Source organism: Oreochromis niloticus, linkage group LG15 (assembly GCF_001858045.2).
Source record: "Oreochromis niloticus isolate F11D_XX linkage group LG15, O_niloticus_UMD_NMBU, whole genome shotgun sequence".
Lineage (NCBI taxonomy): Eukaryota > Metazoa > Chordata > Actinopteri > Cichliformes > Cichlidae > Oreochromis > Oreochromis niloticus.
This window is the reverse complement of record NC_031980.2, coordinates 21814293-21886381: the sequence shown is the minus strand read 5'-3', so window position 1 is coordinate 21886381 and position 72089 is coordinate 21814293. Positions and strand designations below refer to the sequence as shown.

The window sequence follows — 72089 nt, the reverse complement described above, 5'->3', positions numbered from 1 at the left end:
ATCCTCTAAATTTGTGACACGCCATTTCCTCTCCAGCTTACGAGTTATCTGCTTTAGGCTACGTGTTTGAGAATTATACCACGGAGTCAGGTACTTCGGATTTGAGACCTTAGTTTTCACAGGAGCTACAGTATCCAGAGTCGTACGTAGTGAGGAGGTAAAATTATTAACAAGATAATCGACCTCTGTTGGAGTAGCGTTCAGATAGCTGCTCTGCTCTATGTTGGTACAGGGCATTGAAGATGATAACAGTGGGTGGATTATATTCTTAAACTTAGTTACAGCACTTTCAGAAAGACATCTACTTTGATAAAGTCTACTCTCCACTGCTGTGTAATCAATTATTGTAAATGTGAATGTTATCAGGAAATGATCAGACAAGAGAGGGTTTTCAGGAAACACTGTTAAATGTTCAGTTTCTATGCCATATGTTAAAACAAGATCTAGAGTGTGATTAAAGTGGTGGGTGGGTTCTTTTACATTTTGAGAGAAGCCAATTGAGTCTAATAGCAGATTAAATGCAATGTTGAGGCTGTCATTTTTAGCATCTACATGGATCTTAAAATCACCCACAATAATTATTTTATCTGAGCTGAGCACTAAATCAGATAAAAAGTCTGAGAAATCAGAGAGAAACTCTGTGTAAGGCCCAGGTGGACGATAGATGATAACAAGTAAGACTGGTTTCTGAGTTTTACAGCTGGGGTGGACGAGGCTAAGCATCAGGCTTTCAAATGAATTAAAAGTCTGTCTTGGTCTTTCGTTAATTAATAGGCTGGTGTGAAAAATTGCTGCCACACCGCCCCTCGGCCTGTGCTTCGGGATTTCTGGTAGTTAGAATGACTTGGGGGTGTTGATTCATTTAAACTAACATACTCATCCTGCTGCAACCAGGTTTCTGTAAGGCAGAGTAAATCGATTTGTTGATCAATTATTAAGTCATGTACTAACAGAGACTTGGAGGAGAGAGACCTAATATTTAATAATCCACATTTCACTGTTTTACTCTTTGGTTCAGATGTGGATACTGTATTGTTCTTTCTTTGTGATTTTTTATGTTTAAGTTGTTTATTGCTGGTTTTTAGTTTGTTTTTTGTCTGTTTGGGAGCTGACACAGTCTCAATGGAGATGGGTTTTTGGGGGGGTAGCAGGAGGAGAGAAGCTGCAGAGGCGTGTAAGACTGCAACTCTGCTTCCTGGTCCCAACTCTGGATAGTCATATTTTGGGGGGTTTAATAAATTGGTCCATATTTCTAGAAATGAGAGCTGCTCCATCCAAAGTGGGATGGATGCCGTCTCTCCTAACAAGACCAGGTTTCCTCCAGAAGGTTTGCCAATTATCTATGAAGCCCACATCGTTTCTGGGACACCACTCAGACAGCCAGCAATTTAAGGAGAACATGCGGCTAAACATGTCACTCCTGGTCTGATTGGGGAGGGGACCAGAGAAAACTACAGAGTCCGACATTGTTTTGGCAAAGTTGCACACCGATTCAATATTGATTTTAGTGACCTCCGTTTGGCATAACCGGGTGTCATTACTGCCGACGTGAATTATGATCTTACTGTATTTACGTTTACCCTTAGCCAGCAGTTTTAAATTTCCTTCAATGTCGCCTGCTCTGGCCCCTGGAAGACAATTGACTATGGTTGCCGGTGTCTCTAGCTTCACATGTCTGAGAAAAGAATCACCAATTACCAGAGTTTGACCCCCGGCGGGTGTCAAACGGTTAGACATATGAACAGGTTGGTGGTGTACCTGGGGCTTCTGTTTAAGACTATGCTTCCTCCTCACCGTCACCCAGCCGCCCTCTTTCCCCAGCTGCTTGGGGTCTGCCGGGGAACAGCTAGCGGGGCCTGCGCTATCTTCGGCTGCACCAGCTACAGGGGCCTGGCTAGCTACGGGTGAATGAAGGGTGCGAAGCCGAGTCTCCAATTCAGTAATCCTGGCCTCCAGAGCTGCAAATATGCTACATTTGTTACAAGTATCATTACTGCTAAAGGAGGCCGAGGAGTAACTAAACATCTGAAACAATGAGCAGGAAAGTGCAGGAGGGACAGGTGAAGTAGCCATGGTGCTAACGAGTTGGCTACGAGCTAAGCTAAGCTAGCAAAACGGTAAAGAGACAGTGAGTGAATACTTTGGCTATAAATTAGGTAGTGAGCACACAGAAAGGGTGATTCAGATGATGCACGTTAAGATTATACTATGAAGAAGGGATGTATCAAAAGATTTAAATTAAATTGCTAAGCAGAAAAGCTACTCAGAAACACCACTGTGTTTGAGCAGGAACAGGAAGTGATACTCTACCACAAAGCGAGCGAACACCAAGTGACAGCGCCACCAAGAGTCAGCAGTGTTGGGCTCTGTTACCACCTGCTCGATAGCTAGTCGGGGTGATAACAGCGAACTCCCTGCACATCGTTTTCAAACCCCACGCAGTCTTTCGCTACTCAAGTTAAACATGATATATAAGTCAATTAGATAACTTAAAAATGTTATTGTTTGGCTTTTATAAGTGTTTTATTTGTTCGTGAGTAAATCGGTTTGGCTGAGATTAAAGTTATAATTTTCACACAGCTGAATAAACGTGAAATAGAAAACTGATTAAACAGAAATGTGAGATGATCACAGCTGCTCACTTCCAGCCTACCCGGCCTTCGGAGGACCCGCCCACATAGACCGCGAAGGCTGGGTCCTCAGGAGGGTGCAGCCCATGAATTTGGACACCCCTCATGTCTTGCTTCACTCATGAGCAAACAAATTCCTATCACACTTCTTCCAATAACTAATTGGCTCAACATAGCAAACTGTGCGAACCCGCGCCCCCTATAGGCCTGGAGAAATAACATAAAAAACAGTTCCAGTACAGTTAACACAAATGTTAACCAGGCTCTTCATGCTAACACTAGTTGTTTAACCATTAGCAATTACCTGATAGCCACATTAGCTGACTGTTATGTTAACGTAGCGCTATTGGCTATGGCTACTTAATGATACTATATAGTGTTAAAACTGCACACAAATATAATGCAACCTGTGTTTATCTGGTAACCTGTGCACACATTTTTTTTTACCAATTTGTAAGGGAATGAAAAGAATGTCACAAATATTTGTAGACATTTGTATCTACAGGAAACTTTTAAGGAGTTAGTCATCACATCTGTTAAAGTGTAAAATCTGTCTAAGTCATTCATGTTTATTCAGGTTGTGATTTTTCTGTTTTTAATAATAGTTACGCACAAATCACTGCACATGAGTTTTCGTATTTAGGTCATACTTCACACATGTGTTATTAGCCTAATTTCTATCTGTATGACTCTTTAGGATTCTTTTAGATAATATCTAAACAAAATGTATACATTAATCACTAATATCTCCCCACAGCAGCCTGAAGTTTTGTGTTTGAGAGAAAGAAATATTTCATTAGAATGAGAAAACAAAAACTGATTGAAAGAATGAAGCGCTTCATGTCAGGGCACCGCCAAGTTAAAGGATGGAGAGTGTCTAAAAGCCTAACTAACAAAGGTACTGACACCACAAACTGTGCACATTATTGTATAAAAGATACAACTAGAACTACAAATGTGAAAAAAATGCTAATTAATTGAACATTTACTTAAAATATTAAACGTTGGATATGGCTCATATCAGCCCTAAGAAAAAACAGAGATGGGATAAATAGATGTGTCATTCATACAAACCTCTATTTCTTTTTAATCAGAAGAGTTTATAAGAAAGGAATCCTAGAAATTGTTTCAAAAAATATAAGAAAAAGTCCACTAACACTGCCTGAACTGGCACATGGCTAGTAAAAAAAAAATACTATAGAAGGTACCACTGACACATATCACATCTGATACTGGGGATGGCACACTCATGGTTAAATAGTTGATGATTTCAGACTGTATGATTAAATGATGGCAATTCTGATTTACTAAAGGTCACCTGTGGGGTTCCTCCGGGGTCACTAGTGGGCCCCATACATGATGTAACCTTTATTTGCTGATGAAACTAACTTAGGAAAGTTTGGAACAGCTTCTGAATCCAGAATGCAGAGAAAAAAGGTTGTTGCTGTATCTGTGCCCAAACTCTTCAAGTCATCTCCAAACCTTTTTGAAATCTTATTTTTATTTCTCAGCATTTAAGCCAGACATTTGTTTTCTTCTATTTTCTGTTCTTTTTATTGCCTTTATTGTTTTATTCTTTAAGCAATACAGTAATTTCAGTCAGTGTGTGTTGACTTATAGATTAACTGACCTGAATGTCTCCTCTAATCAGCCTACTGTGTAGTAATAGTCCGGTTTCCCTCTTTGTTTTTTTCAGATTGTCTGCTATTTTCTGTTTTTGTGCTGTTTTTAAAATATTATTTGCATCTTTGCATTAGTTTACCTTGATATGGATTTAAATGATCATGTTTTGAAAGACAATTTTGAATGACTATAGCTGGTTTTACTTGTACAGGACAACAAGTAAGAGAATCATGTTTACAATGAAATGCAATGAGAGTATTTATTTAATGTTAGAAAATCCAACACTGCTGTTTTTCTTTTTGAGAGCATTCTCCATGGAATAGAATGGGATTTTAAGATTACAGTGACAAAAATGTTCTTGGTAACATGATGAATTTATTGTAAGATTTTACTTCTATTCTTATCCATTCTCTAACCGAAAGACTGAATCGTGAAGGTGACATTCTGCAAGTTTCCACCATGTATCACTTGAATGTGCAAATATAAAAAGGTGTTTCTGTGAAGATTCTCCATCATCCAGGTCATTGTAGTCTAAGGAGCTTGGAAATAAAAGCATCTGGACTTCTTTAAGGTTTCTTGTAGACATTTCACCTCTCACGCGAGAAGGGTCTTCAGTTCTAAGAGCAAGTGGTGGAGAGCACCAGATTTTAAGCCCTATAGGAGTGTCCTCAAGAGAGTCATGGACCCCCTATTGGTCCTCTACCTAATCACACGAGCCACGGTGTGAAAACGGGTGTGGGTCACAATCAGCCAAGGTTTCGGATGAACCCATTGTGAAACCTAGCTCCACCTTATCATGTGATTTCCTGAGGTCAAAAGGCCCAGAATGAACAGAGGCAGTAGCTAACCAACTGTCTGCCATGTATAGTCCAGTTTTGAGATCCCTTCCCAGAGGCCTTAATGCCCACTCACATCTTCAAGAAAAGTTACAGAAGTCCAGACGATTTTCTTTCGAAGCTCCTTATAACCAGATGTTGTAAAGGTCACACTGGCTGAGCAGGTAGACTGTGACACAATTAAATCTTTGTTATGTTACGTAAAGAGGAGATTACACCGGACTCAGTAGTCATTTCACAAAACCTTTATTCATCTTCAGTTACGCATGCAGCTTCTAGAAGGGGAGACGTACAGGGCCGGTGTCCCTCTGCAAATCTCCACTTCTTTGTTTGTTTCCATCAGTTTTATAGAAGCGACCCTATCGTAAAACCCACATGGTGTGTTGTAAACTCTGTTTTTTTGTATGTATGTGCGAGCACGTGAGTGCCTGTGTGTGCGCATACCTGTGTGTGTATGTGCACGTGAGTGACTGTGCGCGTGGGTGTGTGTCTCTGTATATGTGACTTCCTGCCCGTCATAAAGTCATCTCCCCTCACCCAAGTTACACCAAATTCCTCTACCAGACATACAAAACATATTACAAGCACTGAGACCCCCACTCTACATCCACTGGGCCATTGGCCTCTTGTTGTCTTACTTTTACAGCTAAGCATGTGGAGAGTCTCCTGCAAAACTACTTCTAAGTTATGATAATTATGAGCTTTTATTACATTCAGAGACAAGCATCAGCATCAACATCCCCCAACTGTAGCTTCCTGTCTCCTTTTATGACAGGCTGACCCCCAGTTTCCATAAATTCCTCTCCCTCTACACAATTACACACTCTCAGGCCTACAGCTAAACCAAACTGAAACACACAGACAAATCCTTCCCTATTCCTCTGATGTACTGCTGGACCCTCTCATCTAAGCAAATTCAGCACATTATATTCTAATAATTGTTTTCTTGTACTCACAGTTACCATCATAAAACCACTTTGCAGTTTAGTATTTGCATTTGTTACATGTGGACACAGAGCAGTTTAATGCCCCTATGTCATCCTTATGTTCTGTCACTGATAGGAAAAAAGTCTTTCTTTCTTTCTTTCTTTCCTTCTTTCTTTCTTGTAACATGCTAATTGAAGTTGGCCAAACTGAAGATGCATCTGGACGGAGTTGTAACAGCCTGAAGAGATCATAAAAATGTCTTTTTCAAAATTACAGTTGTTTCCCCCTCCTTGTTGTGAGAGATGCATTGATGGGAGACATCATTCTCACACTGCCATGTCTCAGAGATAAACATCAAATCAGCCATTTACAATATAAGACTTGTTGGCAATTGAACTGGCATTAACTACACCATTTTAACCTTGCAATCTACCATAAGAGGCTTAGAGGGACTTGGAACAGAGTCCCGGCTATAGGGTAAGCTACACAGGAAATCAGGGTTTTTTGCTGCGATAAGCCCTGGCTTTCCACACTTTCAGATGACAGCCTAGATGATAAACACAAAGGGGCGTGGAGATTAATCCAGCCCTGATGAGTCTCAGTGAATGTGACAGACAGCAGCCCAGGAATGAAGATCCCAAAGAGCCGCCTCTCTCCGAAGCCGATAAAGCAGCACAAGGAAACTAGCTCTCTTCCCCTGCTTCCTCCGATGAGGCCTCCAAAGCAAAAACGAACTGACCGGCAAAAATGGCGGTATACTGGGTGCTACACCACGCCCAAGCGGCAGTGGAAAAACAACCATGCTTCGTTGACTCTGAAAATTATCCATAGCAGATTTGATCCCTAATAACCCATGATAATCATATATCTGAAGGGAGATGGCACAGGACAAAGCTGTAGCAAAAATACTTGCACAACATATAAACAAACACAGAGGCAGAGGCACAGCCAAACACTGGCGCCAACTTACCTGACCTGAACTTCAGTGCCAAATTAAACACTGTAAGACTTTTAAATACTACAATCAGTGTGTGTACAACTAATCCCAACAAAGGTAGTTCTAACAGTGTTCTATTCAGTGTCTCAGTCCTGCAATAGCATATTATAGAGCTTTCCTAGTCCAAAATTAAATAGTGATAGTCATATAGGTCTTTATTCTCCATAGTCCCAGATTAAAGCAAAATTAAGTAAGAAATCTATGCAGGAAACTCCAAAGCCCTTTGTTTGATTAATCGAAATGATTCCAAGATTAAAACAGAATTTACAAAATTGTTAAATATTATGTTGCCTATTAATTACCAGCCTGCGAGCACTGTGAGGGTCATGTTTTTTGACTTTTCCAGTGCATTCAACACCATCAGGCCGACCCTCCTGGGTGATAAGCTAACAGCGATGCAGGTGGATGCTTCTCTGGTCTCCTGGATTGTAGATTACCTGACAGGAAGACCATAATATGTGCGTCTACCACATTGTGTGTCTGACAAGGTTATCAGCAGCACAGGGGCACCACAAGGGACTGTCCTCTCCCCCTTCCTTTTCACCCTCTACACCACAGACTTCAGCCACTGCACAGAGACCTGCAATCTTGGTGGTTGGATGCATCAGCAGGGGTGATGAGTATTAGGCTGTGGTTGACTCCTTTGTCACATGGTGCGAGCAGAATCATCTGTGGCTTAACGTGACAAAGACCAAGGAATTGATTGTGGATTTTAGGAAGACCAGGAAACCCTTGACCCCTGTTTCAATCCATGGGGTCAACATGGACATTGTGGAGGACTATAAATTAGAGATGGCACGATACCACTTTTTTATGTCCGATACCGATACCGATATCATAAATTTGGATATCTGCCGATACCGATATGAATCCGATATAGTGTGTTTTTTAATCAATAAAACTGTTTTTTTAATATCTTGCTGCATTTTGTATAAGTTCATACTCAAGTTTAAATAAACAACAACACTAAAGCTATTCTGTTATACCTGTATGTAAAAAATACACTGCGCCCAAAATATTTCATAGTTCAGCAACACTGATCAATCTAATAAGATAAGATAAGATAAGATGACCTTTATTAGTCCCACAGGTGGGAAATTTGTTTTGTTACAGCAAAAGTGCAAAGTTATGAAGCAGAAATTAGAAAACACTGGAATGCAATAAAATACAATAAAATAAAATAAAATAAAATACTATATACAATAGAATAAAATAGAAATACAAATACTATATACTATAGTATAGTAATAAACTTTAACCTACCTACTCCATCCTTCCTATTCTGGTATTTTAAAGAGTACTTAGCAGAAATATTAAGCAACCTAACTAATAGGGTTGCAAACTCCCAGCAAAAAAAAAAAAATAGGGAACCACCCCCCACCTCATGATGCTTAATCGATGTAATCAACTTTAATTTGATGCAGGGTGAAAAAAAATGCACAGAAATAAATTATTTTTCAAGAATAATTAAATAGATTCAACATCTTTCTTCAACAGAACTGCAGACTGCACAGATCATACCTTCCCAAAGGAAAAAGTACTATAGCTTACTAGGGTATATTAGACTTACTGTTAGACTTACAGTTACGATATACAGTAAAAGACTTCTATGCATTTTACATCAGATTAAAACTTTGGGTGTAAGATTCAGATAATTATTTATTAAAAGCTAGACATTTTAAATGAGAATAAGAAAGAAAAGTATGTCTTTGTGCCCCTGTAATGTTATGTGCACGTTAAGAATTTTAGCATCTCCTAGTGGTTAGCTTGGAGACTGCGGTCAAGTGAATTTTTATGTGGTGTGGCTTGTATTCCTATTGGATGTTTAGGGTCACATGAGTGGGGTGATACAATAAGAGTTTCCTATTGGATGTTTAGAGTCACATGAGTGGGGTAATGCAGGAGGCCATTTTAGTATTGGGATTTGCACAATGAGGCGTACCAGAAGTCTCCCTGTTTAATCCTTCAGCATCCACCTGTGTTATGCCATGGAGAAGCTTTGTTTGTAAGTTTGAATTGTGTTTCATCTTTATGAGTCGTGAGTTGTGTATATTTTATTGACTTTATGCATATTTGGAGAGATTTATATATAAATGCCTAGATCTGTTCGCCATGTGAAGCAAATGCATAATTCTTCATTGAGCATATTTCTTTTTTGTATTTTTGTAGTTTCACAAGTTCTGGGAAAGCACTGTAAGATGTACATTGATGAAGACAAACGAGTAAACAGCCCTCAACTTTACTTTCACGTCTGACTCATCATTCAACGCTTCCAGTGCCTACGGCATATGTTTACAGCAGCTCTGCTCATTCTGAGTTTCTTTCCTTCTTATCTTTTTTCTTCTAGTAATTTTTATAACTAACGTATTAGTAATTAGACTCTGCAACCATGTTCTACCGTTTTGTGCTAGTTCTGGTTGTTTTTCTTAGTTTTTTTCTATTTTTTTCACCCGTGTCTGGGGACCCAGAGCAGGGATCCTTTGTTTACAGTAGGGATCAGCTGTTAGCGCTGCGTCCCGCAGCGGTACTGCCGGCGGACAGACTCGACATTCCCAGTGAACTGAGGAAGAAAAGACGGGGGTGTCGTGCTGGGAAGGAGCGCCGTCGCCCGAGAAGGAGACGTTATCGACCATCTCTTCCTTCTGTAATTATTGGAAATGTACGATCTTTGCCCAATAAGATGGATGAGCTAACGTCGCTAACCTGGTCACAGAGGGAGTACCGGCAATGTAGCATCATGATGCTAACGGAGTCGTGGCTAACACCGCTAACTCCGGACACGAGCGTGACACTACCGGGATTCCAGATGCTGCGAGCGGACAGGACGAGAGAGAGCGGTAAGAGGAAAGGAGGGGGACTGGCAGTGTTCGTGAATGACAGATGGTGTAACCCTGGGCACATCACTGTAAAAGAACAACTCTGCAGCAGAGACATTGAGCTGTTAGCCGTTAGCATGCGTCCATACTACCTGCCCCGGGAATTCTCGCATGTTATCGCGATAACAGCGTATGTCCCCCCCTCGGCCAACGCGGATGCAGCCTGTGACTCTCTCCACTCTGTGGTCAGCAGACTGCAAACACAATCTCCGAGAGCCCTTCTCATAATATCAGGGGACTTCAATCATGCCTCACTGGACTCCACACTGCCCACCTTCACCCAGTATGTGACCTGCCCAACCAGAGACAATAAAACACTGGACTTACTGTATGCCAATGCTGAAGAGGCATACAGTTCATCACCTCTCCCTCCCCTAGGCAGATCTGATCACAACCTGGTGCACCTTGTCCCTGTGTATGAGCCCTTAGTGCGCAGGGAGCCACCAGCCACCCGCACAGTGCAGAGATGGTCGGAGGAGAGCGAGGAGGCTCTTAAGGATTGTTTTGAGTCGACTGTGTGGGAGGTGATCTGTGACGACCACGGTGAGGACATCGACAGCCTTACTACATGCATTACTGACTATATTAATTTCTGTGTGGATAACACCGTACCTACCAGGACTGTACGGTGTTTCTCCAACAACAAACCCTGGATTACTTCAGAAATTAAAGCTGTCCTCAAGCAGAAGAGGAGGGCCTTCAAATCCAGAGACAAAGAGGAGTTGAAAAGGGTGCAGAGAGAGCTTAGGGGACTGATAAGGAATGGGAAGGACAGCTACAGGCAGAAGATGGAGAACCAGCTTCAGCAAAACAATGTTGGTGAAGTCTGGAGAGGCCTCAGAACCATCTCAGGCCACAAACATCAGAACTCTCTGCCTGGGAGGGATGTGAGGTGGGCAAATGAACTGAATCATTTCTTCAACAGATTTGATTCAGCCATGAGGCAGTCTCCAACATCGGCTGCAGACTCACCCACCCCCACTGCTGCTGTTCCACCTCTGACACCTCAGACACTTCACACCTCCTCTATTCACCCTGCTCACTCCTCCCCACCCCCAACAACAGCATCCAATACACACTCAACACAAGGCTCCAGCCTGTCTCTCTCAACCACCCAGGTTCGGAGGGAACTGAGGAGGATTAAAGCCAAGAAGGCAGCGGGTCCAGATGGCATCAGCTCGAGGGTCGTCAGGTCCTGCGCGGACCAACTGTGTGGTGTGATGGAGCACCTCTTCAACCTGAGCCTGAGGCTGGGAAGAGTCCCACAGCTCTGGAAAACTTCCTGTGTTGTTCCAGTGCCAAAGACTTCACGCCCCAAGGACCTCAACAGCTACAGGCCGGTGGCTCTGACATCCCACCTGATGAAGACCCTGGAGCGGCTGGTCCTGGCTCAGCTTCGGCGCCTTGTGAGCTCATCACTGGACCCACTTCAGTTTGCCTACCAGCCTGGCATTGGAGCGGATGATGCCATCATTCACCTCCTACATCGTTCCCTCGCTCACCTGGAGACCGCTGGGAGCACTGTGAGAATCACGTTCTTTGATTTCTCCAGTGCCTTCAACACTATTCTTCCCTCGGTTCTGAAGGACAAGCTGGAGAACTCTGGAGTGGACCATCACCTCACTACCTGGATTTTGGACTACCTCACCGACCGACCACAGTATGTGAGGACTCAGGGCTGTGTGTCGGACAGGGTCGTCTGCAGTACGGGGGCCCCACAGGGAACGGTTCTGGCTCCGTTCCTCTTCACCATCTACACTGCAGACTTCTCCCACAACTCCACCCAGTGCTTCCTGCAGAAGTTCTCTGATGACTCTGCAATAGTCGGCCTCATCACTGATGGGGACGACAAGGAGTACAGAGGACTGACTCAAGACTTTGTGGACTGGTGCCAGCTGAACTACCTCCAGATCAACGCCAGTAAAACCAAGGAGCTGGTGGTAGACTTCCGCAGGCACAAACATCCTCCACTGCAACCACTGAACATCCAAGGTATGGACATTGAGGCTGTGGACAGCTACAGGTACCTTGGTGTTCATCTGAACAACAAACTGGACTGGACTCATAACTCAGACGCCCTCTACAGGAAAGGGCAGAGCAGGCTGTACCTGCTTCGGAGACTCAGGTCGTTTGGAGTGGAGGGCCCACTCCTGAAGACCTTCTATGACTCTGTGGTGGCCTCAGCCATCTTTTATGGTGTGGTCTGCTGGGGGGCAGCATCTCTGCTGGGGACAGGAAGAGACTGAACAGGCTGATCCGAAGGGCCAGCTCTGTTCTAGGATGCCCTCTGGACCCAGTGGAGGTGGTGAGTGACAGGAGAATGGTGGCTAAGCTGTCATCCCTGTTGGACAACATCTCCCACCCCATGCATGAGACTGTGACAGCACTGAGCAGCTCCTTCAGTGGGAGACTGCGGCACCCACGGTGTGGGACGGAGAGATTTCGCAGGTCTTTCCTCCCCACTGCTGTCAGACTCTACAATAAAGACTTTTGCAGCTGATCAAACACACAAACCCACACATGTGCAATAAGACTGCTATATGTGCAATTCTTCTTCTGACGAAGTTGTGTTTGTATTTTCCTACTCAGTTGTATATAGTATTTGTATTTCTATTTTATTCTATTGTATATATTATTCTATTCTATTTTATTCTATTGTATATATTATTCTATTCTATTTTATTCTATTGTATATATTATTCTATTCTATTTTATTCTATTGTATATAGTATTTTATTTTATTTTATTGTATTTTATTGCATTCCAGTGTTTTCTAATTTCTGCTACATAACTTTGCACTTTTGCTGTAACAAAACAAATTTCCCACCTGTGGGACTAATAAAGGCCATCTTATCTTATCTTATCTTATGTTTAGCTATCTGTCACTTCGTGTACTAGAACCACGCACACAGCGGACAGAATAGTGAAAAAACAGCATCACACCAAGGATAATACAGCAAGTCTGGATAGCAGAGACTGCTAACGCTCATTAATCTTCCTGCCTCGTTTAGTTGTACCTTACATGCCGAATAGTCATCATGGACAATAAGCCAGATACAGAAGATCAACAGAAGACTAGATCTCCAGGAACATCTATGAAGTCATATGTGACCAGATCTGTTGCTAGTTCTTCTAACAGCTCCCGCAAGTCTTCAGCAAGCTTAGCTGCGGCTAAAGCACGCGCAAGAGCCGAAGCAGTGCGTGCTCGCTCCACCTTTGTCAAAAAAGAAACTGAACTCATGGTGGAAAAGGCCCAGTTGAGAGTAGAAGAGGCGCGCATGGAGGCTGCTCTGGCCACACTGAAGCAAGAGAAAGAAGTTGCAGCGGCTTTAGCTGAGGCAGAGGTTTTGGAATCAGCTGCAGCAGAACTCGGCTCTAAACAAGATCTCAGGGCAGTGGACATCATAGGAATTCCCCCTGACTCCACAGAAAAAAGAACAAATGATTATGTTGAGTGTCACTCAAGAATGCACTCTAGTCAGCTGTCGTTGCCCGGCCTTGAGTCCCACATCACCTCCAGTCGGCCACGCGATTTCTCTCATGCTCCACCACTCCAGGACAACGAACTGAATCCCATTCGTACAGCCATTGATAGACTGAGCTCCACTCCAGCTCATGTTAAGTGCCATACTACCTCTGAAGAAAATGGTGTGAAGCAGCCACCTGCCCAGAATTACCCTGGGATTTATCCATGTAGTGTCACCCCCTTGCAGGAACCTCAACCACACACACATCCTCTTAGAATGCAAGCAGCGCAGCCCTCTGCTCTGAACCATACCGGCATTAATGACTTTGCTGTCTACATGGCTCGCCGGGAACTTGTGACATCCGGGATGACAAAGTTTGATGATCGTCCAGAGAATTATTGGGGCTGGAAGTCTACCTTCATGAACATCATAGAAGGATTGAAACTCACCTGCAATGAAGAGCTTGACCTTCTCACTAGGTGGTTAGGCCCTCAATCATCTGAGCAAGTCAGGAGAATCAGAGCTGTTCATGTAAATGACCCCGCTGCAGGGTTCAGGATGGCGTGGATGCGACTTGAAGAGAACTACGGGTCTCCTGAAATAATTGAGAAAGCCCTGCTGGACAAACTGGAGAGATTTCCTAAGATCAGCAACAGGGACCCTGTCAACCTGAGAGAGCTTGGTGACTTGTTAAGGGAGTTGGAGTCAGCAAAGTTAGAAGGTTGTTTGCCTGGGCTCGCCTATCTGGATACCTCTCGCGGCATTAACCCAATAGTGGAGAAACTGCCGTATGGCCTTCAAGAAAAATGGATGACACAAGGCAGTGCGTACAAGCTGCAAAACCAAGGCCAGTTTCCACCATTCTCATTCTTCACTGACTTTGTCTGCAAAGAAGCCCGCACTCGTAATGATCCAAGTTTTGCATTTAGCTCATTTGGGATGACAACAGTGAAACCAGAAAACTCCCCTAAAAGGTACACGCATTCAAGGAGCCAGGTCTCATCCAACAAAACAGAGATTACATCAACATCTGCCATCAAGCCCACAGAGTCAGCTAGCAGTAAGTTGGATGTGGACAGACAGTGTCCGCTTCACAAAAAACCCCATCCTCTCAAGCGGTGTAGGGGCTTCCGAGCTAAGACACTAGATGAACGCAAAACGTTCCTGCGAGATAGTGGAGTTTGTTTCAGATGCTGCTCCTCAACTGAACACGTTGCTAAAGACTGCAAAACAATCATTCACTGTAAAGAGTGTAACAGTGACAGGCACGTCACAGTGTTTCATCCAGGACCAGCTCCATGGGCTGTTAAAGACCCTGAGGATGAGCATGGCGGGGAGGAAAATGAAGCGGCTTCTCCAGACATAATCTCCAAATGCACAGAAGTTTGTGGAATTGCCAATAACTCCCGCTCTTGCTCTAAAATCTGCCTCATAAAAGTGCATCCTAGAGGACAACCAGAAAGATCAATAAAAGTCTATGCCGTACTTGATGACCAGAGCAATAGGTCTCTTGCTCGGTCCAAATTCTTCGACCTGTTTGGCCTCAAGGGTACCGGTTCTCCCTACACGCTGCGCACATGTGCTGGAGTCACTGAGTTATCTGGCCGAAGAGGAGTTGGATTTGTGGCTCAGCCATTGGAGGGACATCTCAGCATTCCTCTTCCTACACTTATTGAGTGTAGCCATATCCCAGATGATAGGTCGGAGATACCTACTCCTGATGTAGTCAAACACCACCCACACCTAAAGTCTATCACCCATCTCATCCCTGAACTTGATCCAAATGCACAAATTCTCCTTCTGCTGGGTCGGGATGTATTACAAGTCCATAAAGTGAGAGACCAACGCAACGGGCCCAATAATGCACCCTATGCCCAAAGGCTGGACCTTGGCTGGGTCGTAGTTGGAGACGTCTGTTTGGGTGCAGCTCACAAGCCGAAAGCAGTTAATGTCTACCGGACTAACGTTCTGGAGAATGGGCGTCACTCTCATTTCAGTCCATGTCCCAACCACCTAGTTGTGAAAGAGAAGCTTACAACAAGGACAGGCATAAGACCTCTCAGCTCTCAAACCCTGTCACACTTTCATCCTCTGGACAATCTGTTTCAGAACTTTGATGATCATTCACTTGGCAACAAAATCTTCGAAAGAACAGAGAATGACAATGAAGTTGCCCCATCTATTGAGGACAAACGGTTCATTCAGTTGATGGATAATGAGATGTTCATAGATGATGCTAACAGTTGGGTAGCTCCCCTTCCCTTTCGCATGCCAAGACCACGGCTGCCTAACAACAGAGAACAAGCTCTGACTCGTTTCACCAGTCTCTGCAAAACTTTAGAAAGGAAGCCTGAGATGAGGAGACATTTTCTGGCTTTCATGCAGAATATCTTTGATCGAGATCATGCTGAACCAGCTCCAGCACTCAACGATGGAGATGAATGCTGGTACCTTCCCAGTTTTGGCGTCTATCATCCACGCAAGCCTGGCCAGATCCGAGTTGTGTTTGATTCAAGCGCTCCTTATCTTGGCATCTCCTTGAACGATGTGCTGTTGACAGGGCCAGACTTAAATAACAGTCTGCTGGGAGTCCTAATGCGGTTTAGGCATGAACAGGTAGCCATCACAGCAGATATTGAGCAGATGTTTCACAGCTTTGTTGTCAGGGAAGACCACAGGAACTTCCTCAGATTTCTGTGGTTCAGAGACAATGATATCGCGAAGGAAGTTGTGGAATATCGCATGAGAGTCCATGTGTTTGGCAACCGCCCCTCTCCAGCTGTTGCTACTTATGGGCTCCGGAGAGCAGCTTTACATGGAGAGAGCGAGTTTGGGGAAGAGGCAAAGGAGTTCATACACAGGAACTTCTACGTTGATGATGCACTCAAGTCACTGCCATCTGCAACAGCAGCTATCAGTCTTCTCAAGGCAGCCCAAGGCATGCTTGCCATCTCCAACTTGAGACTTCATAAAATAGCATCCAATTGCCTAACTGTCATGCAGGCTTTCCCATCAACAGATCATGCAAAAGACTTGAAAAATCTCGACCTGGACAAAGATTCACCTCCTTTGCAGCGAAGTCTTGGATTAAGCTGGGACCTTGTGAATGACACTTTTACATTCCGTGTTGCCAGGAGTGAGAAGCCATTCACCCGAAGAGGAGTTCTTGCAACCATAAATAGTTTGTTTGATCCACTTGGTCTCGTAGCTCCCGTTACTATTCATGGAAAGCTCTTGTTGCGGCAGCTCACTCATGACAGCAGTGACTGGGATGCTCCCCTCCCGTCTGAAAAGGCAACAGAGTGGATTACCTGGAGGGATTCACTGCAGGATTTGGAACAGTTTGCAATTCCCTGAGCCTACATTGCTACGTCTCTGTCCACTGCACAATGTACAGAGATCCACATCTTCTCGGATGCTTCCACCAAGGCCATTGCAGCTGTGGCATATCTCAAAGTGGAAGATGTGGAAGGTAAATGTCATGTAGGTTTCATAATGGGGAAAGCCAAGTTAGCCCCCGTGCCATTCCACACTATTCCCAGGCTGGAATTAGGTGCTGCTGTTCTGGCAGTGGAAATTGCTGAGCTGCTTGTGAAAGAGCTGGACATTAGTCTTGACAGCCTGAAGTTCTATACTGACAGCAAGGTGGTGCTGGGGTATATTTACAATGAAAGCAAGAGATTTTATGTGTATGTCAGCAACAGAGTGGAACGGATAAGGAAGTTCTCACGCCCTGAACAGTGGCAATATGTCCACACTGATGACAACCCTGCAGATGTTGCCACCAGGTCAGTGCCTCCAGCTCATCTTTTAAGCACCAAATGGCTTACAGGTCCCCATTTTCTGAGATGTTCTGGGGACATAGACTCAAGTAAAGGAACATCCTATGACCTCATTGATCCAGACTCTGATACAGAGGTCAGAAGCCACATCACTACTGTTGCAAACCCCCATAGGAGTATGGGGTCGCATCAATTTGAAAGATTCTCCATGTGGCAACCCCTTGTCAGAGCTGTGGCCTCCCTAGTCCACATCGTCCAATCCTTCAAGTCTGAGAAGGATAGCAATGGGCAAGATTGCAAAGGCTGGCACCACTGTTTGAAGCCACACAAAATGGATACACTGTCACAAGCAAAGCATACCATTATTGGATGTGTACAAAGGGAGACATACCAAGTGGAAGTGTCTTGTTTGGAGAAAGGCGAAGTAATTCCCAAAAACAGTCCTCTGAGGAAGCTCAGCCCAATTCTTGATGATAGCAAACTTTTAAGACTTGGTGGGCGGCTCCAGCATGCTTCAATCGAGACACATGAAAAACATCCTCTCATCATTCCTGGCCGCAGTCACGTAGCTACTCTACTTGTAAACTATTACCATGAGCGGGTTCACCATCAAGGCAGAGTTTTTACTGAGGGAGCTATCCGCACGGCTGGCATCTGGATTGTAGGGGCGAAGAAATGTATCTCCAGAAACCTGCACAAGTGTGTTACATGCAACAAACTTCGTGGTAGACCCGCAGAGCAGAAGATGGCAAATCTTCCACCCGATCGTCTCAGCACTGAACCCCCATTTACAAATGTGGGTCTGGATGTATTCGGGCCCTGGAATGTCTCCACCCGTCGCACCCGAGGTGGGGCAGCAAACTCTAAAAGGTGGGTAGTACTCTTCACGTGTTTAAGTGTTCGTGCTGTGCATATCGAGCTCATAGAGTCAATGGACACATCGAGCTTCATTAATGCTCTACGGCGGTTCTTTGCTATGCGTGGTCCTGTGAAGATGATCTGCTCTGACTGTGGCACAAACTTTAAGGGGGCTTGCAGAGAACTTCAAATTCTCCTACGGGATGAAACCGACATCTCAAGGTACCTCAGTGAGGAAGGATGCACATGGCTGTTCAACCCACCTCATTCTTCCCATGTGGGAGGAGTGTGGGAAAGAATGATTGGGGTTTCGAGACAGATTCTTGACGCTCTGCTTTCTCAGATCAGTCCCTCACATCTCACTCATGAAGTGCTTTCGACCCTTATGGCTGAAGTAGGAGCGATAATAAATGCAAGGCCTCTTGCTCCCATCTCAAGTGATCCAGATTCACCGTTTCTTCTGACTCCAGCAATGATCTTGACACAGAAGGTCTGCACCCCTCTTGCTCCTCCTGGAGCATTTGAAGCTACAGATATGTATCGTCAGCAGTGGAAACGTGTCCAGCACTTGGCGAATACATTTTGGGAGAGATGGAGACGGGAATATCTCTCTACTCTTCAAAGTCGAAGCAAATGGCAAAATAGTCAGCCCAATGTCAAGGAAGGGGACTTGGTGTTGCTCAAAGACCCTCAGGTAAAAAGAAATCAGTGGCCAATGGCTCTTGTCACCAAGGCTTACCTAGACAGCGATGGAAAGGTCAGGAAACTCGAACTGAAGGTCACGAAAGGAGGTACTGTTAAGACCTTCTTTAGACCAGTAACCGAAGTAGTGGTACTTTTGTCTATGTGATCATCTACCATAGACAGTCAATGTGTTGTTTTCTTTAGTTGATTGGACTGCTAAGAAATTGATAGTGGTATTGTGTTCAATACCAGGCGGGGAGTGTAATGTTATGTGCACGTTAAGAATTTTAGCATCTCCTAGTGGTTAGCTTGGAGATTGCGGTCAAGTGAATTTTTATGTGGTGTGGCTTGTATTCCTATTGGATGTTTAGGGTCACATGAGTGGGGTGATACAATAAGAGTTTCCTATTGGATGTTTAGAGTCACATGAGTGGGGTAATGCAGGAGGCCATTTTAGTATTGGGATTTGCACAATGAGGCGTACCAGAAGTCTCCCTGTTTAATCCTTCAGCATCCACCTGTGTTATGCCATGGAGAAGCTTTGTTTGTAAGTTTGAATTGTGTTTCATCTTTATGAGTCGTGAGTTGTGTATATTTTATTGACTTTATGCATATTTGGAGAGATTTATATATAAATGCCTAGATCTGTTCGCCATGTGAAGCAAATGCATAATTCTTCATTGAGCATATTTCTTTTTTGTATTTTTGTAGTTTCACAAGTTCTGGGAAAGCACTGTAAGATGTACATTGATGAAGACAAACGAGTAAACAGCCCTCAACTTTACTTTCACGTCTGACTCATCATTCAACGCTTCCAGTGCCTACGGCATATGTTTAGCTATCTGTCACTTCGTGTACTAGAACCACGCACACAGCGGACAGAATAGCCCCCTTTTCCCTGTTCATGCCCTATCGGCCCCCCTGGCTAAACTTTGCTAGATCCGCCCCTGCACAGTTACCAGCAGTCAGCTAGTAGACGTAGAAAAAGTAATATTAATATTACTTTATTAATATTAAATAAATTCTAACAACAGCTTATCAAGTTTAAACGTGCTGCTGTTGTTCAGCCGCTGGTTTCCTCTTTCTGGTGCAAAGTGGGCCAAATACAAAGAAGAGAGACGGACTCGACAGAAAAGCCGATCAGCTGATCATTAACCAGTTTCACGATTGAAGTAGCAGCAGGAGAGGGGAGGGAGAGAGAAGAGGCAGTTGCTTCATATATCGGTTGTTAAGCTTAATGCGGGAATGCTTTACAAACATTCAGAGATGAACTCACACACTTGCTTTACTTCTCTCTGGGATAACTTTCTCGGAGATGAAATGCTGGTTTGGTAGCGAGGCTCCAAATACACACAGCCGCTCTATCACGTGATGCTCTGACGTGCTACGGTTATGAGGCGAGTTACACCGTGTCGCAAGTTTTGTGAGGTGTTTTTTTTTTATATTTAATGGATCGGATTACATTTTTTATTTCTCGCCGATATCCGATCCAGTAATTTAGGTCAGTATCGGACCGATACCGATACGTAATATCTGATCGGTCCATCTCTACTATAAATACCTTGGAGTACACATAGATAATAAACTGGACTGGGTTAAAAACACTACTGCACTTTACAAGAAGGGCCAGAGTCGTCTCTATTTTTTGAGGAGGCTGAGGTCCTTCAACATCTGTTGGACAATGCTCAGTATTTTCTTTGAGGATAGCACTTGTGGCCAGTGCTATCCTCTATGCTGTTGCATGCTGGGGCAGCAGGTTGAGGGTTGCTGATGCTAACAGACTCAATAAACTGATCCGCAAGGCCAGTAATGCTGTGGGGATGGAGCTGGACTCCCTTAAGGTGGTGTCGGAGAGGCGAATGTTGTCCAAGATAAAGACAATGCTGTATAATACCTCCCACCCACTCCATGACATGCTGGCTAGCCACAGGAGGAGCACGTTCAGTGAGAGACTGAGATTACCAAAAAGCACCGCTGAACGACACAGGAAATCATTCCTGCCTGTGGCCATCTCTCTGTACAATTCCTGCATCTAATACACTGTAAACACTGTAATAGTTACATCCTTTTGCACACTCTCTTTTCTTACTCAGTAATGTTGCTGTCTATTTTCTTGATATATTTATAATCACATCTGTCAACCCTGGATATTTATAATTTGGTGATTTGTATATATTGTGCTATTCCGTGTATCTAAACATATTGTACTGTTAAATGGTCTAGTCTGTTTTTGTTAATGTTACTGTACTGGAGCAACTGTAACCCACATAATGTCCCTAGGGATTAATAAAGTATTCTGATTCTGATTAATCACCTAAATTTTTAAGATGATGGTGAGTTCAGTACCTAAAAATTACCTCTAAAAAGTTAGATCTACAAAATATGCAATTTAATTCACAAGGAATAGCCCCCAGGCACTTATCTCATTAACACGCTAACTGTATTCATATTTCTTTATTTAAAACAGCAAGAAGACAGACAAAATGTTAACAGTATTGAGGCAGCATTGGGTACTGAAAGAAAAAAAAAAAACCCTATACACATCAATACATTTGCATTAGCAAAAGTAGCCTGACAAAAAAAAGGAAATACACAGTTCATACATAGTTTCCATTATATATATCTTAAATGTGAATTATACCAATACTTATTTCACTAATAAGTTTTAAAAATAATGGGAGAAAGACCATTAGGTTCCAATTAAGATTTCTATGCAGTCATAACAATCATAAGATGAGAATAACAAGCGCCACTAAACAACAAACAAACAATGCAGGAAAAAACACTGCATTTAATACAGAACACAGAATATAGTCATGGAAAATAAAATGGATTCATATGTGAAAGAAGTGAAGCATTTCTAGCAGACTGTCCTTATTTGCCTGTTTGGATTAAAAAAAAACACAGAATACCTGTTAATGCATATTTTTACTTTGTACATTTGAATTGATTTCAGTTTATCTCTACACTTCTCTCTTTACTATACAAACACATCAACATATCTGTAGTTTGTAGACTTACATACACTTCAGCTGGATTTTCCACAAAACAACAACGAGCAATCTCCAAAAGTTTAATCTGTTCATCTGGACGTAGCGTTTTGTGGGAGAAACGTTTCGTCACTCATCCAAGTGACTTCTTCAGTCTCAGCTGACTGCAGGTTTCCCCAAACCTTATAAACAGTATCGTCTTGATGCATTCTCAATCATCCAGGAAAGTAAATCTCCAAAAGTTGAATCTGTTCATCTGGACGTAGCGTTTTGTGGGAGAAACGTTTCGTTTTAACGTTTTGTTAAGTGGCAGGAGGATTGCCAGGATTTATACATCGGGGAAACCAAACAACCACTAGCGAAGCGGATGGCACAACACAGAAGAGCTACCTCATCAGGCCAGGACTCTGCAGTTTATTTACACCTACAGGCCAGTGGACACTCTTTCAATGATGAGGATGTACACATCCTGGACAGGGAAGAACGCTGGTTTGAGCGCGGAGTCAAGGAGGCCATTTACGTGAAAAGGGAAAGACCATCTCTGAATCGAGGAGGGGGCCTAAGGGTACATCTTTCGCCATCTTACAATGCTGTGATTGCAGCCATTCCACAACTCTCTGTGAATGGTACTCATGGCCATTGATCAGTGTTCTTTGATCAGTGGGTTTTGGTCAGTGATTGTTGATCAATGGTCATGGGAATTTGCATAATTATGATTAAGGAACTGACCTCACAGCCCATTGTTCCTTCAGTGGGCTGGTTTCAGTCATTATGCAAATGTACTGTTTATAAGGTTTGGGGAAACCTGCAGTCAGCTGAGACTGAAGAAGTCACTTGGATGAGTGACGAAACGTTTCTCCCACAAAACGTTACGTCCAGATGAACAGATTCAACTTTTGGAGACTTATAAACAGAAAACAGAAAAAATGCGTCTCAACTGTTCCGATACTCCTGACACATATGGGATCACTACAGGTTTTCGCTTGGGCAGCGGTTGTCCTTCTCTCCTGGATTGGCTGGAGCTTTCTTTAGGTGCCTTCCCAGCTTTGACAAAAGTCCAGCTGGGATAACCACATTTACTCAGGGCCTTCTTGATGTGCTGTTCTTCTGCCTCCCTGGCCGCTGTGTCAGTGGGGATGGTGTTCGCTCTGTGTTGTAGCGTCCTGATGACACCCAGTTTGTGCTCCAGTGGATGATGAGAGTCAAATCTTAGATACTGATCCGTATGCGTAGGTTTACGGTACACGTCAGCTTTTAGATGTCCCTCATTACTGATGGAAATCTCACAGTCTAAGAAGGCTAACTCTCCACCGAGTTAATGTGATCCGTGAAATGTAGTACGTCCTGAGATTTGATTTTCACCCAGGTGTCATCCAATATCTGAACCAATGGCTTGGTGGTGTTCCAGGGTAGGATAGCAACGCCCTCTTTTCCACTTCTTCCATGTACAAATTGGCCACAATGGGTGAAACTGGGGAGCCCATGGCACACCCATGTTTCTGCCTGTAGAACTGACCCTTGTATGTGAAGTAGGTGGAATGAAGACACAGTTCCAAAAGCAAACACACTTGGTCGATGCTGAGAGTGGTCCTGTTGCTGAGGTTGGTGTCATCCTGTAATCTCTTACGGACTACCTCCAACGCTTCCGTGACTCCAACGCTACGTCCAGATGAACAGATTCAACTTTTGGAGATTTACTTTCCTGGATGATTGAGAATGCATCAAGACGTTTTAACAACGAGCAATATTAAAAATCGAATTAATTTATATATTGTACTGTCTGTGTGTACCCGCAGTATGTGTCCTCACTCCAGAGTAGACCATATCTGGGTCTGCAGAATACCTTACTGGAAGACAAACAGAAATCAAACACAATTGTGTTTTCTATAATAAAGATACTGCATAAACTCAATGGTTTCTTGCAGAGTGGCTCTAGTTTTTTAAAATGTAGGTGAGTCCCTAAAATATTTCAGTCAACGCAGCTTACCTCTTTTATTGGCGGTCTGCCTGAAGGTGACATCTGCATAGGTGATCTCCTCATTTTTCTGAGGTAAAGTACTGGTTGCTGAGGAGGACAGGAAAATAAGAAACTGGGAACCATGGTGTTAATTATTTAGGGATTTGCCTTTCTCCCCCTGGTTTTAATCTATCTATCTATCTATCTATCTATCTATCTATCTATCTATCTATCTATCTATCTATCTATCTATCTATCTATCTATCTAATGTAAAGGTAGTCTTGAAAAACTGGTATTGGCCATACATAATTCTACTTCCCATAACCATACAGCGAAACAAGCAAGGAATTCTTATGTTTCTGTTACATAAGAGTTTCTGTTTGGAGTTACTTGTGATCAATTATAAAAATAATAAATATAAACAATAAAATTAGTGGTCAATCCCCCTCCTAGCCAGCAGAGGGCAGAATCCAGTGAGATATGTGAACAGTGTGCAAACCATTTTGCTATTTTTTCTTTTATGTTGTAAACATGTAGTGGTTTGACCGTTGGAAACAAACCTATACCAGACCCAATTGTCTTAGCATATTCAAACTAAAATTTTTTGCAAAACCTGTTGCTTCTCAACCAATTTTGTATATGAACTGTAGTTTTCTGAGAAATAATCAAGTTTCCAAATGATTACAGTTACAAATGATTTTCACTCCTAGGCGCCAGAAGCCCACGTAGTTTCTTGTGTTTTAATTTTTTTTTTCATATTTTGTTTATAGTTGTAACTAATCTTGTCTTTTTTAAGATCTTTTTTACTTGTTGTCCTGTACAAGTAAAACCAGCTATAGTCATTCAAAATTGTCTTTCAAAACATGATCATTTAAATCCATATCAAGGTAAACTAATGCAAAGATGCAAATAATATTTTAAAAACAGCACAAAAACAGAAAATAGCAGACAATCTGAAAAAAACAAAGAGGGAAACCGGACTATTACTACACAGTAGGCTGATTAGAGGAGACATTCAGGTCAGTTAATCTATAAGTCAACACACACTGACTGAAATTACTGTATTGCTTAAAGAATAAAACAATAAAGGCAATAAAAAGAACAGAAAATAGAAGAAAACAAATGTCTGGCTTAAATGCTGAGAAATAAAAATAAGATTTCAAAAAGGTTTGGAGATGACTTGAAGAGTTTGGGCACAGATACAGCAACAACCTTTTTTCTCTGCATTCTGGATTCAGAAGCTGTTCCAAACTTTCCTAAGTTAGTTTCATCAGCAAATAAAGGTTACATCATGTATGGGGCCCACTAGTGACCCCGGAGGAACCGCACAGGTGACCTTTAGTAAATCAGAATTGCCATCATTTAATCATACAGACTGAAATCATCAACTATTTAACCATGAGTGTGCCATCCCCAGTATCAGATGTGATATGTGTCAGTGGTACCTTCTATAGTATTTTTTTTTACTAGCCATGTGCCAGTTCAGGCAGTGTTAGTGGACTTTTTCTTATATTTTTTGAAACAATTTCTAGGATTCCTTTCTTATAAACTCTTCTGATTAAAAAGAAATAGAGGTTTGTATGAATGACACATCTATTTATCCCATCTCTGTTTTTTCTTAGGGCTGATATGAGCCATATCCAACGTTTAATATTTTAAGTAAATGTTCAATTAATTAGCATTTTTTTCACATTTGTAGTTCTAGTTGTATCTTTTATACAATAATGTGCACAGTTTGTGGTGTCAGTACCTTTGTTAGTTAGGCTTTTAGACACTCTCCATCCTTTAACTTGGCGGTGCCCTGACATGAAGCGCTTCATTCTTTCAATCAGTTTTTGTTTTCTCATTCTAATAAAATATTTCTTTCTCTCAAACACAAAACTTCAGGCTGCTGTGGGGAGATATTAGTGATTAATGTATACATTTTGTTTAGATATTATCTAAAAGAATCCTAAAGAGTCATACAGATAGAAATTAGGCTAGTAACACATGTGTGAAGTATGACCTAAATACGAAAACTCATGTGCAGTGATTGGTGTGTAACTATTATTAAAAACAGTTTTAACACTATATAGCATTATTAAGTAGCCATAGCCAATACCGCTACCTCAACATAACAGACAGCTATTGTGGCTATCAGGTAATTGCTAATGGTTAAACAACTAGTGTTAGCATGAAGAGCCTGGTTAACATTTGTGTTAACTGTACTGGAACTGTTTTTATTATCAATAGGGGATCCATGTCCCTCTTGGGGAAGGGGGGGCACTCCCATAGGGCTTAATTCTAATCTCTATCATTTGACCTTAGAACTGAAGAAGCTTTTCGAATGAGAGACGTCTTCAAGCAACTTAAGGAAGTCCAGACGCTTTTCTTTCCAAGCTCCTTAGACTATGATGACCTGGATGACCAAGAACCTTCACAGACACATATAAAGCTGTATAATAACTCTATATTCTACGACAGGTGAACACTGTCAGGGATAAGATCCCAAACAACCAAACAAAACACAAAGCTTTTAGCGTATAACCCTTTTTCTTTATAAAATTTTTCTTTTGTAACATGTCCTTGGGTTTCTTAAAAGGTGCTATCTAAGGTTTTTTTTAATCTCATGCAGAACTTGAAAACAAACAAACAAACAGTGTCTTTATCTCATCACATTTTGGTTATTGTAATTCCCTCAACTAAATGTCTCAACTAAATGTCTATCTTCCACCAGAGGAAGCTCATTCACAAATCAGCTGCCTGACTTTTAACACATCAATTTTTGCTAAGTGTAGTTTGCAGGAGCAATAATTTAAACAGACACCAAGACCTCCCTCACCACAGCCCCATACTCCAGCTCTTCCAGAAAACACCAAGATGATTCTAGCCAGCTAAGAGATATAATCTCTCCAGTCAACCGTGAGGCCTCTTCTTACTAGTAATACCTGAATAAATTCATCTAGCATTGTGAATTTCAAGATGAGGACCCACATGAAGAATTTGAGACAAAATGAATAACAAAAAACTGAATGCAAACAAAGACTAAAGTAGGCTAGTAAGACACTGAGGAATGTAATAGGCACTATGACAATGAGGAAAGGAATGACAGGACTATGTCTACTCACAAAACCATGACTGGGGATGAGACACAGCTGCTATGAAGATGACATACAACTTTATCTATCCATGAAACCAGATAACACACACCAATTAGTTAAACTGCAGGAATGCCTTAAAGACATAAAGACCTGGATGGCCTCTAATTTTCTGCTTCTTAATTCAGATAAAACTGAGGTTATTGTACTTGGCCCTGAAAACCTTAGAAATATGGTATCTAACCAGATTCTTACTCTGGATGGCATTACCTTGGCCTCCAGTAATGCTGTGAGGAACCTTGGAGTCATTTTTGACCAGGACATGTCCTTCAACGCACATATTGAACAAATATGTAGGACTGCTTTCCTCCATTTGCACAGTAAATAAAATTAGAAATATCCTGTCTCAGAGTGATGCTGAAAAACTAGTTCATGCATTTATTACTTTTATGCTGGACTACTGTAATTCATTATTATCAGGATGTCCTAAAAACTCCCTGAATAGCTTTCAATTAATCCAAAATGCTGCAACAAAAGTACTGACAGGGACTAGAAAGAGAGAGCATATTTGTCCTATATTTGCTTCCCTTCATTGGCTCCCTGTGAAATCGAGAATTGAATTCAAAATCCTGCTCCTCACATACAAGGTCTTCAGTAATCAGGCCCCATCTTATCTTAATGACCTTATAGTACTATATCACCCTATTAGAGCACTTCACTCTCGCACTGCAGGCCTACTTGTTGTTCCTAGAGTATTTAAAAGTAGAATGGGAGGGAGAGCCTTCAGTTTTCAGGCCCCTCTTCTGTGGAACCAGCTTCCAGTTTGGATTCGAGAGACAGACACTATCTTTACTTTTAAGATTAGGCTTCAAACTTTCCTATTTGCTAAAGCATATAGTTAGGGCTGGATCAGGTGACCCTGAATCCTCCTTTAGTTATGCTGCAATAAGTGTAGGCTGCAGGGGGATTCCCAAGATGCATTGAGTATTTCTTCTTTGGTCACCGTTCCCACTCACTATGTGTTAATGGACCTCTCTGCATTGAATCATATCTGTTATTAATCTCTGTCTCTCTTCCACAGCATGTCTTTTGTCCTTTCTTCCTTCTCTCACCCCAACCGGTCGTGGGAGATGGCTGCACCTCCTGAGCCTGGTTCTGCTGGAGATCTCTTTCTGTTAAAAGTGAGTTTTTCCTTCCCACTGTTGCCAAAGTGCTTGCTCATAGGGGGGGGGAGATATGACTGTTGGGTTTTTATCTGTATGTATTATTATAGGGTTTACCTTACGATATATAAAGCATCTTGAGGCGACTGCTGTTGTGATTTGGCGCTGTATAAATAAAATTGAATTGAATTGAATTGAGGTTCACAGCTGAGTGTGAAGCAGTGGAAATGAGAAACACCACCTCCAAATCTGAGGCCATGGTCCTCAGCTGGAAAAGGGTGGAGTGCCCACTCCGGGACAGGGGACGAGTTCCTGCCCCAAGTGGAGGAGTTTAAGTATCTCGGGGTCTTGTTGATGAGTGACAGTAGAAGGGAGCGGAAGATCGACAGACGGATTGGTGCTGTTGGGTTGGAGCCACTGCTCCTTCACATCGAAAGAGCCAGTTGAGGTGTTCCGGGCATGTCCCACCGGGAGTAGGCCCCGGGGCAGACCCAGGACACGCTGGAGAGATTATATCTCTCGGCTGGCCTGGGTGTTTCCCCGGACAAGCTGGAGGGGGTGGCTGGGGAGAGGGAGGTCTGGGCTTCTCTGCTTGGGCTGCTGTCCCAGCGACCCGGCCCCCGGATAAGTGGAAGAAAATGTATGTTTGTCACACTTACATACTTAAGAACATCAAAAAAAAAAAAAAAAAATCAATCAAGAAATCACTTAAATATAACTTGCAGTACAAAATGGAGTAGACCAAAAGATCCTCAAAAGCCGGATATCATGGTACAATCCGAGGAAATTCAGGAAAAAATAAGAAACAAAGTACTTGAGATCTCTAAGTAACTAAATAAAATTAATTTATATAGCACTTTTCACAGATAAAAAGTGTGTCAAGTCTGAGAATTCCACAATTTTAGTGCCACTGCCTGAAAAGCCTAATCCCCACATTTTTTTTGTGCCAACAGGAACGTCTGACCTGAAAACCTGAGTGCATGGGAAGAAGCATAAGGTTTCAACAGGTCAAAAATTTAAAGTGAAACCTAAAATTTGCTGGCAACCAATGAAGATAAGCCAAAACTGGAGTAATATGCTATCACCATAACAGTAATCCAAATGAGAACATATGAAAGCTTGAATAATAATCTCAAGTTCCACCTTTGACACCAGTAATCTAAGGTAGATAATAAAAACAGTTCCTAACCAGTTATTTGGAGTGATTCTCAAGCAACATTGAACTGCCCAAATTTCTGACACTCAATTGAGCAGAAGAGCCTAAGAAGCTGATATGCCGCTTAATTTCTGAGAACATATTGTTAGGGGCAATAATCAAAGTTTCTGTTATATTTGTATTTTACTGGAGGAAGTTGTCGTTTAACTATTGCTTGATTTCTGTCTGACAATTACTTAAACAAGATCATTTATAAAACTCAGAAGCTTTGAAAGAACAGTATAATTAAATTTCATCAGCATAGAGATGGTAATATTATTGTAACTTCTGATAGTTTGGCCTAGAGGAAATATATAAATCAAAAAGAGATCTGGACCCCAAACCCCACAAGTCAGAACTGTTGCTTCAGACAGCACTTGATTTGTACAGACAGTAAAAGATCTCTCAGATAGATACAGCATGAAAACACAAGTGATCCCAAACAAGTCCTTGAGCCTATGTTTCATGATATTGTGATCAACAGTATGAAATGCAGAGGTGAGATCAAATAGAACCAGAATTATTAACCAGAAATATATACAATCAAAAGGACTATATACAAAACAAGACAGAGACACACAACAGGAATGCACACATTGGAGAACAAAGTGCTTGGAAGTAGTGCTGAGTATAGAGTCCGTATGTGAGAGGCCTGAGTGATGAGTGTTACTCAGACCCAATCAGTTATTAGGTTTAGGGGCCAAACGCTTTTTCACAAAGGGCCGTATAGGTTTGGATTTATTCCCCCTTAAAAATACAAAACTTCAATTATAAACTGCATTTTGTGTTGACTTGTGTGTTATCTTTGTCTAATATATAAATGTCTTGTCATGTTCAATGGGAGTGTCTGAAGGTTTTCCTATCTGTGTGGGCTATATCCCAGGATCCAACCTCTGAGGCAGAGTTTCTCACCTGTGCCTCATTCCAGAGCAATCAGCAGGTGAGTTTTTAAACCGGTGCCACCTTCCACAGTGATGGGAATAATGGCGTTACAAGTAACGGCGTTACTAACGGCATGACTTTTTTCAGTAACGAGTAATCTAACTAATTACTATTCCTATCGTTACAATGCTGTTACCGTTACTAACAATAAAATGCGGTGCGGTCACGTTACTATTTTTCAGCAAGCAGACAGTTGAAGCTGTGTTCAACTTACCGCACCTTATATCAGTTGCACGGAAGTAGCTGTCTACGTAAGTAATCTGGGCGCTACAGCTTTAAGCAGCTGTGTGCGCTCCCGGGGACGGCAATCACAATCACTTTTTGGCACAACACCTGGAGCTAAAGGGGCAAAACAATCGCATGAGTGCTGGTGTTTGACTGAGGAAGAATAAAGTAGTCGTGGTAAGCCAATCACATGACCACTTCAAGATTACAAAGCAACAAGGTGATATATACCAGTTTTTAAATTGTGTTGATAGGCCACATAAAACCAGAGTCATGATAAACAATATATACGCGGCGCTTTTTCCTCAATAATTTCATCACGTTTAACATCTAAGGACAGCGCTAGCAAGCACTCTCTGCTTATGACCAAAAAATAAAAAAACAAAACAAAAACAGCGCTTTCGTGCTGGTGGAAAAACGTACCATGTCGACCAATCAAAAAATGATATGGCAACATGACATTTGGTTGTTTAGGAAGAGGGGGAAGACAGAAAGACAGAGAGACAGCAGAAAAAGAGAGTGAGTGAGTTTTGAGATGTGAGAGATTTGTGACGTTTAGTGTGTTTGGAGTGTGTAGTTAATGTGTTGTCTTGTATAGTTAGTGTGTAGTGTTGTAGATAGTTTTGTGCTGTGTGTCAGAACAATGAGGCGATTGCTGTCTCCAGGTAAAAACAGCAGGAGTGGTACACCGCCTGCTGTCAGACCTGAAGTTATCAGGTTGTGATGTTCTCCTTTATAGTGGACAGAAATGATTTTTTTGGAGTGGCACAAATAATTTGTGTGGCATTATTTGTGTGATTGATTCCAAGATGGCGCCGGTGTGTACGGCTGGCCGTCCTCCTTCTCCTCTCTGTCCTTACTTTTATCCTCGTCACTGCTTTAGACTCCTTCTTCTCGACTTTTGCATAGTACTACTCATTCTTTTAACATTATGTTCATCTGGTGGCAACGCACTAATTACCTATGACCGACAAATGCTTTTGGACCTTCGTTTTTCTCAATCTCATGGCTCAGACTCACGATGGACCTTGGGAGGCACCACTTTGACGCACTCGGTCTCCTCCACCAGCGTATCCTGCCTGCCTTTACCCATCCTACGCAAGAAACGCTACAGGAAGTGGGGTAAACGGAGCGGCATTCGTGTCCGCCTTAAGGCTTATTTTCGAGCTCAGGCCATGGCTGATCCATATGCTACCACGGACCTTCTACCTACCTCTTCCAGCTCCCGGCACTTGTTTTCTGTTCGATCACTCAGCCGTCGGTGGATTTGCTTTGTCGGGCAGCAAGACTACCCCGCCCTCCCAGAGGCATGCCTACCTATTTGGACCTAGATATCGTCTTCCAGAGGTGGTGTGTGCTGCAACAATCTCAGTCATCTGCGCCGCGCTACGAGCAAAGACGTAACTCCTATGACGGGGATGGCTCTACTGAATGTAAGGTCACTGGTGAACAAGACTTTTATCTTAAATTACTTCTTCCTCTCTTCAGGGCTTGACATCTTGTTCCTGACAGAGACCTTGATTCGCCCTGATGACTCCTTCTCCTTCTCGGAGCTTCTTCCCCCTGACTGTTCCTTGTTTAGCTCATGACATAAACCACGCCACAGCACCGAAACAGCTTTGCTGAGAGTCCTTAATGATCTTCTCTTAATTACTGATTTAGGGCATTCTGCTGTATTAGTCTTATTGGATATGTCCTCAGCTTTTGATGTGGTTGACCATAATATTTTATTAACGAGGTTAGAACGCACTGTGGGCATTCGGGGTGAAGCCCTTAACTGGTTCAAAACATACCTTTTGAACAGGTCTTTCTCCGTTACCTTGGGTACTTATTATTCCTCAACTGCATCCTTATGCTGTGGTGTGCCCCAAGGCTCTGTGCTTGGCCCAATGTTATTCTCATTATATATGCTCCCCCTAGGCTTAATCTTTGAAAAATATAACATTTCTTATCACCTCTATGCCGATGATATACAAATATATTTTCAATTAGATGATAACAACATTGCTCCTTCGTTGCACTGCTTCCTCAAGTGCATGAGAGAAGTCAGTGAATGTTTTCAGGCAATTCCCTTATCCTGAATGAAAAGAAAACAGAAATTGTGGTGTTTGGCAACCATATCCCTTGGGGCCTATTAGCTGATACCTTTGGTTCCTTTGCCACTTCTTTCTCTGACTCAGTTAGTGACCTAGGTGTCCTGCTGGATAGCTCTTTTAAATTTAACAAACAAGTGTCCTCAGTAATCAAATCTAGCTTTTACCAACTGTGCCTTATTGCTAAGGCTAAGCACTATGTCCCTCATAAAGATCTTGAAAAGCTCATTCATGCTTTTGTGACTTCTAGATTGGATTACTGTAATTCTCTCTAGTTTGGTCTTCGCTCCGCTCTCCTTCATAGACTCCAGCTTGTCCAAAATGCTGCGGCTCACCTCCTGACTGGCACCAGAAAGCATGCGTCTATCACCCCCGTTCTTATTGATTTGCATTGGTTACCCATAAAATATCGCATTGAATTTAAAATATTGTTGCTCACCTTTAAAATTATAAATAATTTAGCCCCTCTTTATCTTGTCGATCTCCTTAGTCTATATGTCCCTGGGTGAGCCCTCAGGTCTTCAGCCCAATTACTCTTGGCTCAGCCTAGATCTAGACTTAAATCTAGGGGTGACCGTGCTTTTGCCCTGGTTGCACCTAATCTGTGGAACAACCTTCCCCGCTATCCGTGCGTCAGACTCCATTTTATCTTTTAAATCCTGTTTAAAAACTCACTTATTTAACATAGCTTTTCCATCTAGTTAGTGTCCCTATTTTATATTTGGCTCAATTTTTTATTTATGTACTTTATTTTTTAGCTATATCTGTTCTTAGTAACTTTGTTCTTATATTCCCTTTTATTCCTATATAATTAGTGCCCTCAACATGATGACATATGTGGTACTTCGTTAATAGTCTTTTATTTAATCATGTCTTAATTTTCCTGTTTTTATTGTAAAGCACTTTGGTGTGCCGCTGGTTTTTTAAATGTGCTATACAAATAAAGTTGTATTGTATTGTATTGTATTGTATCTTATTTAATGCAGAACACCTGATTGTTATATAAATAGTTTGAAATGGTTATTTAAAAAAGGGTAAAAGGTAAAGTGTAATGTTATGTGCACGTTGAGAATTTTAGCATCTCCTAGTAGTTAGCTTGGAGACTGCGGTCAAGTGAATTTTTCTGTGGTTTGGCTTGTATTCCTTCCTATTGGATGTTTAGGGTCACATGAGTGGGGTAATGCAGGAAGCCATTTTAGTATTGGGATTTGCACAGTGAGGTATACCAAAGGTCTCCCTGTTTAATCCTTCAGCATCCACCTGTGTTATGCCATGGAGAAGCTTTGTTTGTAAGTTTGAATTGTGTTTCATCTTTATGAGTAGTGAGTGATGTATATTTTATTGATTTTATGCATATTTTTTTTAGAGATTTATATAAAAATGCCTAAATCTGTTCGCCATGTGAAGCAAATGCATAATTCTTTATTTTCCTTGAGCATATTTCCTTTTTTGTATTTTTTGTAGTTTCACAAGTTCTGGGAAAGCACTGTAAGATGTACATTGATGAAGACAAACAAGTAAACAGCCCTCAACTTTACTTTCACATCTGACTCATCATTCAACACTTTCAGTGCCTACGGCATATGTTTAGCTATCTGTCACTTCGTGTACCAGAACCACACACGCAGGGGACTAGGGAACGGTAGTAACCAGACCGAAAAGCAGCGCACATTTCGGTGCTTTATTTCGGTGTTTTTTTTTCCTGAGCTGTGATAGACTTTAGATTCTAGCCAATCATTTTACGTTTCCGAGGATAGTAGGCGGGCCCAGGTACGTACGTTCTTTTAGAGCAGAGCTACAGATTAAAAATGCCCAAGGCGAAGCGGTCAAAAGTCTGACTGTACTTCACAGCAAAAGATGCAAACCCAGCAGCCTACAACAAGTGCTTTAAGCTAATACTGTGATACTGTGCAAATGAGGTAACTCCTCGAATCCGATGAAACACCTGGCGACGCATAGTGTTTTTTTAAAAGCCGAGAAATGCGCCGTGTTTGATAGCTTGCTGCGAGACCTCACACCGAGCACATCTACTGCGGGTGTGGTGCCTGTTATCGGACCTGGAGTTAGCAACATCCCCCAAAACCCCGACGAGTAGAGTCCTGGCCCCTAGCCCTGCCAGTGTAGCAGAAATGATGACGGATGATGATGGCAGCAGCAGCCGTTCTCCTCTGTGTGAGTAGCTTAATGTTGTTCGTGTGTAATTTACGTTGAGTAGGCTAACACGTTATTAAATTAATGCATGTAAGGTGAACTAGCAAACACCGTCGTAGTTAAATGCCGCTGTCTTCTTGTTTGATGGCAGATACTCCCTTCACCCTGGCCAAAAAGGCTAAAATGACCAAAGAAAAAGTGGAAAACAGCTAAACATGAGAGGTTTTTGGACAAAGTTTGTGTTTTTTTCATTGATTAAGCACTGCTTCCAGCCAAGAGTGATACCATATATGCCCCATAGCTGCAGAAAAGGCTAACATTGTTATCATTTTACAAAAAAACAGCTGAACATGAGAAGTTTTTGGACCTATTTTGTGTTCTCCATTCTTTAAGCACCGGTTTGAGCACCGTTTAAGCACCAGCACCGTTTCAAAAGTACTGGTTTGGCACTGGTATCGGATAAAACCTAAACGATACCCATCCCTACAGGGGACAGAATAAAATGGCTGCAAATAACTTTGTTGTTTGCAAAACTTGTGCGTAGGATTTTAAAATCTACAATTTATATTTGCATTTAAAATGATGAAATATGATTCATTAAGCATGTTTGTGGTTGTTACAGTAAAAAATATAACTTTTTCTACTCGGATTTTATGTTTTTTGTCTGATTTTAGATCAATTGTGTTAATACAGTATGTCAAAATGAAAACATAACTGTAAATTCAGACATTTGAGGTTGTGCTGAAAAGAATGATACCAAACAAGCCAAAGTAAGTAGTTTTTAAAGGTAAAATGTAGAGGTAAAGTCAAAAGTGGCCAACTATAACCTGGACCCCAGAGGGTTAAACATTTTTTTTAAAGTAACACAATAGTTACTTTTCAAGTCATTAATTACTTTTAGAATATTGTAACTTGGTTACTAACTCAGTTACTTTTACTAATAACTATAATTAATCACTTTTTCAAAGTAACTTGCCCAAACTGGCCTTCTACTCTTCACCAGTTCATCCTGCTACCTTGGGTGCTAGCATCCTGCTACTAGGCTTTCTGTTCTGACTATTGTCAAATTTGTACATGTTTTGTTTGGTTAGTGCACTGGCCCTTTAAGAGAAAGGCATGGTCTGTGTGCAGACAGGGGAAGTGTAAAAAGACTCAGACAATCGACTGATTAGTGTGATCTATGCTGTGAAAGGCTGATAAAAAGGCATTCCCTGTGAGTATGCATTATTGTTTGGCACTTTATGTTGATTAATAGCAGTTACTTAGATGTTGTATTACACGTGCTAATTTATGGTTTGTAGACAGTTGTTTGGTGTTAGCATTAGACCTTGGTCACGCAGCTCCTCAAGTAATTATTTTAATTTGGCACTCATATTCACTGTATTTGTTGTTACAGTTTCACACCTGCCATATAAAGCAAAGTCTAAACCCACTCTGGCGTCAGTGACTTTTGTGTGGAGGTGTTTAACTCCTGGATAGTAGAAAGTGGTTCTACGAGGCCAGTACAGTGAAAAGGGACACACTACAACGACGATGAAGACTGCATTGTTACACGCTGTATCCAGACCAGCACAACAGACGCAGTGACACCAAGTCAGCATAAATGCACATTCAATCAGCTTAAAGATGGAGAAAGAAGGATATGAAGTAAGATCCACGACGTCAAAGAAATCTAGCCGCTCTTCCACTGCTAGCGTAATGTTAGCCGCCGCTACTGCCCGTGCTAAAGCTGAAGCTGCCCAAAAAAGAGCTGAGTTTGCAAAGAAGGAAGTTGAATTTAAAATAGAAAGAGCCAAATTAGATGCAAAGCTTGATGTTCTAGCAAAAGAAAGTGAAGCTGAGGCCGCAGCCGCTGAAGCAGCTGTCTTGGAGTCTGCTGTTGCAAATTTTGACATGAGTGATGAGCATCTGAGCTTACCAAAGGAGACACAGAGTTCTCATGAGCGAACTACAGACTATGTCAATCTGCATCAGGCACGCAGTGATTCAGTCAAATCGAAGGACGTCAAAATAGAAAAAGGCGAGTATGCAAATCGACCTAAGCCACCGGACATGTCACCGGATGAACTGCCCTCAGCACCAAAGGACCATGGCTCCCTCAGACCCCCTGATCAAGGACATTACTCACCTGAAAGGCAAGGACAACAGTTACACTCTGTTAACTATCAGCAGCACCTCAGCCATGTCTCACCAGGGTTTACACCACCCTCTGCTGGATGTTTTCAGTACTACCCTCCAGATCCAAATTCCTCTAGGGACTCTAATGAGCTTGCCAAATATTTAATGAGAGGTCAGTTGTTAACCTCTGAACTCACCAAGTTTGATGACAAGCCGGAGAACTATTTATCTTGGAAGTCATCTTTCATCAACGCCATTGACACTCTAGAGCTTAGGGCGTCTGAACAAATCAACCTCCTTATGAAATCACTTGGCCCAGAATCTACCAAGCATGCACATCGCATTAAAGCTGTAAACATAACAAACCCAGCTGTGGCATTAGAGCTAATCTGGGAGAGGCTAGAAGAAATCTATGGGTCGCCAGAAGCCATTGAAAGTGCTCTTTTCACCAAACTTGATCAATTTCCTAAAATAGGGCCCAGAGACAATCAAAAACTAAGAGAGCTGAGTGATCTGTTGCAGGAAATAAATGCAGCAAAACAAGAAGGGTACTTGCATGGACTCTCCTATCTCGATACAGCGCGAGGTGTCGCTCCCATTGTGGATAAGCTGCCGTATGGGATACAAGACAAGTGGATGATGGAAGGCTCACACTACAAGCAGCGGCACAAGGTGACCTTCCCTCCATTCACGTTCTTCTTACAGTTCATACAGACACAAGCAAAGGCACGCAACGATCCAAGCTTCAATCTGCTGTCAACCTGCAACTCTGGAGTTAAAAGGGACAAGCTTGGAGATGGTTACAGCAACAACCGCAGGTCAGTTTCAGTGCATAAAACCAACGTTACGGCCATATCTGAGGAAGGACCGGACAAATGTTGTCCTGTGCACAACAAACCTCACGCCTTACAACAGTGCAGAAGTTTCAGAGAAAAGCCAATTCAGGAACGAAAGGCAATATTAAAGCAACACAACATCTGTTTCAAGTGCTGCGCTTCTAACAAACATGTAGCTCGCGACTGTCAAGCAGAAATCAAATGCTCTGAATGTAACAGTGATAAGCACCCAACAGCTCTGCATTCAGATGTTCCTCGCTTTCCCAAAGCTCTTCAGCCCCAGCAAGTCACGGCGGGGAGAAACAAGAACTACAAGAGACTGCAGTTGTTTCAAGTTGCACTGAGGTATGTGGGGAAGGATTTTCTGGGAAATCTTGCTCAAAAATATGCCTGGTTAACGTTTATCCTGCCAACGATCCTAGTAAACGCCAGAGAATGTATGTCATGCTAGATGACCAGAGTAACGTTTCACTAGCACGCTCTGAGTTTTTTGACATGTTCGAGGTTAATGGTAAGACAGAGGCATACACCCTCCAGACATGCAGTGGCATAGGTCTCACTTCTGGCAGAAGAGCCTCTGGGAATATGATAGAGGCAATCGATAGCTCCCTCACTATTCAGCTGCCCATGTTAATCGAGTGCAACATGATTCCCAACAAAAGAGAGGAAATTCCCACTCCCTCCGCGGCTTACGCACACAGTCACCTCAAAGGCATAGCACACAAAATACCAACCTTGGACAGTGGTGCAGACATTTTGCTGTTGCTTGGAAGAGACATTTTGAGAGTTCATAAAGTGCGCAGTCAGATCAATGGTCCGCACAATGCACCATACGCACAGAGACTGGACTTAGGCTGGGTGATAATAGGAGATGTGTGCTTAGGCAATACTCATAAGCCTTCCCAAGTCTCTACTTTTAAGACTCACGTTCTATCGGATGGAAGACCAACTCATTTTTCCCCGTGCGAAAGCCACTTTACTGTCAAGCCAGACACCAGTCTCTTAAATCGACACTTAGTACTTGGTGGTTCAAACATAAAGGACAGAACACAAAACAGAACTATAGGAAACAATGTTTTCTGCCAGACCAAGGATGACAATAAGCTTGGACCCTCCATGGAAGATCTGCAGTTCCTGAATATCATGGACAATGAGTGTTTCCAGGATGAGTCACAAAGCTGGGTGGCTCCATTGCCATTCCGCCAGCCCAGAGCATTGCTGCCTAACAATCGCCGCTACGCACTCAGTCGCCTCAAGTCACTTGAACGAACTCTAGACAAAAACCCAGAAATGAAAGCTCACCTGATAGACTTTATGCAGAAAATGTTGGACAATGGGCATGCGGAGCTCGCACCCCCATTACAAGGGAACAAAGAGTGTTGGTACCTGCCTTATTTCGGAGTGTACCATCCTCAAAAGCCGTCACAAATCCGAGTGGTATTTGACTCCAGCGCGCAGTTTGAAGGTATGTCGCTCAACACAGTGCTGTTATCAGGACCCAATCTGAACAACAGTCTATTAGGCGTGCTAGTGAGATTCAGGAAACATCCAGTTGCAGTAACCGCAGATATCCAGCAGATGTTCTATTGCTTCCTGGTGCGCGAGGACTGCAGAGATGTACTGAGGTTTGTCTGGCACAAAGACAACGATCCACAGAAAGAGCTCGTGGATTACAGGATGTGCGTGCATGTATTTGGAAACAGCCCCTCGCCTGCTGTAGCCACATATGGTTTGAGGAGGGCTGCGCAGGAAGGAGAAGCCAAATACGGGTCAGATGTTCGCCATTTCATTGAGCGTGATTTTTATGTTGATGATGCTTTAAAGTCTGTTCCCACCGAACATGATGCTATCGACCTCCTGAAACGGACACAAGACATGCTAGCAGACTCAAACCTTCGCCTCTTAAAAATAGCATCAAATAAGGTTGAAGTGATGGACGCATTCTCACCTCAAGACCGAGCCAAGGATCTCCAAAATCTGGACCTGTTCGAGGATGAACTCCCAGATCAGCGCAGTCTTGGAGTAAAGTGGAATATAATGGAGGACTATTTCACTTTTCACATTCCTCACGCTGAAAAGCCATACACACGAAGAGGAGTCCTTTCAACTGTGAACAGTGTGTTTGACCCGCTCGGGTTTTTGGCCCCAGTCACCGTTCGAGGACGTCTGCTTCTAAGAGAGTTGTTGCTACAGACAACAGAGTGGGACTCACCTCTCCCAGAGGATCTGAAAGGCAGATGGATAGAATGGCAACAGTCCCTCCAATGCCTCAGCAAAGTCAATGTTCCACGCACTTACACTAAAATGTCACTGTCACAGGCTGAATGTGTAGAACTTTGTGTCTTTTCAGATGCGTCCATGAAGGCAATATGTGCAGTTTCATACCTCAAGGTCACCACTGGGGATGGCAAGACAGAGGTTGGGTTTGCCCTAGGTAAGGCACGACTCGCTCCACAGCCAGAACTCACTGTACCTAGGCTCGAACTCTGTGCCGCAGTAATGGCGGTTGAAATGGCAGAGGTCATATGTGAAGAGATTGATCACCCTATAGACAAAACTAGTTTCTATACAGACAGCAAGGTGGTTCTTGGTTATATTCATAACCAATCCAGACATTTTTATGTCTATGTAAACAATCGTGTGTGTCGTATTAGAGAGTCAACTACTCCAGAACAATGGCATTTCATTACGACCGACCAGAATCCTGCTGACCACGGCTCACGATCAGTTCCAGCTGCTGAGTTAGAACACACGACATGGTTCACAGGTCCAGCGTTTCTCCAGTGCTCTTCATACATCCATCTAGAGCAGACTGATTACAAATTGCTGGACCCAGACAACGACGCAGAGGTACGCCCAGAGGTAAAGACGCTTTGCACTAACATAACAAAGGAAGTTTTGGGCTCAGGACGTTGGGAGCGTTTCTCCACATGGTGCTCACTTCGGAAAACCATGTCAAACTTGATTCACATCGCACAATGCTTTTCACAATCAAACGTTGAGCCAAACTGTAAAGGATGGCACATTTGTAAAACGGCCATCACCCCAGAACTGTTAGATCAAGCAGAGACAATGATCATTAAAAATGTGCAGTTCGAAACATATGCAGACGAGATAAAGCGGATCTCTGAAAAACAGAACCTCCCTAAAAACAGCTCGCTGGTAAAACTAAACCCTGTGATTGGAAGTGACAATCTGCTGAGAATCGGTGGTCGCATTAATCGTGCGGGGCTGGGAGTAAAAGACACCAACCCTGTAATCTTGCCAGGCAGTCACTACATCACTACCCTCCTTGTGCGCCACCACCATGAGAAAGTAAGCCATCAAGGCAGGCATTTTACAGAGGGCGCTGTCCGAGAAAGTGGCTTGTGGATTGTGGGAGGGAAAGGATGCATTAGCAGAGTCATAAGTAAATGTGTGACATGCAAGAAGCTGAGAGGGAAGTTTGAGGAGCAATTAATGAGTGATTTGCCCGTAGATCGCCTCCAAGTTGAGCCTCCCTTTTCTTACGTGGGCATGGACATGTTTGGCCCATGGGAAGTAACTACAAGGCGAACAAGAGGGGGACAAGCAAACAGAAAGCGGTGGGCAATATTATTCACGTGCCTGTGTACAAGGGCTGTCCACATTGAAGTAGTGGAGGAGATGAGCTCTTCGAGTTTCATTAACGCACTGAGGCGTCCGAGGACCCGCAAAACAACTGCGCTCAGACTGCGGCACTAATTTCATTGATGCTCACAAAGAGATGGCCACAAATGCACCAGAGAAAGACAAAGTGCAACACTTTCTGCAGGACCAGAAGTGTTCCTGGGTTTTCAATCCTCCCCATTCTTCCCACATGGGGGGAGTATGGGAACGGATGATTGGTTTAGCACGGCGAATACTTGATAACATGCTGCTGCAAACTGGTCATGTTCAACTCACTCATGAGATTTTGACCACATTTCTTGCAGAAGTCACAGCTATATTAAATGCACGACCGTTGTTGCCAGTATCATCAGACCCAGAACATCCTCACATTCTCTCACCGGCAATGCTGCTGACACAAAAGACTGGAGTTGTACCCACCATCTGTGATGGTGTAGGACCCAAAGAAATGCTCAGAAGCCATTGGAAGCGGGTTCAGTTCCTTGCAGACACTTTCTGGAGCAGATGGCGCAAGGAGTATCTGCACAGCCTCCAAATTCGTCAAAGGTGGCACCACAAGAACATTGACATTAAACAGGGAGATGTCGTTCTCCTCAAGGACAAACAAACAAGAAGAAATGAGTGGCCAATGGGCGTAATCATAAAGACAGTTGCAAGCGAAGATGGAATCATCAGAAAGGCCGAAGTTAGAGTTGCTTCCAAGGGAAATGTTAAGACTTATTATAGACCCATTTCTGAAATGGTTTTTCTGTTATCTAGTGATGTTTAGATATCTGTTGTGGTATCCCTAAGATACCAGGCGGGGAGTGTTCTGACTATTGTCAAATTTGTACATGTTTTGTTTGGTTAGTGCACTGGCCCTTTAAGAGAAAGGCATGGTCTGTGTGCAGACAGGGGAAGTGTAAAAAGACTCAGACAATCGACTGATTAGTGTGATCTATGCTGTGAAAGGCTGATAAAAAGGCATTCCCTGTGAGTATGCATTATTGTTTGGCACTTTATGTTGATTAATAGCAGTTACTTAGATGTTGTATTACACGTGCTAATTTATGGTTTGTAGACAGTTGTTTGGTGTTAGCATTAGACCTTGGTCACGCAGCTCCTCAAGTAATTATTTTAATTTGGCACTCATATTCACTGTATTTGTTGTTACAGTTTCACACCTGCCATATAAAGCAAAGTCTAAACCCACTCTGGCGTCAGTGACTTTTGTGTGGAGGTGTTTAACTCCTGGATAGTAGAAAGTGGTTCTACGAGGCCAGTACACTTTCCTTGTGCTCAGCTACATGCGTGATTCTCCCGTGTCTAACTTTGCCTCTCTGTGTATGACTCCTGTCACAGTTCCATTGGATTTACTTCCTGCTAGCGGCCCAAGATGAACAGTCTTCATTTGAAGAATTAGTCTCTCTGTCACCCAAATCAATAGTCACCTGAGGGAGAGAGAGATGGAAAAACACTCCAAATCCCATAAGCCTCTGTTCTGTTCTGTGTTTAGTTCCCCGTTGCTTCCACCTCTTCTGTCGTCAACTTCCGCTCATGCTCGTTCGCCTTTGCCTCTGCGAGAGCCCATGCAAATTGGTGGCTCATGGATTTCCCCAGAAGAGCGGGAGCGATGATTTTGTTCTGGGGAGTGCCTATGCTGCGGAAGGTCCGGCCATCTCATCATCACCTGCCCGGTTCGCCCAAAATTGTGCAGCCCCTCAGTAAGTTCAGGTGGGGTGGACGGTGCCTTAACCCTTTCACGCATAGTGGTCGCTACAGTGGACAGCTATTCAAAGGCTGTTTTCTTGTATTTGTGTCAGTGTTGATTGTATACTTGCACATAAACCACTACATAGGACACTGATTTGTCACGCCATACCCTGGCACCCACTGGTCGTTTAATGTTGCTATAGATGTATGACGTGTTTCATTGTAATCATTGTTATTTAACCCTGTCATGCATGAATTATGACAAACTCCCTTTTAATTTTTTTCTTAAGTATTTTTCTTAATCTTTTCATGCCTAAAGATGAATAAAAACACTCAAGAAAAAAATCCTGATTGACGTTGTCATAATTCATGAAATGCATGAAAGGGTTAAACAATGAAAAACTCCGTTTCTTGCTACCTGTTTCTATTGTAACCAGACTAAGGACCCACATTTTTGACACTCTAGCCAACTCAGGAGCTGAAGAAAATTTGATTGACATAAACATAGCCCAGAATCTTAAACCTGCCTCGCACTCCCCTCGAGCCCCAATTCCTTTAAATAGTCAAGTTTTTGCTATGATTAGTCATCAGACCACACCTGTTAATCCTGTCACATCTGGTAATCACCGGGAGACTATCACCTTTTTTACGTTTACCTCCCCTGATACTCCATTAATTCTTGGTTAACCATGGTTACAGAAACATAACCCACACATTGACCCTGAGATACCTGAACTCCTCCACTTGGGGCAGCAACTTGTCCCTGACCCAGAGTAGGCACACCATCCTTTTCCGGATAAAGACCATGGCCTCACATTTGGAGGTGCTGATTCTCACTAACACCACTTCATACTCAGCTGTGAACCATTCCAGTGTGAGCTGGAGGCCATAACCCCATGAAGCCAACAGAACCACATCATCTGCGAAAAGCAGAGTTGAGATTCTGAGACTACCCAAATGAAAGCTCCCGCCACTTGGGTACGCCTAGAAAGGCTGTCCATAAAAATTATGAATAAAATCGGTGACAAAGGGCAGCCCTGGTGGAGTCCATCACCCACAGGAAACGAGTTTGACTTATTGCCGACTATGCAGACCAAACTCTTGCAACGGTTGTATAAGCATCGAATGGCACATAGAAATGGGCCAGACACCCCATGCTGCCAAAGCACCTCCCACAGGACACTCCAAGAGACACGGTTTGTGCCTAATCAAAGTCCATAAAACACATGTAGACTGGATGGCCAAACTCCCATACACCCTCAAGTATACTTGAGAAGGGAAAGAGCTGGTTCAGTGTTCCACGACTAGGACGAAAACAGCATTGGTCCTCATGCATCTGAAGTTTGACTAATGGACGGACTCTCCTTTCCAGGACCCTAGCATAGACTTTTAGTGAACGAGACATCGATTCCACACCACCAGGATATACAGCAATGACATCGGAATGTTGTTTAGACTGGAGAAGTACAGTCAGATGATAACAAAGAGAGGGGAGGTAGTCATAACTGAGGGAATAGAACTGTAGATATGGAGGACAGTTACAAGTACCTGGGGATCCCAAAGGCAAATGGGAACCATGAGGAGGCCGCTAGGTAAGCTGCAACCACCTGCAGAGGATCAGGCATGTCCTGAGGAGTCAGCTGAATGGTAAGAACAAGATCCGGGCTACCAACACCTACGCCCTGCCTGTGATCAGGTACCCTGCTGGGATAATAATATATATATATATATATATGTATATATCCATATATATGTATATATCCATATATAGAATAAACCAGCTGTTCTCCACAGAACCAGCCAAGGTGTACTCTCAGTGGCAGGGGAGCAATATGAGAACTGCACCACCAAGGCTGGAGACGGAGTAATACTGGAAGAGCATATGGGAGAAGGACGCAACCTATAACAGCAATGCTCAGTGGCTAGTGGATCTGAGGGCAGACCACAGCAACCTCCTTGAACAGGGCTCAGTAACCATCACAGTGGCAGACATCCAAGAAAGGGTCTCCAGTATGAAGAGTTGGCCAGCACCAGGCCCCCACATGGTTCACGCCTACTGGCTAAAGAAGCTGACTGCACTCCATGAGCACCTGGCAGCACAAATAAACCAACTGCTAGTTGACGAGAGACACCCAGAATGGCTAACCGAAGGCCAGACAGTCCTGATCCTCAAGGACCCCCAGAAGGGACCGGTCCCCTCCAACTACCGACCAATAACCTGCCTCAGCACCACGTGGAAGCTCCTGTCAGGCATCATAGTGGCTAAGATGAACAGGCACATGGATCAATACATGAGTGGGGCACAGAAAGCGATTGGCAAGAATACCAGAGGCGCAAAACACCAGCTACTGGTAGACCGAGCAGTCAGCAGAGACTGCAAGACTAGGCTCACCAACCTGCTCGCTGCCTAGATTGATTACAAGAAGCCCTATGACTCATTGCCCCACACCTGGATCCTGGAATGCCTAGAACTATACAAGATCAACAGGACCTAGGAGCCTTCATCAGGAACTCAATGGGGATGTGGCGGACAACACTAGAGGCCAACTTCAAGCCCATAGCACAAGTCCCCATCAAGTGCGGGATCTACCACAGAGATGCTCTGTCCCCACTGCTGTTCTGCATAGGCCTGAATCCCCGCAGTGAGATCATTGACAAGACTGGCTACGGATACCGACTATGGAATGGAGCAGTTGTCAGCCACCTCCTGTACATGGATGACATCAAGCTGTAGGCCAAGAGTGAATGAGACATCCATTCACTGATCCACACCACCAGGATATACAGCAATGATATCAGAATGTCATTCGGATTGGAGAAATGTAGTCCGATGGTGACAAAGAGGGGGAAGGTAGTCAGAACTGAGGGGATCAAACTACCAGAAGGCAACATTGCAGACATAGAGGACAGCTACAAGTACCTGGGGATCCCACAGGCAAATGGGAACCATGAAGCGATCGCTAGAAAAGCTGCAACCACCAAGTACCTGCAGAGGGTCAGGCAAGTCCTGAGAAGTCAGCTGAACGGTAAGAACAAGATCCGGGCTATCAACACCTACACCCTGCCCGTGATCAGGTACCCTGCTGGGATAATAAGCTGGCCAAAGGAGGAGATAGAAGCTACTGACATCAAGACAAGGAAGCTCCTGACCATGCATGGAGGGCTTCACCCCAAGTCCAGCACCCTGAGGCTGTATGCTAAGCGGAAGGAAGGAGGCCGGGGACTGGTCAGTGTCAGCACCACGGTCCAGGACAAGACAACAAACATCCACGAATACATTAGTAAGATGGCCCCAAATGGCCGCGTGCTCAGTGAATACCTCAGGCAGCAGAAACCCAAGAATGAGGAGGAAGAGGAGGCACCATCATGGAAGAACAGGCCCCTGCACGGTATGTAACACCGGCAGATAGCGGAGGTGGCTGATATCCAGAAATCCTACCAGTGGCTGGAGAAAGCTGGACTGAAAGACAGTGTAGAAAACCCTGTGTTAGTGTGAACTATATTACCCAGCAGCCTCTGGGCAGTGATGGGATTCATGGGACTTCTGAGCTAGATGGTCTTCGTTTGTTCCTGGGCTAACAATTGAGGAGAGAGCTGCTGGGAAGGGAAAAAATAGCCCATCCTGTATTTGTTGGGGATGGTGTGCGTCACATAAACGTGAGTTAATGTTCCATGCTTAAGATGTTTACACTGCTACTTGTGTGTATTGGTTTTAGTTACCTTTAGCATATGTGCTAGTTAGCGATAGCTATGGCAGCCCAGTTATTTGATTATTTTGGGCTTGTTCCTCCTTTGTTTGTTCCCCCTGCAAATTTATGTGAATTTGTACACTGTAATATCGCTGTATTAGGTAGTGGCTAAGTAGGAGGCTGACTGTTTACTAAGTGCATCAGTGTAAATAGGTCATCTCTTGTGTTGGAGTGCCCTCTTGTGGCGCCTTTTGGGTAGTGCCTTAGTAAAGTGAACACTGTAAGAAGTGGTATCAGACTGGTTTGTAGTGGAGGAATTTGTTGCCAGTTTTCTTAATCTTTAATCTGTATTCATGTTGTAACGTATACCCTGTTCTTAATCATAGAAACCACATCATATCACTACTCCACATCCTCCTACTGTATGTCATACCTCCCTGTACCATCCATCTGACCGCAAATAAACTCCACCTGTGGTAATCTAATCCCTGGATGTCAGCCTCTCCTTCTGACCGAGGATAGTTACTATTGCAGCACCACCCAGCATTAAACTGACGTACACCATTCTGTACAAAGTGGTCCTTCGAGCCGGATGTGCTCTACCTGCATGACATGGCTGCCTCCAGAGATCAGGATGATGCACGAAGTCCCCGTCCTAGCAGGATCCATCGAATCCCTGGACATCTGGAGGACTATGAGTTGTCCTACCATACCCGTGGGCCAAGGCTGTCACCCAATCTAGCAGAGGAGGTTATGATGGCACAGTCAGACTCCCACTACACAAGGAGGCCGGATGTGGAGGAGATAAGATGGCGAAGAATGGAGGATTGTCTGATTAATATCCAGCATCAAATGCGATCTCTGCAAGTGACTGTAGCAGAGTCCCGCGACCTTAACAAACGTGTGCAGCGACTAGAGCAGCTCACCTCTCCAATGCCAAAGGGGACATTAATAGAGGTGGAACCAATGGCTTCAGCTGTCTCTACACCAAATCCTACAGCCAGGGAGCCCAAATCGATTCAGGAGGGGGAGAGAATTACAGAGCCCCTCCGTGTGATGTCAGCTCCTTTAGCCCTACTCCCTGGCACTTCCACTGCACCCGTTGGGCCACCCACAGAGCTCTCTATGGATAGATCAGCGTCTGCTCTGAGATTCACTTCACCATGTCCTGACTATCTTCTCAGACCGGTGCATCCCGCAACTCCTGCCCCACTTGCTGTAGCCAGCGCTGTAGCTCCACAGGCAATACAGATGTCTGGGCCTCCCGTGCCATCGCAGACACCTCAACCAGACCCTCCCTTAGTGGCTCAGCCGACCACTATGCAACCTTCTACTGCAAAGGAGGATGTCACTCGGGGTTTCTAGCCATGGATCCCAAAACTTCGCCCTCTGCCTCAACAGCCTCGATATGCTTCCTTCCAACCTGTGGCATCTGCACAGGAGCTTAGGCCTCAGCCAAGTAGGCCCCCAGCAGTAAACCACGCGAGTTCAGAACCCAGTATGTTGGAAATGGTGATTGCATCCTCCTATGGCCTCCCTAAGCCCAAGCTCACTGTTTTCAGTTCTGGGAAGGAGAGTGACTTTGCCTTACTGAAGAAAGGACTGGATAGTGTTCTTGGGCCTCACAAGCACTTGTCCGAGGATTATAAGTATCAGATCTTGCTAGATCACTTGAAGTTCCCAAGTGCATTCCAAGTGGCTAAACGCTACATCCATGACCCCACTCCATATACTAGTGCAATGAGGGCTCTCGAGCAGAAGTACGGTCAGCCAAGACAACTGGTACAGAGTGAACTCAGCGCCATCCTGTGCACACCACACATAAAACCAGGTGACTCACAAGCCTTTGAAGCTTTTTCCCTGTCAGTTGCCAGTCTAGTGGGGATGCTTACCATGATGGACGGGGTGGCAGAGAGTGAACTCCACTGTGGATCCCACATAGACCGATTACTCACCAAACTCCCTCTGAGTTATCGGGATAACTTTGCAGAGTACTGCCTTAACCGAGGGATCCTGCGGCCTGGATCAAATTGCACTTATACCCTCTATGATCTAGCCGAGTGGTTGGAGCGCAAGACCCAAGCAATGCAGGTCTCCCGACGGGCCACGGAGCTGTATGCCTCAGAGAACCCCTCGTTGGAGGGGAAAGTCAGTAGGCACTTGGAAACAAAACACAAACCCAAGTTGGCCTCTGTTTATTATGGACCTGAAAGCACAGCCACCAAACCACCTGCTGTGGCCCATCCAGGTCCAAAGGCTGTTGCGATGCAGAAGAAAAGAGAACGTTTCAAGCCTTACTGCCCTTTCTGTGATGGGACAGAGCATTACTTGAGTGGATGTAATGAGTTCTCCCGGCTGGATGTGGTTGCGGTTGTGGACTGGATCAGAGATAGGAATAAATGTTGGAGGTGTGGCCGGAACCATTCTGCTGACAACTGCACGCTCAAGAAACCCTGCAGTACCTGTGGTGAGCAACACCTCCTTGTATTACATGGCCTCGCCAAGGCTAAAGAGCAGAACCCCAGTATCCTGACCATGTGCACAGCATCCAGTGTCATCTATGTTGACCATCCCAGTCACTCTGGGAGAGTGATGTTGAAGGTGGTAAGAGTTTAACTCCACAATGGGAAGAAAACCATGGACACCTATGCTGTGCTGGATGACGGTTCAGAGAGAACCATAATATTGCCTGCTGCTGTGAAGTTCCTCGGCCTAGCCCCGACAGATGAGGCTCTGGCCCTCCGAACCATCAGACAGGATGTCCTGCAGCTGCATGGGGGAAGCATATCATTGGAGGTGTCCACTAAAGCTAAGCCGAAGGTGAGGCATCAAATACTAAATCCATTCACAGCAGAACAACTGGCTCTGGCGGAGCAATCTTGCCCAGTGGAAACACTCAAAAGGAAGTACAGTCACCTACAAAGACTTCCCCTCACAGGTTTCAGCAAGGTGAAACCTATGATCCTGACTGGATCAGATCACCCGCACCTTATCACTCCGGTATGCCCGGTGATTCGTGGACCACCTGGAGGGCCAGTAGCAGTCTGCACGGAGCTGGGGTGGGCGCTGCAGGGACCTGCCAAGAGTCTTCCACATCCAGTGGCTGGACAGGCATGCTTGCACTCATCATTCATCCCACAGACATCAGAGCTCTCCAAAGCTGTTGAGAGGCTGTGGCAGCTTGATGTCCTCCCGTTTAGGAATGAAAAGGAAGTCACCAGGTCAAAGGAGGACCAGCAGGCAATCGACATTCTTGAATCAAGGACAGTCCGAGTACAGGTAGAGGGAGTCCACCGATATGCTACTCCCTTGCTTCGCCGCACAGAGTTTCCTCAGGTGAAGGCACCTCAAGAGGCTGTCATGGCTCTTCTGAGGGCCAATGAGCGTAGGCTATGCAAGGACCCCAGCAGAGCACGGACATACAACGAGGAGATCAAAAAACTAGAGAAGGCGGGCTATGTGGAAAAGTTGACTCCGGAGGAGGTGCATGGTTCCACTGAATCCTGGTACATTCCACACCATCTTGTGCATCACAACAACAAAGCCCGCCTAGTCTTCAACTGCTCCTTCCTGTACCAGCAAACTGCCCTTAATGACCTCCTGCTGCCAGGGCCCACGCTTAGCCCCTCACTCCTTGGCGTGTTAATCCGATTCCACCAGCATGCTGTGGCCATAAGCGGTGACATAAAGGCCATGTTTCATCAGGTACGCCTGCTTCCCGAAGATCAGCCTCTACTTAGCTTTCTTTGGAGGGATGGAGGAGCGCCCACCTGATGTGTATGAATGGCAAGTGTTACCATTTGGTACGACCTGCAGCCCCTGCTGTGCCACTTACGCTTTACAGCGGCATGTGCGAGACCACCGTGAGGGGAACGAAGATGTGTATGAGTCCGTCCACACAGCTTTTTATGTGGACAATTGTCTCCAGTCTCTTCCGACTCCCTGCCAAGCTAAACAGCTACTGGACAAAATGAGACAGCTACTGGCCACGGGAGGATTTGAGATACGGCAGTGGGCTAGTAATGTGCCAGAGGTGGTGTCCCACCTGCCTACTGCTGCCCGTTCTGACAGCTGTGAGCTCTGGCTGACCTTTAACCAAGCTGATCCACAAGAGTCGATGCTTGGGTTACATTGGCATTGCCCCACCGATACCTTGGGGTATAAGCATCGACCAGTCTCCTACGCAACACCAACTCTTCGCAATGTGTACAAGGTGCTTGCCAGCCAGTATGACACTCTAGGGTTTATCATTCCCTATACCACTAGAGGGAAGATTCTCGTACAATCGATGTGGCAAAAGGAGATGGGCTGGGATGAACCTATCACTGGTGTCCTTCGTGCCACCTGGGCAGAATGGGAAAAGGAGCTACCGTACCTGCAGAACATTACCTTACCGAGGTGTTATGTGCCACCTGCTACAGACTCTCTGAGTTGCACCTTTGAGCTGCACGTGTTCTATGATGCCTCCGAGAAAGCGTATGGATCTGTAGCTTATCTGAGGACCACAGATTGCCACGGACATGTCAGCACTTCATTCCTGTTGGCCAGATCCCGAGTCGCTCCTCGGAAGAGATTGTCCATGCCTCGTCTCGAGCTCAGTGCTGCTCTCACTGGAGCGCAACTTGCCAAGACTCTCCAAACTGAGCTTACCCTACCACTGCAGAATACCATCTTGTGGACTGACTCTATTACTGTGCTGAGTTGGTTGCAGTCGGATTCCTGCCGGTACAAGGTCTTTGTCGGGACTCGAATTGCTGAAATCCAGGAGCTCACCAGTTCTCATCAGTGGAGGTATGTCACGTCAGCAGAGAATCCGGCTGATGACATCACAAGGGGGAAGGAACTCTGTAGTCTTTCGGCAGCCAGCTGTTGGGCTCAGGGCCCTATGTTCTTGCAACGAAGTTCGGCATACTGGCCCTCCCAACCTACTGGTAGGGCTGAGACTACAGATGAGCTGTGCAAGGGGATGCTATGTGGGCTTGTCACAGTGGCCCAGACTCCTACTCCAGACCCTGGCAACTTCACATCTTGGGAGGAGCTTGCGAAAGCTACGGGGCGGCTTCTCCTCCAATGACCGCCTCTGATCGTGTGGAAGCAGAGATAGCCATTTTGAAGTCAGCTCAGTATGACAGTTTTCCGGAGGAGGTGATAGCTCTGATGAAGGGACGAACTCTGGCCCTGAATAGTCGACTTTGTTCGCTCTGCCCTGAGTACAATCCAGTTACTGGCCTGATAAGGGTTGGAGGACGCCTGAGACGTGCCAAAGGTCTGGACTCAGACACCATACACCCTATTGTGCTACCTCCCGAACACCCGGTAACTAAGCTCCTTGTCCAACACTTTGACACGATTCTGTTGCACCCTGGTCCAGAGCGCATCTTTGCAGAGATACGGCGCACTTATTGGAGACAATACGCAGAGTGCCAGAAATGGCGGGGGAGGCCTGCTCCCACCAAAATGGCTGATTTGCCGGCAGCGAGACTCCGGATCCACAAACCTGCTTTCTGGTCAATGGGAGTTGATTGCTTTGGTCCCTACACCATCAAGATAGGCCGGAGGCATGAGAAGCGCTGGGGCATAATCTTTAAGTGCCTAACCACCCGATGTGTACACCTGGATTTGCTGCCAAGCCTGGACTCAGACGCTTTCCTCATGGCCGTGCGAAGATTCGTCTCCCGTCGGGGTACCCCATTCGAGATATGGTCAGATCAGGGCACTAATTTCCGAGTGGGTGCTCGAGAGTTACAGGAAGCTTTCTCTATGATGACGCCTATTCTTCAGGCACAGCTGGCAAAGCAGAGGATAACCTTTCATTGTAATCCACCGCATGCCCCCCATTTTGGGGGGGCCTGGGAAAGGGAGATAAGGTCGGTTAAGGGGGCACTCCAGGTCATCCTGAAGGATCAGGTTGTGACGGAAGAAGTCCTCCGCACAGCTCTCCTTGAAGTAGAAGGGATCCTTAATGCGAAACCTCTTGGTTACGCATCCTCGGATATTGCTGATCCTGACCCCATTACCCCAAATCTCCTGCTCATGGGGCGGCGGTACGCTTCACTGCCGCAGGTGGTTTATGGACCAGGTCATTTTATCACCAGTCGAAGATGGAAACAAAGCCAGGTAATTGCTGACCACTTCTGGAGCCAGTTCATTCGGAGGTACCTCCCAGGTCTTCAGCTCAGACAGAAATGGCGTGATCTGACACCCGACCTCGCTGTGGGTCAGGTCGTCATGATCGTGGACTCGCAACTGCCCAGGGCCATGTGGCCAGTTGGGAAGATTTCAAAGGTGTTTCCCGGAGAAGATGGTATAGTGCGATCGGCGGAGGTGCAAGTGAAGGATCATACTTACATACGACCAGTTGTTAAGCTGGTCACCCTGCCTCAGATGCCAGAGGAAGAGAACTCCGCATAGCACAACACAGACTTTTTGCAATGATGTGTATTTGTTGCACAAATACAGGGGCGGCTGTAGAAAACCCTGTGTTAGTGTGAACTATATTACCCAGCAGCCTCTGGGCAGTGATGGGATTCATGGGACTTCTGAGCTAGATGGTCTTCGTTCGTTCCTGGGCTAACGATTGAGGAGAGAGCTGCTGGGAAGGGAAGCAAATAGCCCATCCTGTATTTGTTGGGGATGGTGTGCGTCACATAAACGTGAGTTAATGTTCCATGCTTAAGATGTTTACACTGCTACTTGTGTGTATTGGTTTTAGTTACCTTTAGCATATGTGCTAGTTAGCGATAGCTATGGCAGCCCAGTTATTTGATTATTTTGGGCTTGTTCCTGCTTTGTTTGTTCCCCCTGCAAATTTATGTGAATTTGTACACTGTAATATCGCTGTATTACGTAGTGGCTAAGTAGGAGGCTGACTGTTTACTAAGTGCATCAGTGTAAATAGGTCATCTCTTGTGTTGGAGTGCCCTCTTGTGGCGCCTTTTGGGTAGTGCCTTAGTAAAGTGAACACTGTAAGAAGTGGTATCAGACTGGTTTGTAGTGGAGGAATTTGTTGCCAGTTTTCTTAATCTTTAATCTGTATTCATGTTGTAATGTATACTCTGTTCTTAATCATAGAAACCACACCATATCACCCCTCCACATCCTCCTACTGTATGTCATACCTCCCTGTACCATCCATCTGACCGCAAATAAACTCCACCTGTGGTAATCTAATCCCTGGATGTCAGCCTCTCCTTCTGACCGAGGATAGTTACTATTGCAGCACCACCCAGCATTAAACTGACGTACACCATTCTGTACAGACAGCACAGAAGCACTAATCGTGGCAGCACAGGAACAAGCTCTGAGCACAAGATCCATAGAGGCTGGGGTCTATCACACCAGGCAAGAGCCCAGGTGCAGGCTATGTAAAGATGCCTCTGAGACAATCCAGCACATAACAGCAGGGTGTAAGATGGTAGCAGGGAGGGCATACATGTAACACTATAACCAAGTGGCTGGCATAGTATACAGAAACATCTGTGCAGAATACGGCCTGGAAGTCCCGAGGTGAAAAGATGCCCCTAGGGTGGTGGAGAATGGCCGAGCTAAGATCCTGTGGGACTTCCAGATACAGACGGACAGAATGGTGGTGGCTAACCAACCAGACATAGTGGTGGTACACAAACAGAAGAAGACGGCCGTAGTGATAGAAGTAGCAGTTCCCAGTGACAGCAACATCAGAAAGAAGGAACATGAGAAGCTCGAGAAATACCCTCCACATTTTCTCCACAGAAGAGCTGGAGAAAATGTGGAGGGTGAAGGTAACAGTGGTCCCTATGGTAATCAGAGTACTAGGTGCGGTGACTCCCAAACTAGGTGAGTGGCTCCAGGAGATCCCAGGAACAACATCTGAGATTTCTGTCCAGAAGAGTGCAGTCCTAGGAACAGCTAAGGTACTGCGCAGGACCCTCCAGCTCCCGGGCCTCTGGTAGAGGACCTGAGCTTGAAGGATAGACCGCCGCAGGGGCGAGCGGGGAATTTTATATATATATATATGTATATGTGTGTGTGTATTATTTATTTTTTGAAGAAAATTTGTGGAAAGTGTACACACTAGAAAGGGATTTTATTTTATTTACTTATATTTTTTCTGGTTTTTTCATTTTCATTCAGGTTTCTGTAGGTTCCACAGCACTAACATCACACTACAGCAAATCACTAAGGACCTCTTAATGACTGTTTGATGGCATGTGCTAATTCCTGGTGCTGTTTGACCAGGAATGAGCATTTACACCTGAATGATCATAATATCATTAAGGTGTAAAAGAGTTGTACCTGGATAGCAGGACTTTGATACAATCAATCACAGACTGAGGCACTAAGTGTGAATATCTGATACAGGTTTATCATGATTGATCAAATATGAAAACCTGTAAATAACTTTGTTTTCATTTGATGTTCTGATTTGATTTGAATGGCGACCCAAAGTGGATGGAATTTTGTGAACAGCACGGACATCAATTTGGGAATATTTAGTTTTACTGTTGTTGGAATTCAGCTGTCAGCAAAAATGTTTTTCAAACAAATCATTTCTTTGCTGCCTTGATATATCAATCCAGGTACTAGATAAGACCATCAATTCACTACTCTGTGGTTGGCCATGTGCACATCTTGGTTTTTGTTATTGTAAAGAAGGAGGGTTTTCATTTACGTACTTATACTAGTGAGATCACCACCTTGGCCTCCAAAATGAGGCCATCTTAAAATCTAAACTGGAGGACAGAGTCTAGCCAGCCCGAAGGTGCTCTGAGCTCAATTTCTGGCAGAAACAGTAAGGGGATCATAAAATCATTCAGGTGTAAAATCTGAGTCATACCTGGATGGCAGTCACCCTCAGACTAGTAAGGTTAAAGTTAGTCAAGATAAGTCTGAAATATTTCATACCTCTCTGTTTCCTCCACAGAAGTATACCTCCAATCAGAACCATAATCAGGACTGCAGAGAGGAGCAGGAGAAAAAGAGGCAGTGTCATGAAGGGGCTAGGAAAGGGGTCTGAAGATGAAGTAGGAGGATTACAACAGAAAATAGAGGAACTTGATCTAGTAGCCTGAGCAAGAGGAGAGTTGGTTGAGGTAGTTGGAAGAGAAGCATCTGCAAAAGACATGATGACGATCAGAGGTTCAGTGAGTTTCTTATCAGGTCAAAAGATGAGATCATGTCTGTAAACAGGAAGTAATGTCAGTGCCTTGACCTGTGACCCTCAGTCGGCTCAGAGGAGAACGTGCATGAATAGCAGTAGAACACGAGTAGAAACCTTCATTTGACTGCTGGACATTGGAGAGAATCAACTGTACTTCAGCTTTAGATACAATTTTTTGATCATATCTGAAAAAATAAGACTTTTGACTTGAACCATCCCTGGTTTTACAGTGAAGAGTGACATCACTTCCTGTCCTCACAGGAAGCGCAGGGATCTCCAGGATCACACCATCTTCTGAGCAACAGAGACACAAACAGAGCAATGTAGAGACATATTTCCACCAGCAGTGCAGAGTTATACAAAGATAAAGTGACAGCTTGGAACTGTTTGTACCTAAAACACTGATCGAGACTTCATCGCTCTTCTTTCCAGATAAGTTATCACATAGGAAACTTCCACCAGATGAGATGGAAAGATCCAGAACACAGAAGGAACTGTTAACTCTGATTAAGTCTGCAGCTGCTCCACAGACTTCAGTGTCTCTTCCATTGGTCCTCTTCACTGTCCATTCATCAACACAACTCAGAAAGACTTTAGAGTCTCCCCTGAAGAACTGTTGAAAATTTGGACTGACATCCAAAGAGACTGGAGAACAGACATCAATAGGAAGACAGACAGAATAAATATATTTATATTCTTTGTGGAGTTTCACTGGTAGGTTTCACTTCCATCAACTCACCTGCAGAAACAGTCAGTACAGACATTACCAGGACACACAGACCTGCAACAACAGGACAGAGGTTACTACATGTCAGAGGACAATAAAGGTCAGAGGTCACTAAAGCACATCTTAGCTGCACTCGTGTTTACGAGTCTAGAAACAGACAGCTACTGTGAGTTAATTAACAGGAAGAGAGTTAATGTTCAGTAACTCCATTTTGACCTCTACTGAATTGAAAGAAATGTATCAATGTACTGTGCTGAATACTTAAAAACATGTTCTGGGGAGGCAAAATTTTAGGGAAACCCATGGGACAAGATGTGTCCCAAGAAGTAGAACTAGTTTTAATGTTTTATTCTGTCAGAGCAGTTGGCAGATGAGTCAGAGTATGTACAGAAGTGGGACAAGCATGAAGTCCACAGAGCTTCAGTAGATCAACAGGATGGAGAAGCCAGACAGATGCCAAGGAGATTGGCCCTGGAAGTGTCTGTGGAACTGGTATTGGATGTGGTGGAGGAGTTGCAGGCATTAAGGGCTGTCTCAGGGAGACACAACAAGTGAAAAAGAGGGATTTCTGTGATGGCTGGTGCTAGAACAACCATGTCAAGAGTACTGCATCAGTCATACATTATATATGTGTGGGACTTCAAGCTTGGTTTTAGTTTTAGTTTTTTTTAATAAAAATGCCCTGGGCTTATTTTATTGTAAATAAATGTTAGCTGCTACTGTTGAGTTTTGTACTCCTTGGCTACCACGACCCTTTTAGCGATGGAAAAGAACATCCTTCTTCCTTCTCCTTTTCCCTTGTTACAAAAGCAAACATATTTGTTGCTACCAACTTTGTGTATTTATTTTGCACTATTGGCCAAATTGTAATGTGTTTCATACAACTACTGGACATTTGTATTTAAAATTATAACCCTTGATGTACAAAGTGAATTGGTGTACAGTATGGTGATATCTTATTATGTAATGATTTAAAGCTTAACGCATGTCATTTCAGTTCAGTTCAGTTCAGTTCAGTTCAATTAAAGTACATTTTATTCATATAGCAGCAAATTACAACAACATGAGCAAGCACTTGGTGACAATGGTAGAGTTTGAAAGAGTGCCACATAATAATGACAACTAATGACTACATGAACAGTGATGTATAAAAACATAACGAGGCAATTAAGAGAGAGAGGTGGTTGAAAAATCAGGTGATTGAAAAAGAAATGCTCAGTGAATAATGGGAAGCCCCCACCCAAGACCTGCTGCAGCATAACTAAGGGATGATTAAGCACCTTGAGGCGACTTTTGTTGTAATTTGGCACTGTATAAATAAAATGGAATTGAATTGAATAATTAAGAGTGACCAGCCCTAGATGTAAGTTTTAAAAAAAAGGAAAATTGGAGCTCAATCTTAAAATACAGGGGGTGTCTGTCTCCTGAATTCAATCTGGGAGCTGGTTCCACAGAGGCAGGGCCTGAAAGCTGAAGGCTCTACTATCTATTTTACTTGTGGTTCCTAGAGTACTTACAAGTAAGCCAACAGTCTGAGAGCAAAGTGCTACATTGGGGTGAAATGGTGTTATGAGGTCTTTAAGATAAGATGGAGCCTGATTATTCAAGACTTTGCAGGGGAGAAGGATTTTAAATTTGATTCCGAATTTAACATCCCTGCTTTACAGGCTAGGCTTTGAGATTTTATAGAAACTCCCACTGATTGAAGGAGAACCAGATTAGACATTTGACTTTTCTGAACTAACCAACTACAAACCAGAGGGTAGTTGAACTAGAGTTACAAACTACAGACATTCCAAGCTCTTCCTGAATTATCAATTTAATATAACACTTTGTATGTTGTGTTCAGGTAGCTCTGTGAAATATTAACTATTGGTTTGTGAGAACCATATTCATGGTTAATTTTAAATGGAGAAGATGGAATATATGTGGGTTGAAATACTCTGTGGCTTGATACTTGATTAAAAACTAGATATTATTATCCATTAGTCTAGTATTATTAAGTAGTTAATTCATCATTTCTAAAGTATTACTCAAACATTAATACACATTAGTATGTAATTTATTTACAAAGTTAAATACTTTGTTCTTGATTAATAAATTCATATCAACCATATTTAATGATTAGAATTCATTTAATGCTTTACAGATGATGGATTAGATTAAAGAAATAAAGTATTTCATCAAGTACAAATTAATATATATATATAGGAACTATTAATGACCCATTTAGAAAGTCTTTGTACATAATTAGCAATGTATTTAGATTTACAGAGAAGCTGCCAAAGATGTTTCCATGTAATAATCCAGAGTATTAAACATAACTTTTACATTATTGCTTTTAAGCAAAGCAGAATGGTGGGAATTTAAGGCAGGATTAATTCAAGATTTATAATATAGTAACGCTATCCAAATATGCTAAAACATCAGACAATATTACCTTAAATATTATGAGTCTTATTACAATTTAACCTCTGTGTAAAAATGGAAATTCAGGTTTTTAGATTTTTACCAAGGCTATAATTACTAATTGTTGAGGCCTTCATTTCCACATTATTACCTCCAGTTTTGGACCCGTATTATCCAGTTACATAAATTTCACTTTAATATTACTCAACTATAACCACCGTTTCTACCATGATATTACTATAATTAGTTAACTAGTTATTACTTTGATAATTGAGTGGTAATAACTTAGAAATTACCACATTATTACATTCTTGAATCTGCCTTCTTACCCTACTATTACCACTTTATCACTGAGCTGTAATAGAAAGTGCTACTAACTTTATTTAATAAGCTAGAAGCCAAATGCATTACGTAAGACAATGCTAACATGGTGCAATTTTAAAAGAAAAATCTTTTTTAATCTTGAGAAATCTCAATTGGGCTGGATGTCAGTAAACTCCATATTTCATTTAATATATGTGAGATTTTCAACTCATTGTATTCTATTTTATTTAAATTTTATACACCCTTCAAACATTTTAGGAAACAGAGTTGTGGTTTATATGCAATGGTTTCAAATTGTTTAATATTTCTCTTTAGAGTAACACTTTGAAAATATTATTATTATTGTCATTATCTTTGTTAATCATTTAATACACATTTTTGTCTGTTCTTGAGATTAATTTCTCTCTGCTGGATCATGCAAATCTCATTTATTGAAAACAGCAGTTCCATGGTAATAATTTCAATCATGTTAAAGTTGACATCTTTGTTTGTTTGACTTACCAAGAAGCAGAGAGACAGATGATATCATCATGTTATCTAGATAATGACTGAAAGCCAATATAAACAGCAGAGAGACCTTCAGCTTTATCACTTCCCTTCAAGACATTCACTGTGTGACTGGCTGAACCTCAAGTTGCCATGCTATTGTAATGAATACATGGTGAAGGCGGAGCATGTCAGTTTAATGGACTCCAGTGTGTAGTTGACATGTATGAAGCTGAGAAGTTAACTGTTGTTAAACTCTATTTAAGTGTCTGTGTCACATTTTACAGGCTTGTATTTCACACTTTTTTGCTGCTGAATTTTGCAGCAGTGACCATTTAATGTTTAATAAGTTTAATATTTTCCAAATACACAGATAAAAAGTTATTTTGAAATGTCAAAGTTTCCTTTTTGATAAAGGTTATAGTTAGTTATAGCTAGATCCGGTGACCCTGATCCAAGCATCTTTTAGTACAAGCTGCTGGGGTATTTTGAATGATACACCATCTCTACTTTTACGTTGAGGCCTAAAACTTTGCTTTTTGATAAAGCATATAGTTATTTAGGGCTAGATCCTGATTTCTCCTTTAGTTATCCTGCTATGATGTGAGGGCTTCTCGTAATGTACTCAGTTTTCCCTTTTTGCTCACCGCTTTTCCCTCTCATTGTTTTCATACACCACTCACCCATTTAATCATTAGTTATTAATCTCTGATTCTCTTCCACAGTGTGTCTTTTATCTTGCCTCCCTCGCCTTATTTCCAACTGTTCAATTCAATTCAATTTTCAATTCAATTTGATTTATATAGCGCCAAATCACAACAGCAGTCACCTCAAGGTGCTTTATATTGCACAGTAGATCGTACAATAATAGATAACTGGTCGTTGCCCTTCCTTTATCTGGTTCTGCTTGAGGTTTCTTCCTGTTAAAAAGTAATTTTTTTCACCTTACTGTCCCCAATGCTTTATATGATTGATCGTATAATTGTTGCATAATATTCTAGGGTTTATAGCTTGCGATATAAAGCCTTGGCCCATAAGACCAAGCATAGCCCAAAAGCAATATATAGCCCCACCCTCCTTTCGCCCCACTGCTCATAGTAGGGGCCATAAGGGTTTGATGCTTTGTGCATTGGTCAGTAGTCAGGGGTGGAGTTGATGGTGGTTTGAGCCCAAGTTGATAAATCTGGTGTTCAGAATATGGAATTTCACTATTCTGGTGGTCAAGGAGCCTGAGCTAGTGCTAGAGGTAGATAAGCACCAACTAAATATACTCTGGCTCACCTCAATGTACATCTTGGGCCATGGAAACAGTCTACTGGAGTGGGGCTGGACTACATAACACTGGACTTGTCCTTGAACAGTGGGCAGGTGTGGTATAATTGAATCCCCCAGGTTTAGTGCCTGCATGGTGGGCTTTTCAATGGTGAATGAGAAAGTTGCTTCGCTGCACCTGTGGGTTAGGGAACATGTCATCTGTCCATTGCAACAACTCTGTCTCTGAGTTCTCCGGGCAGAGCCTTTAACCTCATAGCTTGGTTTTTGCTCAGGTGAGTGTTGTAAGACATGAGGCCTTATATATAGAGGTGTTTGTCTTTCCAAATCATGTCCAGTCAGTTTAGTTTGTAACAGATGGATTCCAATCGAGATGGATCTCAGCAACATTTGAAAGAAGTGGGAGGCACCTTAGCTAAAATTCAAGTGTTTTTGCAAAAAGTCTGCATACTTATGTAAATGTGATGAACCAGTTTTTTTTAAAATGGATTTTAAAAAAATCAATGTTAAAATTTTCATTTTGGGATACATCGTGTCTATTAATGAGAAAAAATAATTAAAAGAACTATAGCATTGGGCTGCATGATAATAGAAGTGGAAATAAGTAAAGGGGATCTGAATACATTCTGAATTGTACAAAGGAGAAGTGCGGTGAGGGACTTTCTTCAATAGCACTGTTTCGGTTGAGGAGGCTGAGATCATTTGTGTGATTTGAATAAACCACACGCCTACTTACATGCTGCTCTGTGCTTTTGTTGTCCTCTCAGTACTTTTGCTTTGGTGCTTCTTTCCTTTGTTTGTTCCTGTTTTCATCTTTCAGCATCTCACAGCATTTTTTTCTTTTTTAAGTGAGCCTCATAACTGAACCTTCACTTACTCCTTTTATAACCAATCGGCTAAGATGGCATGGACACTCTTTACCAGTGCTAATCTTGGTCCTGTTGCTTCTGTATAGTAAAACTACTCAACAGGTGGCTAAAATGACTGACAGGGTCGTTTAGGATTTGATCATATTTTTTCCTTAAATTATTACTGGAAAGTGGCAGGGGCTCCAAACAAGCTGAATGGAAGTGTGATGAACTGGTACAAACCGTACAGAGTGGAGAAGGCTGTTTTTTCCTTAGACTCTGCAGACAAGTGAATCTGCCAATAGCCTTTGGTTAAATCCAGCATCATAAAAAAGTGAGCAGTGCCTAACTGGTCCAGGAGCTTTTCCACCTGGGATATGGGATAAGCATCAAACTATGACTTCTCATTCACCTTGCAGTAGTCCACATAGGGCCGTATAGACCCATCTTTCTTAACTATAAGAACTATGGGGCTACACCAAGCGCTGTGCAAATCTTTTATTACACCTAGCTTTAGCATTTCTGCCAATTCCTTTTGCACAATCTGTCTTTGTGCTCAGGTAACCTGTAGGGCCGTGAACGCACTGTCACACCAGGCTGTGTTTCAAAGTGATGCTCCATGAGATTCGTGAGGCTGGCAGGGGGGAGAATAAATTCGCAAACTGCTGTTGCAATGCAGCAACATCCGCTCTCCAGGCCTGTGTGAGATGGTTATAACAATAGAGTGTGGCAGGAATTTCCAGCCCCAACTCATCACTCTCCTTAATCAGGCTCACCAGAGAAGTCTTTTCAGACTCTCCCCATGCTTTAAGGAGGATGAGGTGATATATCTGTGTGGCTCCGCCCCTGTCAGACCATACCACCTCATAGTCTACATTCCCCAATTTCCATGGGACCACATAGGGTCTTTGCCACTTGGTGATTAACTCTGAGCTAGTAGAAGGGAGTAACACAAGCACTTTATCTCCCTGTAAAAATTACCTGTTTCTATCCCTCTGTTATACAGGGAGTGCAGAATTATTAGGCAAATGAGTATTTTGTCCACATCATCCTCTTCATGCATGTTGTCTTACTCCAAGCTGTATAGGCTCGAAAGCCTACTACCAATTAAGCATATTAGGTGATGTGCATCTCTGTAATGAGAAGGGGTGTGGTCTAATGACATCAACATCCTATATCAGGTGTGCATAATTATTAGGCAACTTCCTTTCCTTTGGCAAAATGGGTCAAAAGAAGGACTTGACAGGCTCAGAAAAGTAAAAAATAGTGAGATATCTTGCAGAGGGATGCAGCAGTCTTAAAATTGCAAAGCTTCTGAAGCGTGATCATCGAACAATCAAGCGTTTCATTCAAAATAGTCAACAGGGTCGCAAGAAGCGTGTGGAAAAACCAAGGCGCAAAATAACTGCCCATGAACTGAGAAAAGTCAAGCGTGCAGCTGCCAAGATGCCACTTGCCACCAGTTTGGCCATATTTCAGAGCTGCAACATCACTGGAGTGCCCAAAAGCACAAGGTGTGCAATACTCAGAGACATGGCCAAGGTAAGAAAGGCTGAAAGACGACCACCACTGAACAAGACACACAAGCTGAAACGTCAAGACTGGGCCAAGAAATATCTCAAGACTGATTTTTCTAAGGTTTTATGGACTGATGAAATGAGAGTGAGTCTTGATGGGCCAGATGGATGGGCCCGTGGCTGGATTGGTAAAGGGCAGAGAGCTCCAGTCCGACTCAGACGCCAGCAAGGTGGAGGTGGAGTACTGGTTTGGGCTGGTATCATCAAAGATGAGCTTGTGGGCCTTTTCGGGTTGAGGATGGAGTCAAGCTCAACTCCCAGTCCTACTGCCAGTTTCTGGAAGACACCTTCTTCAAGCAGTGGTACAGGAAGAAGTCTGCATCCTTCAAGAAAAACATGATTTTCATGCAGGACAATGCTCCATCACACGCGTCCAAGTACTCCACAGTGTGGCTGGCAAGAAAGGGTTTAAAAGAAGAAAAACTAATGACATGGCCTCCTTGTTCACCTGATCTGAACCCCATTGAGAACCTGTGGTCCATCATCAAATGTGAGATTTACAAGGAGGGAAAACAGTACACCTCTCTGAACAGTGTCTGGGAGGCTGTGGTTGCTGCTGCACGCAATGTTGATGGTGAACAGATCAAAACACTGACAGAATCCATTGATGGCAGGCTTTTGAGTGTCCTTGCAAAGAAAGGTGGCTATATTGGTCGCTGATTTGTTTTTGAATGTCAGAAATGTATATTTGTGAATGTGGAGATGTTATATTGGTTTCACTGGTAAAAATAAATAATTGAAATGGGTATATATTTGTTTTTTGTTAAGTTGCCTAATAATTATGCACAGTAATAGTCACCTGCACACACAGATATCCCCCTAAAATAGCTAAAACTAAAAACAAACTAAAAACTACTTCCAAAAACATTCAGCTTTGATATTAATGAGTTTTTTGGGTTCATTGAGAACATGGTTGTTGTTCAATAATAAAGTTATTCCTCAAAAATACAACTTGCCTAATAATTCTGCACTCCCTGTACAGGTGCTGCTGATGTTCCTGGGGCTGGAACAAATTATTTCTAACAACTGCCCCAATGTTTGCATCTTTGCTCTCATATCTAGGGCATACCAAATCTCAATTTTACCTGGGCTTGGACAGTCCTCCCAGTGTTCTTTAATCAGTTCCAACACCCCTGATGGCTTCTTGATGAACTGAAACTCAAAGGGAGAAAATCCTGTGGAGGCCTTGGGCACCTCGTGCACTGCAAACAAAAGATGGTCTAACAAGCGATCCCAATTGCGTTCATCCTTGTGAATGAACTTACGAATCATGGACTTTAACGTCTTATTTAGCCACCAGCCTTACAGCCTTACAGGGTGGTAGACACTGGTTCCAATAGATTTAATATCCAGTAATCTATACATCTCATTTAGTGTGTGAGACATGAATGACATGCCCTGGTTAGTCAGTATCTCTTTTGGGACACCAACTCAGGAGATGACCTCTGGAGCATCCAGATATCACGTTGCGTAATCCACCAGAACTAATAAAAAGCGATATCTGCCTGCACTCTGGTGAAATGACCCGATGAGGTCCATACCAATGCACTCGAATGGGACCTCTATCAATAGTTAAGGGCTCAAAGGTGCTTTTGGTATGGTCGGCTGGTAAACCATCTGGGCAAGATCTGCACCATCGGCGCAAATCCGGCTGGATGCCTGGCCAATAAAATGAGTCATAATTTGATCCAAAGTTTTGTCATACCGCATGTGACTAGCCATTGGGTTGTAATGAGCTGCCTGGAAAATCATTTCCAAGTGGCTTCTAGGCACCAACAACTGGGTGGGTGGGAATGAATGTCTGATCATATGGTTGATTATATATCTGTAAGTTTGAACACTTATCTTTAATCTGTGGCTTTTTTTGTAATTTGTTAAGTAATTTGTGTTTGGAAAGTGCTATAAAAGAAAAAAGGTATTATTATAATAAGGTGCCTTTAAAAACACATTCTATTTGTAGTCAAAGTTACATATTGTAAGCGTCAAAAAACAGGAACACGATAAGAATCATCCACGAATCACTGATTTTATTACAAGTTATAAGGAGTTTTATGTTTGTCAGCCTCTTACTGAGCATTACCTTGGTACCATCAGCTGCTTTCAACTCAAAATACTGTCTGTACCAGAGTCAGTGATTGTAGGTATAACTGTGCAATTCAATTTCAGTGTAGTTAAATTTAGTTTTATTTATATAGTGCCAAAACACAACAACAGCTGCCTTAAGGTGTTTTATATTTTTAGGTAAAGACCCTACAATAACACAAAGAGAAAACAAGGCCGCAGGTTGAGAATGACGTGCTCTAACTGGTTGATACGGTACTCTAAGGTCAGTAAGATAAAATGGGGCATGATTATTTAAGACCCTGTATGTGAGGAGCAGAATTTGAAATTTGATTCTGGATTTACCAAGGAGAAAATGAAGAGAAGCCGATATAGAAGAAATACAGTGTGCTCTCTCTTTTCAGTCCCTGTCACTACTCTTGCTACATACAGCATTTTAGATCAACTGAAGACTTTTCAGGGAGTTTTTAGGACATCCTGACAGTAAGGAATGACAGTAGTATAGTTTAGAAGTAATAAGTAAAATAAATAGATGTAATAAAAGTAATGTTTTCATCACTCTGTTGTTCAGTCTGAGACTGAGGATATTTCTAATTTTAGAGATATTGGCAAAATGGAGCAAAGCAGTCCTACATATTTGTTTAATATGTGCACTGAAGGCCATAACCTGGTCAAAACCTACTCCAAGATTCCTCACAGTGATACTGGTGTTATGATAGGATATTGGTGGACCTCAGGAGCAGAACACAGACACGTTTGAAACATAGTGCAAGCGTTTTATTTACAGTTTTATTGCCAGCGTCGCGTTATATTTTAGATAGCAAGGAGCAGACGGCAGAGTTTCACTCCACCAAGAGAGCTCGTGATGTAATTCTGAAGGCTAGACCATCCAATTTTACAGTCGCTCGCTTCCGGCCTAGCCGGCTTTCGGAGGACCCGGCCCACTTAGACTGCGAAAGCCGGGTCCTCAGGTGGATGCAGCCTCTGAATTTGGGCACTCCCGCTGTTTCTGGCCAGACAATAATCAATAAATTATCTGATAAATAAACACTGTAAAAAAAATGTTTGTATATATGTATATACAATTAAATACATTAAACATATTTGGCGTTTACCACTTGAGGATGAAATAATACTCCGACACCAGATGTATGCCACGCAGCTCCTTATAAGCCCCAGCTGATGACGCCTGATGTTTCGCAAGTGTGCTGGGAGTTCCACAGATCCCAAACCCGCCCCTCTGTTCCGCAGAAAAGTGACAGCTCAAACACATCATACCACCTCCCGGCTCCTAATAACTTACCTGGATGATTGAGCATGCATCAAGACATCCTTAAAGCTAGTTACAGCCCTTTCTGAAAGACATGCAGTGTGATGAAATCAATTCCTTACTGCTGTGTAAATTTAAATGTTATTAGGAACTGATCAGACAAATGAGGGTTTTCAGGGAATATTGTTAAATGTTTAGTTTCTATGTAGTCTGTCAGAACAAGATCTAGAGTGTAATTAAAGTGGTGGGTAGGTTCTGACTGGTGTCAGCCTGTTGGGTGAAAGTGTTCTTTCCAGCCTTTGAATAGAGCCAAGTCAAAGCAGTGGCTGTGCGCCATCTGGAGCTAAAGCGGATGAGATCATTTCTCAAGTCCTCCTGAACTACTATCTATGTCACTGGCATATTACTCGTGGGGTGCAGTTTACAGTTATCATTGGCTTCTGTAGGCCTACTTTAGGTCAGACTTCCTCAATTATTAGAAAGCAATAAAGCTGATTTTCTTGTTATAATCCCACCCCAGGTGTGTCACTTCCTCATATGCCTAAAAGCAAAACTGGAAAGTGGATGCCTCAAATAGGACCAGGAAATGTTTAGGCTCTTATCATGTGTCCCTGTCTTCCCATGATTTTATGCCTCTGAACTGCTGTGCACAGAAAATGTGTCTGGATGCACCAGGGCCTCAAAAAGGAGTCAGGTATTCTGTGCCTCAACTAGTATCGGAGGTCCCAGCATAGGGTCCAGGAGACTGTGGTCGCAAATTTTGAAGCCATCATGATAACTTTATCCCACCAATAATGTGGGGATCCAACTTTTTTAGATCCAGTTAAAATCAGTGCATTCTAAATGATGCTCTGGAAAAGAGTAGAATTCTTGGAACAGAGTTTAATACACTTAATTATATGAACAGCAAGAAAATACATACAGACAGAATTAGCAAGAGAATTATATAGCAGAAAGCAAGCAAAGCAAAAACCCCGGGGTGTACAGCCTTAAGCACAGACAGCAGAGCAACACAAAGACGGACAGAAAGAAACAGCAGGAAAAAAGTGCTGGGGTGTCCTCTGATCTTATAATATATAAGGACCAGTATCCCCTCCCCCTGCTGCCGAGAAACTTTCCCACCTGTCCAGCCAAAAACAGCAGCTACATGGTCAGGTAGTGGCCAAGGTCCTGGCCGGGGGCCATTCCCAGAGGAGCACCCTTTGATTAACCTTTTGCTTTGGCTTCACAACACGGTCAAACATTGCACATGACATTAATCCTAATTATTAAATCTTACAACTAGCAGTCAGCAAGTGACATAATCTTAGGCTATATATGTGAATAATGCTTGACCTAACTACATAGGTTACATGCTTAACATGGTGATTCTCATATTTAAAAAGTCAGTTATTCAGGAGAACTCTCCCCTCCTCTCCCCTTAACTGCCCCGTTACAATACCACCTTAATAAACCATGGTGAAGCAAAACGTCTTGTGCTTAAGAGTCTATGTCAAAGTTACAGTATATATGTTCAGTGCAGATAGATATACAGTGTATATAGTTTCATAGGTATACATGTCATCCAAAAATCCACTACAAGACCCCAGGCTTCAGCTTGAGGCTTTTTCAGGCATTGCTGATTGCTGATAACGGAGAAGAGTAGGACAAACATCTAAGGCTTGAAAGTCCTCCAAATGACCTCCCCTCTCCTTATTCTTGTTGGAGCCTAGCTGGCCAGCCTGTTGCCCTGTCAGCTGAGTAGGGGTGGCATGATCAGCTTTTGGAGCACCCATGGATGGTGTCCAACATGGCACAATGCTCGTGTCTAGTTTTCATGCAGAACCCCTTTGATAACATCTCCTACTTTTATATATTTGAGCAATCACCAGCATGCACAAGTACTGCTGGAAGAACTCTCCACACTCCTGTGAAAAAATGCCATAAGGGAGTTGTAAACTAAAGGTCCCAGTGGACTCAGTAGTTATCTTTAACCCTTGAGATTCAAAATGTTGACAGTTTCCAGGGTGAGGCAGGCCACTAGTGCTGGGGACTGGTTTGCTACCACTGACCTCAAGAATGCCTATTTCCGATACCCATCTGCGCAGAGCACTGGTGGTTCCTGAGGTTTGGCATCAAGGGCAAAATACTAGAATTCTATGTTCTGTCTTTCTGGATTTCTCTGGCTCCCTGGACGTTCATTTGATGCATGGATGCCGTTCTTGCACCTATGAAAGTGCAAGGGCTCAGAATTTTGATTTATCTGGACAACTGGACAGTGCCAGAGCCATGTAGCCCTGCTCTTACAACATGTTCAGACTCTAGGTCTGTGCCTGAACTACAAAAAGAGCAAACTCTGAAGTGCTTTGCACTTTTGGTCACCATCTGTCCTGGCATGACTCTGGACTCCATTAGTGCCACTGTCACCCTTACCCCAGAGCAGCAATGGGGCTCCAGATATTGCTGTGATCAATTCAGACCATGACTAGTTGGTGCCAGCTGGGGATTGTGCACCTTAGCAATGGTACAGGAAGTCCCTCTATCTCTCCTGTATAAATGACCTGACTGGCAGGGTCAGTGGCCATTGGACTGGCCATTGGGCAACCCAGCACATGAATGTGTTAAAGCTGAGAGCTGTCCTCCTAGCACTCTGACAGTTCCAGATGAGACTGAGAGGCTACCATATTATCACGGTCATAGCACCTTATATCAAAAGGGCAAGAGAGTCTGATCTCCATTGAGTCCAGACCAAAGAGATGAGACCGATTCGGGTGGCTGCTCTTAGGTCGCATATGCTGTGGTTTTCAGCAATTCCATTGCCATTGCATGGAACAACATGGGAATTCCCACTTCCTATGAGGTATCGTGGCAGCAATTAAAAACATTTTGTGTTGGTCACTCTGCATTTAACGAGGATGAATCATCACTGAGCTCCCAGTTTCTTAAGGGTGCCCAGAGGTGCACAGATTGCAGGTCTGGTACATCAGTTCTCCCATGGTAGTCCGGTTTAGTTCTTGTTGCACTTTTGAACCCCTTGAGCACTTTGAGGATTATGTTATGAAATAATTTCCCCTCAAAACTGCTTTCCTGACAGCCATAACATCTGCTAGGAGGATCAGTGAGCTCCGGGCACTATCAGTCCACAAGGACTGCTGCAGGTTTTTTTTTCTGGCTGGATCAGATGTTGCAATTTATGACATTAGAAAAAATAGAGGGGAAAAAAGGAAGCATTATAAATACCAATAAATGAGCAGTGTCAGCAGAGTAATTAAAAAACTACAAGAAAAATGTTATGAGGTCCTATATGACCCACTCAGTAAATTTAGCTATTACAATATCTTTTCTGCTTGAGATGCAGCTACTTTGCTTAATTTAGACATTTTCATATTTGTCTTCCTTTCAAAATGAAAAGAGCAGCTGCTGGCAAACCTCATCACTGCACACTCAGCTTTGATACAGATACACTTGTAGAGTAGTTTGAATCAAGATTAGCACTGGTCCAGAGTGTACAATGCCATCTTAGCTGAGTAGGGATAAAATGATAAAGTAAAGGTTCAATCTCACTGTTGGGTTTATCTAGGCACAAACCCCCCTGGAACACGAGACCAACTAACTGCACGACAAAACAAGGCAAGACAGAGCTCTTTGTCTTTGTGGCTCGCGAGGGAAGTCAGTCGAAATTGAGGAAAAGATTCCTTCACCTGAAACTCAACCAACTTCAACTGATTCCTTCGCTACAGCCCTTTTTATTGTCAGCAAGCAATCATTCATGAATATGCAATTACAAATACACGTGACATTCTTAAACAACATCAGTGTCTGTATATTGTGTGTGTGGGTGTGTGTAGGTGCATGTGTGTGTGTGTTTCCAGCCATATTATACATAGACATACGGCCTTTCAATTAACTTAAACTGTATGCAGAAAAGCAGAAGTAAGCGTCTTGCTAAACTATACAAACAAGAACTTGTAATAGATCATTTAAAGGTGTGAAGTCTTAGACTTTGAGATAACAAACAAGACAGTCTGGTTTCTACAGCTATAATGGAAATTATAACGTCAAGGCTGCTTCCTCTCATCTCATGGTACACAAGTGCACACAGACTAGAAGCTGAATGGTAAAAACAGGAAGCACAAAAACAAAGGTAGATAAATACCACTGAGAAAAAAAAAACAGACTGAGGTAGTCATGTGGTTTATTCTAATCATGTGAATGTGCTTCAACATCTCAACCACAAGTGTGAAATGCACAAAGAAAGCCTCTCATCTCATTTTTGCTTTGTACATGCTCATTTGTTTTTGGCTATTCTTGTACGGCCTCTTACTCAATACCATTGATTTCAAAAAAGAGGCCATCTGGACACTGACAAATTTTTTGTTTTGTTTTTTTTTCTCCTTTCCCTGGGTCTTTTTAAAAAAATATATAAAGGTGTACTTCTGTTCCTTAACTACATCAGGAGGGGATACTGTAGTGGTCAGAAGTTTACATGTCATGGTAATTTGGGGCTTTTCATTTTTTTTGTACAGTTTTTTTTTCCAGGTAGAATAACTGTAGAATATACACCTTTAATGATTTTGGAATAAAAAAGAATTTGGTACACAAGTTTGAATTTGTTTTAGATTTTCTGTCATGGTCCCCAGGCCCTGGACCCAGAGTTCTGAGTTTTGGATTTTTCTTACTACAGTGTCTTGATGCATGCGCAATCATCCAGGTAAGTAAATCCTAAAAGGTTGATTCTGTTCATCTGGACGTAGTGTTTTCAGTGGGAGAAACGTTTTGTAACTCATCCGAGTGACTTCTTCAGTCTCCGCTGACTGCAGGAATCCCCAACCTTATAAACAGTTCATTGCATAATGACTGAAACTAGCAACACTGAAGGAACAATGGGCTGGGAGGTCAGTTTCTTGATCATTAATATGCAAATTCTCTTGACCACTGATCAACGACAACTGATCAAAGGCCATTAATCAATGGCCATGACAAATCCCGCTAGTGGAACTAATCACAGCCACAGAAACAGCAATTCGAAACAAAAACATTGCAAACTTGGAAGCAGAGCAACAGTGGACAAAAGTTTTGGCCTGTCTCAGCAACGCAAAGCCCCCAGCATCCAAAATCAGCATGGAGGAGAGGAATGCACTCACATCACCTAGTGATGACAACAACTTTATTATCAGCCTTCTGGCAGACAAGGGTATGTGCACGGTTTTGCTAAAGAAGAAAAACTATCATTTTTTGAAAGACTTCAGTATCAAAGCTGTTTTTCCGTTCATGTTCTGTCTCCCGAGTCAGTCAGGACTATCCTGCCTGCCACATAGCTTTTCATAATAGAAGGATGTGACCAGACATGGATCTGACGAGTTATCAGACTGCTGAGGGTTTTATTTTTAAGCCGAGTAATCAAAAACCTGTGTTCTGTTTTTTGTTTTTTGTTTTTAATTAGCTGTTCCTGAACATATAAATTTTAAGGCTGAGATTTCTATTGCTGAACTAAAAAACTGTAGAAAAGAGTTTTATTTTCCTGGGTCTGTATGTTCTTT

The 72089-nt window shown here is 43.2% G+C and overlaps 3 protein-coding genes and 2 long non-coding RNA genes across 7 annotated transcripts; 4 read left to right on the top strand and 1 right to left on the bottom strand.

The window, feature by feature from the left end:
• The first annotated feature begins 8737 nt into the window (after positions 1-8737).
• LOC109194859 (uncharacterized) lies at positions 8738-9233 on the top strand. Its single transcript, XR_002056604.2, has 2 exons — positions 8738-9018; positions 9183-9233. It is a non-coding gene; the product is annotated as an uncharacterized LOC109194859 (long non-coding RNA).
• A 7529-nt stretch (positions 9234-16762) lies between these two features.
• On the top strand, positions 16763-19442 carry LOC102078554 (uncharacterized). The gene is made up of 2 exons (XM_019346003.2): positions 16763-19227; positions 19392-19442. The coding sequence occupies exon 1, from the start codon at positions 16852-16854 to the stop codon at positions 18844-18846; it is 1995 nt and encodes a 664-aa protein (XP_019201548.1). The 5' UTR covers positions 16763-16851; the 3' UTR covers positions 18847-19227; positions 19392-19442.
• Positions 19443-21169: 1727 nt separating this feature from the next.
• On the bottom strand, positions 21170-59660 carry LOC109194858 (uncharacterized). Of its 3 annotated transcripts, none has more exons than XM_019346013.1 (8): positions 59558-59660; positions 56336-56377; positions 55990-56241; positions 55648-55890; positions 55341-55547; positions 23658-23735; positions 23461-23517; positions 21170-21562 (listed from the first exon to the last, which is right to left on the bottom strand). In XM_019346013.1, exons 1-8 carry the CDS (start codon positions 59586-59588, stop codon positions 21555-21557), a joined length of 918 nt encoding a protein of 305 aa, XP_019201558.1. In that variant the 5' UTR covers positions 59589-59660; the 3' UTR covers positions 21170-21554. The 3 variants fall into 3 exon arrangements, with proteins under 3 accessions (XP_019201558.1, XP_025755073.1, XP_019201559.1); XM_025899288.1 differs by having other exon boundaries at positions 55648-55887; XM_019346014.1 differs by lacking the exon at positions 21170-21562 and adding an exon at positions 23340-23372.
• LOC102078486 (uncharacterized) lies at positions 33378-33840 on the top strand. The gene is made up of 2 exons (XR_267758.2): positions 33378-33612; positions 33788-33840. It is a non-coding gene; the product is annotated as an uncharacterized LOC102078486 (long non-coding RNA).
• Positions 38828-42917, top strand: LOC112842528 (uncharacterized). The gene is made up of 2 exons (XM_025899267.1): positions 38828-42048; positions 42232-42917. Exon 1 carries the CDS (start codon positions 38896-38898, stop codon positions 41149-41151), a length of 2256 nt encoding a protein of 751 aa, XP_025755052.1. The 5' UTR covers positions 38828-38895; the 3' UTR covers positions 41152-42048; positions 42232-42917.
• Positions 59661-72089: the final 12429 nt, after the last annotated feature.

Bases quoted from the DNA above. Each gene is read 5' to 3' on its own strand.
- LOC112842528 (XM_025899267.1), top strand. From the start codon at position 38,896: ATGTCGCTCAACACAGTGCTGTTATCAGGACCCAATCTGAACAACAGT.
- LOC102078554 (XM_019346003.2), top strand. From the start codon at position 16,852: ATGGGGAAAGCCAAGTTAGCCCCCGTGCCATTCCACACTATTCCCAGG.
- LOC109194858 (XM_019346013.1), bottom strand. From the start codon at position 59,588: ATGATGATATCATCTGTCTCTCTGCTTCTTG. The intron at 56,378-59,557 runs GTAAGTCAAACA...CTGTTGTTGCAG, and splicing joins ATCTGTCTCTCTGCTTCTTG to GTCTGTGTGTCCTGGTAATG. The intron at 56,242-56,335 runs GTGAGTTGATGG...TCTGTTCTCCAG, and splicing joins TGTACTGACTGTTTCTGCAG to TCTCTTTGGATGTCAGTCCA.